We start from the raw sequence: 72,089 nt of genomic DNA, 5'->3' as shown, positions 1-72,089 counted from the left end.
TTTCCTAAAGCTGTCGGGAAGAAGGCGGGACTACAACTTTCGGGTTTTAGACCCGCCTACATCGACGTCCGGCCAGTCCGCGTGATTTCCCCTTGATTGACCTTGTTGAGCCCGCCCAACAGGTGACGTCACAGACTGAAATTTCATCTGTCAAGAGTTCTTGACAGATGAAATATCAGTGTTTCACAGCTGTTTGAAGCTGCCAAAGACTGACAGTCTGAGTTCTAACATGAGTCGTTCTGCACAGACTCAGTTAGAACTCTCAGCAGCACTCAAAGCTGACGGCTGTCACTTTTCACAGATCGCAGCCATTCAGCTTTAAGTGCCGGCTGAGTGATGGACTCTCGACGCCTACAGGAAGAAAGGCTGTTAAGGTAAGTACAGGTAAGTAAAAATTCTTTACACACTTTAGACACACCAAACACACTTACCTTTGCACTCATGCACCCATCACTCACCTGAACACCGACATCTCGACCCCTTCAACCCGACGGCCCGCCTGCTCTAACCTGGCGTGGTTTGGAGCCGTCGGGAATCCCACACGACACCCTTCAAAATAGGGATTAGGCTAAAAACAGCCTGTTAACTACCTGTTAACAGGCAGTTAATTGGCACTAATCCCTTCCCGCCTGGGGTCGGCAGGTCCCAGTGTGGGGCGGGTACCCGCTGCCTCTGAAACTTGCGTGGAGCAGGGTTTTGGGTGGGATGGTGTCGGGACCCCCGAATTCGGGATTTCTCCCCCGCCACATGCCTGAAACCCCGCCTGACGGCTCCAGGAAAATCGACCCCTTAGTCTCTGTCTTTGTTGTTATCAGTGTTACAGAAGCAGTGTTTAATGCAGCTGGCCTTCTGAGAGATAAGGGAAACTGAACTTCATAGGGAGTAGGCCATTTCTATCTCTGCCTCAAACACCTTTTCTTCCTTTGTATTGTCTGCTCACAACCAAAAGCTGACATTGTTTATCATCTCAAGAATTAAGCGACCTTGCTCACAGAAGCTAGAAACTAGATGTTATGCTGTATGTCAGAACACTTCAGGGCGGCTCCCGACATTGAGTGACTAATCACGCCAATCAATAAGGGAGTAACGGTAGTGACGCTGTTTGTAAGTGGAGAGTTACATGGAATCTGGATTGGGAGAATTGAGGGCTAAGGAGAAATCATATTTAGTAAGAATTATCCACAAGACGGATAAGAGTAAAAGAGAGATCTGGAGAATCTTTTAAGTCCATGATTTGTTTATTAGATGTTAAACTGTAATGTCACTTGAAATGATTGTAAGTCTGAATTTAACTGTGACTGTAATAATTGTGTTTTGTAGGTAACAGAGCGTGGGAAAAACCAGTATGAATCCAGTATGAGGTGATCAACCAACACGGTTTTAAGTAAGAGCTGCGCAATTGTGTGGCACAATTTGGATACTCAGATACAACATGCCCCTGTTGTTTGAGGGTTTCAGTGAGCTCATGATGCGACTGAATCCCCCCCCCCAAAGCATTTTTATGTTTTGGGGTAAGACAACTCGAGAATGGATATTGAAATTGACAGCATAGAGGACAACTCACACTGGTGAGATATTGGGCTTAATCTATATCAGCACTCCCTTTGGTTTGTATTAGTTCACTCGCTCTGGTAGTTAGCATACTTTGATACATAAACCAATTGGGTACTCATGCCCATGACTAACAAATTAATTGAGCACACCGAAAGAGAAGATCCGAAGCAACGTAGACGAAATCCCAGGCGGGGTAACATCAGGAAAGATAGAAGAAACAGAGGATACCCCAGGCGGGGCAGAATCGGAACACCCATGGATCAGACTGATTTCACACATACTAGTCATGGTGCAGTTAATACTGGTTTTGAGTTTGCTATGTATGGCATGTAAGAAATGTAAATGGGCTAAAGCGAAACACTTTGCGAAACAAGTGGTTAAGACAGTTAGTACATGCACTGCTCCTCCTACACGCGTTTCGGACAACTTCGGTCGTTTGCTGGAGAGATCAAGCGTATGAATGTTGAGATAGTAGTATAATGAATCGGGAACACTTTAATTTAAATTTAAATATTAACCATACTCATCTGATACATACCTGGTGCCTACCTCGACAGGATTCACACCAGGCCCTATGCAACAAATGGGTGGCCTTCCTGGAGGCCTGCGGGGGAGGTGTATAACAAAGTAGGTCCGGTAACCAGAAGAAACCTCAATCATTCACGTTCTTGGTTTCCCAGCATGCTGTATCAGCTGCTCGTAGGTATGCACACTTTCCAACCCGCCTCAAGGTTCCCTTTTGGGGGGGGTTGGAGGGGGGGACTGTTGGATTGCAAAAATAGGCCTGTGAATCAAAGCCTGGATCCTCTAGTCTTTAAATATATTAACCAAAGCTGCAGGGAGGGCTGTAGTACTAGAAATCATATTCAAAGGATATTTAGCTTTACGTATTAGGAAATATATATAAAACGTACATGTAGCATTAGGGTAGTTGCAAAGCATGATGGGATACTTGACCATCATATTAACCCTCTTTAACTAAGTACTGTAGAAACAGCATATTTACTAGACTCTTAGGGGTCGATTTCCCTAAAGCTGTCGGGAAGAAGGCGGGACTACAACTTTCGGGTTTTAGACCCGCCTACATCGACGTCCGGCCAAGCCGCGCAATTTTCCCTTGATTGACCTTGTTGAGCCCACCCAGCGGGCTCAGCAGGCCAATTAAGGACCACCCGGCAACAGGTGACGTCACAGACTGAAATTTCATCTGTCAAGAGTCCTTGACAGATGAAATATCAGTGTTTCACAGCTGTTTGAAACTGCCAAAGACTGACAGTCTGAGTTCTAACATGAGTCCTTCTGCACAGACTCAGAACTTTCAGCAGCACTCAAAGCTGAAGGCTGTCACTTTTCACAGATCGCAGCCATTCCGCTTTAAGTGCTGGCTGAGTGATGGACTCCCGACGCCTACAGGAAGAAAGGCTGTTAAGGTAAGTACAGGTAAGTAAAAGTGCTTTACACAGTTTAGACACACCAAACACACTTACCTTTGCACTCATACACCCATCACTCACCTGAACACCGACATCTCGACCCCTCCAACTCCTTCAACCCGACGGCCCGCCTGCTCTAACCTGGCGTGGTTTGGAGCCGTCGGGAATCCCACACGACACCCTTCAAAATAGGGATTAGGCTAAAAACAGCCTGTTAACTACCTGTTAACAGGCAGTTAATTGGCACTAATCCCTTCCCACCTGGGGTCGGCGGGTCCCAGTGTGGGGCGGGTACCCGCTGCCTCTGAAACTTGCGTGGAGCAGGGTTTTGGGCGGGATGGTGTCGGGACCCCCGAATTCGGGATTCCCCCCCCCTCCACACACCTGAAACCCCGCCTGACGGCTCCAGGAAAATCGACCCCTTAGTTTCTGTCTTTGTTGTTATCAGTGTTACAGAAGCAGTGTTTAATGCAGCTGGCCTTCTGAGAGATAAGGGAAACTGAACTTCATAGGGAGTCGGCCATTTCTATCTCTGCCTCAAACACCTTTTCTTCCTTTGTAATGTCTGCTCACAACCAAAAGCTGACATTGTTTATCATCTCAAGAATTAAGCGACCTTGCTCACAGAAGCTAGAAACTAGATGTTATGCTGTATGTCAGAACATTTCAGGGCGGCTCCCGACATTGAGTGACTAATCACGCCAACCAATAAGGGAGTAACGGTAGTCACGCTGTTTGTATGTGTAAGCCTACTTTGGCAACCTAATGGGCGTTACCTATCGAAAGGTATATCAAGGCTTGTAGATTGTATTTCGTTGAGAGGAAAGGTTCAATTCTGGGGAAATCAGCCTCTCTCCCTTGTGCGCAAGGCTTTCTAGCTATTTATTAATAAAACTTTTATTTTGTCAGCAGTTCCGTCTCCGTGTGGTTTTGCTCCAAAAGTTCGAATCTAACAAACTCCTGGGACCCCAATGTAAATGTAGTGGGGCACGAATTATACCCATCAAAATGAAAAAAGGCTGATCCCATCAGAAATTCAGGATCAGCTAATTTAAATAATGCAGGTAGGGCAGGAGCAGGAGTCTTGACAGCAGGGAGCAACGTGGAAGGAAGTGTGGCTGTGAGTGGGACCACCATAACTCCAGGGTCCTTAAAGGAACAGCCTGTTAGACCCCAACCAACAAGGTATGTTTTTAAAACATGTTTACCTGAATGTGGAGCCAGGAGGAGCAGGGGTTGAAGGGAACAATCCCTGCGCCTTAATGGATAAGCCCAAGGCGCACCTAATATTGGGCCTTGGGCCTCATTATCATTGAGCCGGCATGCTGCGGACACCTAATAGGCATCCTCAAGCAGGTTGCCGAAGAAGAGGCCTTAAAGATCAGGCTGCTGCTTCCCTCAGGCAAGTCCTTAAAGGAGACCGGAAGAAGGGAGGGCAGGCAGGGGAGGGGAGATTGGGTGGGAGGGTAGCAGTGGCTGGGATCAGGGAGGGCAACAATCAGAGGGGGGAGCAATCGGTGGCGGTCAGTGCCCTGTAATTTTAATGTGGGGTTAGGAGGATGTTAGATCTTAATGATCTCTCAGAGTTCTTGGACAAGACACAAATAGACAGCAGCCAGTATGTTTGAGCGATAGATCAAGATTTATTAAGCTTACAGCATAATATACTTAACAACAGGCGATAGTTCAACGAGTAGCTCGCAGCCCTTGGTCTCTGGAACCTCTTGGACACAGGTGATGTCATCTTCAGCCTGTTCCTTTGTCTTCGCAGCAGATCTGTGTAAAGTTGTTCTTTGAGTATCGAGGTTTTAACCCTTTTCTTATCAAAAGTTGGTTTGGCCCGTGTCCATATATGGTCTTTAACAAAATCACCTTTTTTAATTGGTTCTAATGGTCAAAATACCATTGCCACTCAGACTAAGGTTAGCATCTTGGCCCTGCCTGGCCCAGTAATTTCCCTACAATTTTACCATGTTCATCGTTATCTTGTTTATACATTCCTTACCCCATTGGAATCTACCTTATCTCTCTCATTTCTAGCTTCCCTGGTACAAGCAGTACAAGGTCTGACCTCGTACCTTCTGCATCAAGGAGCCCACGTCAGCGCTGTCTCACTAGTCTTGAGGTATCCAGACTATCTCACTTCAATCAACAGATGGATACCTTATCTCCCATGATTTCTCTCATTTTATGTTCCTTATACTAATTAACATTTAATTATCTTTGCAATTAGTTTTGTTAAGCGAACTCCAATTCCTACTTAGCATTATAATATGTTATTTAACTATTTAACCTTCACTCGCAAGCTTGTGGCTGGTTGTTGTCAGAGCTTATTCAAAACTGCTTCTGACTGTCCTTGCGGCTACATTCGAACAAGCCTTAATGTTTCCATACCCACAGGGAATTATGGGTACAGGAAACTTTTTTTTATCCGGCACGGACGGGACCGACGTGGTGCCGGTTCATCAAAAATTCCGGATAACTGAAAGCTACAGTAAAAGATACGGAGCTGAGAGCTCCGTATAAAGCAACAAACCCTGTTGCTTAACAGGTTCAAAACAATGGCCACAAGTTGCAAGCATCTCTGTAGCTTAGCAACAGCTGCAGCCACACCCTTGCACAGCAACACATGGAGGAAGGCAAGTAATAAAAGTTACCTGAACCTACTCCTGAATTTTGCCAGTTAACCGACATTTCCGGTTATTTAGGTGCCGGTTAATCGAAAGTTTCCTGTACATTTAATAGGTCAATGGCTGCACTTAAATTTATACATATATGATTCTCATCTACTAAGGACCCCTAAATACCAGCCTTTCGTACAGTCCCCACCTCGAGGATGAAATGTTTCAAACATTGATTCCTCGACTATTTCAATCTATTCTCTGGATAGCGTTGCTGCAATTCAGAGTCCTCTAATTCGATCTGTTCCTGCGTCCAAGCATTCCATCGAACATTAACGTCGATGGGACACTTGGATAGTGTTATGGGGCCCAACTCACTTTGGCAGCATTGAGGGGGACGGAGCGCTTCTCAAAGGAGGTTTTATCCCCCGTTTCATTATAGGCCTGGGTTCTAACTATCACACTCACAGGGGCCATCTCTACTATTGTCATCGCAGAGGGACACGGCGGGGTCTCCCCAACCATCATGATGGCCGTGCTGATATGCCTTTTCTTCCAGTGCATCCCAGTCTATCATTTCTCCTCTGTCCACTGATCCTATTGCTGAATCATACAATCTGGCAGTAATGGCCATGATCTTACCCCACCTGGGGTCTCCTCTACTTTGCTTCGGATCTTCTCTTTTGGTGTGCTCAATTAATTTGTTATTGCTGGTTAGTCATAGGCATGAGTACACAATTGGCTTACTACATAGGTTATACATATATCAAATACACTATCATTACAAGTTGGAGAACTACCAGGGCGTGTGAAATAATGGCCCAGAAATTCGTGTCGGGGGCTTCCCGCGGGTGCAAGCCCCCGACCTACACTTACCTATCGCGCCGACATTTGAGGACTGGGCCTGCGTGGATTTCCGTTTTGCTGAGGATCACTCCCGGGCAGCGTCTGACGTCACGCCGCCCAGGAGTGCAGCCAGCGCGAAGTGTCCAGCGCGGCGTGTAAGTGAGACACGCCCTGTGAGGTCGCATTAGCATAGGACACGCCCCCCAATCTTTCTCACAAGCTGCAAAGCCTTGTTACATGCAGAGCAGGATTTTTAGTAGGTTCTTTGTATTTTTATGAATCTTTTGGTAACTTTTATAAACTTTTAAATACTTTTACATGATTTTGAAGAATCTGAAGTAGTTTTAAACAGAATTTAAGCAATTTAAAGATTTTTAAAAGCCCTGAAAGCATTTTTTTCATTCAATTTATTTAATTAGCAACGTGAAATGGCTGGAATGAGCACAATTCACGTCATTAAAAGAACTCAAAATTTCACTGACGATGACCTCAGCAATCTCCTCAATGAGGTGCAGGCGCAGCGCCTGCGCATCATTGGGAATGAGAAGTCCAGGGCGCCGCGAAAAGGACAGATGATAGCTTGGTCTTTCAAGTGGCAGCATAGGGCTCCAGTCACGGGGAGGGAAAAGGCGCAGGAAACGGTAAGGTGTCACCTTTTGCGCGGAGTGGGCCTTTGGCGTAGCAGTAAGCATCCCCGCCGCTGGGCCAGAAGGAGTAGGGTTTCGATCACCGCTCCACACAGTCCCGGCAAGTGGAGTCGGAGCTCCGACTCTAAATTCTGAGTTGACATCCAGCGGAATACTTGCATCCGTGGGTGTGGGTGCCCCCCCCCCTCGTATGGGTTGTGGGAGCCCGTAAAACCCTCCCGCCATAGGACTAACCACCCTAATGGCTCGTATGAAGATGGTTACGGTCACGGAAGGAGCGTTAACGTGGCCAGAAATCCTTCCACCACTTCATACAGTTCCCCAAAGGGAACAGTGTGAAGAAACGTACGACGACGACCTTTTGCACAATGCACCTCCTTGGACCCTCAGTCACAGATGCGAGGGGGCAAATTGTTCAATTGTAAAATTTTTCATTTTATTGACATGATAAATGTTGTCTTTGCTTCTTTCATTGAAATGTATATTTGTGACTGAAAGGATATGTAACCTTTTCGTTTAAACAGTACAGCATGTAGTCACTTTGAAAAAAAATTCAACTTTTATTGGAGCAAAAGTATTTTTACAACTATTTGAAAATTAGAAAGTAGCTAGTTTCCACCTTGAATGTCTTTATTGCACTAAGAAACCAGAAAAAGTCACGTTAAACTGTTTACAAATTTTTTTCTGAACTATTCATGTTTACAAATGTTTGAAAAGTAGAAAATAGCTAGTTAACATTTAAAAGTTATAAACTATCTACATCAAAACTGAACCTGAAAACTGTTTGATGATGCAATAAAAGTTCACTGCTTCACTTTAAATTGTGTCTGCTCCTTTCTTTGCCTTGCGGGGGGAGGGGTAGGTACAAGGCGACACTACCTCGTGAAGGTGTTGGCTACTAGCAGTTCCCAAGCAGCCTTACTTTCGGAAGCACTTGGCTCCTCCCTATGAGGCCTGGCCACATGCACATTGCCATCGCCTTCATCCTCCATTTCAGCAGGGAGCTCTTCTGCAGTGTTAAGGGTCAGTTCTTCCTGCAGGGCAAAGTTATGCAAAGCATAACAGGCCATCACAATCCTTGCCACTTTCTGGTGAGAGTAGTGCAAGGTCCCCCCTGACCTATCCTGGCACCGGAAGCGTGATTTCTGAACTCCTATTGTCCTCTCCACCACTTGACGTGTGGACACGTGTGCCTGGTTGTACCTCTCCTGAGCCTCATTATTGGTCTTGCGGTAGGGGATCATCAGCCATGGTCTTAGCGGGTAGCCCTTGTTGCCCAATGTCCATGCGGATCCTGGAGGCAATTTGCTGAGAGCATCATACAAGTTAGAGTTACGGAGGACGAAGGAGTCATGATTACTTCCCCGGTGCCCTGCATTCACGTTTAGGATCCTGAGGTGCGCATCACATAATATCATTACATTCAATGAATGATACCCCTTCCTGTTTATGTATGTCACAGATGCATCCAGTGGTGCCTTCAATGCAATATGGGTTCCATCGACGGCCCCAATCACTTTGGGGAATCCAGCAATGCGATGAAATGCTAAGGCCATCTCCTTTTGATGTCGATTGGACAAGTCATACTTAATGAACTCTGAAAGCCTACGGCAAATGGCTTCTGTGGCCTGGTGAATGCAGACCCTCGCAGCATTCTTGGAGATGTTGCTTATGTCACCGGTGCCTGCTTGAAATGACCCACTTGCAAAGAAGTTCAATGCTGTGGTTACCTTCATGTTCACTGACAAGGCAGTGCGGGTCTTCGAGCGTGGTTCCAGGTCCACCTTCAACATGTCACACAGTCGGCCGATTGCCTCTTTACTGAAGCGCAGCCTCCTCACACACTACTCCTCCGACAGCATCTCAAATGATCGCCTCTCCCTGTACACTCTGTGGGGTGGGTAGTTGTTCCTTCTGATCAGGAGATGGTTATGGTTCCTCACTCTTCTACATTGTTCCCTGGCGTTCCGAATTCTTTGAAGCAAAACCACACAGAGCATCAGGGCAACATTTCTATAAGAGGGCATGTTTCTCGTTCACAGGACTCCTCTTTACACAGACGTACTTGTAAGGAAAAAATGGAAATAGTTGTTAAAGTTATTTTAATAAACTGAGTGGCTAGAAAATCACCTCGGCCTATGGCAGGAAACATGCTTTAACGGCTTGGGAACACGTCATACCCGCCTGATGTATATCACAGGCCGAGATGATTTTCCAATAACTAACATTTTCTGAAAGTCATAATTACATACATACATTCATCCACATACTGAAAGGAATATATACATAAATACACATACTTCAAGGAATACATACAGACATACATACATTCATACATACATACTTACTTAAAAGAAGATATATTACAGATGAAAAGTTTATTTTTTAAACATTTTATTCATTTTTAAACAGTCATTTTCACATTTAATAAACAAATCAAATTCAATTAGGCCTTGCACACAGCTAGAGTTGATCCTTATACCTACACTACTCAAAACCCGTTTAAAAAAAAAAAATTAAGTTGGAAACTTACCTCAGACTTTAATTCCCTCCCTTTCACAACTAAAAATGTGCCATTTAGAAGCACCACTGCTGAAATAATTCTTCCCCGTTAGCGTTACGGAGCTTCTGGGTGGCTTTACTCCTTTTTAAATGTGTAAATGGTGGGGGCTTACCCTCACTCCACCAATTCATAAAAACACCGAATTTCAATGCACACGCGCTGCCTGAAACATCGCACGCGTTCCACCTATTAACCCCTGCTTTCAGGGGAAAGGAAATGCCGGTTTTCCGCGCATGCGCTGTGCATGCTGAAAACCGGCACTTCCATCTGGCCCACGTGTGAGTACCCCATGCGTACTCACGTGTTGGGACACGAATTTCTGGGCCAATATGAACCTAAGGGTGTGCTGATATATAAACCTCAATATCCCACCAATGTGAATTGTCCCCGATGCTGTCAATTTCAATATCTATTCTTGAGTTGTCTTGCTCCAAAACATAAAAATGTTTTAGGGAGGAGTTCATTTGCATAATGAGCCCTCAGACAACAGGGGAATGTAGTACCCGAATTGTGCCACATAATTGTGCAGCTCACACTTAAGTATCTCATTTACTGTCAGTTTCACTTGAGCATAGGTTTTGATATTGAGTTAAATGTGTTGATTGATGGGACAGGTTCTGTTAGGCCGATAAAGCATGGTAGTTGCGGTAGTAGGAACACAGGAGTCAACACCAAAATCACCTCATGCTGGATTCGTACTGGCTTTTCCCACACTCTGTTACCTACAAAACACAATTATTACAGTTACAAGTTAAATTCAGTCTTACAATCACTTCAAGCGACACTACAGTTTAACATCTATTCAACAAATCATGGACTTAAAAGATTCTCCAGATTTCTCTTTTACTCGTATCCATCTTGTGGATAATTCTTGCTAAACATGATTTCTCCTTAGCCCTCAATTGTCCCAATCCAAATTCCATGTAACTCTCCACTTCAACTATGATTCCATTCCCTCTAACAAGTACCAGTGTGTTTAACTCTATTCTGATTGTTTCAGTAATTAGATAGTTTCTTGATGGAGTATGTGCCAATGCTCTAAAAGTTGTCTCACTCTCCTGAGTCACATTAACCATTTTGTGTCTTGCTGTTGTCAAGTAACTGAGCATGTCTGAGACCTGTTCTTCAGTGCAGATTCACCATACATTCCCGGATGGTAATTGCTTCATACGTAACACATCTCAATATCATGCCACTCGTGCCATCCGATACAAGCCATTTTTGGGCTTTCAGGAATCAAAAGATTGTCTTGGAGACCTTTGCTCATCTCCCACTGCATGGTTCTGATGTCTTGGGTAGTGGCTGGACTGTCAAATTCAGTTTTCTTAAAAAGTTAATTATAGGCAAGGACACAAATGTCACCAAGAGAAAGCTATCTACACTATTTGTAATGACACTTTCCTGACTTTCACTAGAATGTTTGGAAAATTCCCATTTGGTGCTGTCATTTTCCTGTTTCCATCTCACACCGTCAATCACATCCTTTCTCCATTTTACACATTCCATTAATTACCATTCATATCTCATTCATGAGCCCTGGAGGAACTTTACTGTCCAGTACAATATTTAAGATAGAAAACATAGATAAAACATTCTCACTTGATCCAAGTTATTAACACTTTTTATTTATCATTATTTTAGAGGATCTTTTATTTTCCCAAAAGTAACCCAATAGATTGTCATTTCAAAATTATCCCAAAATCCAAACAGCAGTACTGTTGGACTGATAGGTTTTGTCAATGTTTAATTTGATTTCTATCAATTTATCTTATCAATTCCAATTTCAGAAATGAGCTTGATGGTTTTACATGGTGTTTTAACATTAGAGACAGAAGTGCTACAATTAGCTTACAAGGTAGCTTCCATATAACAAAAGAAAGAAGAGAATCCATTGTGGCTCTGCTTAAGAGCCCAAGGGGTTAATTTATCAAATCATAATTTTCCTTCTATCACCGTGGGAAATATTAACTTAAAATTAAGAAAGTTAAATTTAATAATATCCAATGGGCTAGATTTTCATTATAGACAGTTTTGGGGCGCTAACCTTAGCGCCCGCCCGAAGTTAGCGCCCGCCCCAAAGTAGCGCCCCGTTGCCGGAAAATCAGTGGCTTCGCCCTAAGAGATTGGTGGAGCGCTAAAAGAGGCGTTCCACTCCTATCTTTAGGCGCTAAGCCGGCGGTCCAGAGGGATAGCGCCCAGGCGGGGCGCAGCGCGGGTGCGGTCATTTTTGGACTGACAGCAGACCCCGTGGCGCCGACCAGCTCTTAAAGGGGGAAGGGACGAATTGGTCTGCTGCCACGCCCTGCACGCTGCAGCCTTGCAAAGAGGCCTCAACACTGCTGCTCAGCCCCAGGGAGTCATGGCAACGCCAGAGAAGGCCCGTCAGCGTGCCCTGCGCTTCTCAGAGGGTGATCTGGACATAAGGGTCACAGCTCTGGAGGTGAGGCGCAAGATCTTGTTCCCAGAGAGTGGGAGGAAGCCAACCCACCACGACTACACCAAAGCCTGGAAGCAGATCGCCCAGAGGGTGACGTTCACCGGCGATGCCCCCAGGACCCACAAACAATGTCATAAAAAATACAACGATCTGACCAGGATTGTGAAGGTGAGTGGCCTTTCCAGTCTCCTCCTCATTCTTGCATGTACACCTGACATGATGGGCAAAGGGAGCTGAAAGTCCTATTGGCCAGCCCTCAGCCAGCAGCATTGGGACAGTCATGAGCATCACATGGCCATTCGGCACTCTACACTTTGTCCAAGCTATTCCACCATGGGAGGCAGTGCACACTACATCAGGGCTTCACTCTGTCCATGCTATTCCACCATGGGAGGCAGTGCACACTACATCAGGGCTTCACTCTGTCCACGCTATTCCACCATGGGAGGCAGTGCACACTACATCAGGGCTTCACTCTGTCCACGCTATTCCACCATGGGAGGCAGTGCACACTACATCAGGGCTTCACTCTGTCCTCGCTATTCCACCATGGGAGGCAGTGCACACTACATCAGGGCTTCACTGCGCACTTACAGCCCGTCCTTTCTCTTGCAGGCTAAAGTAGCGTTTAATCACCAGGCGCGTGCCAGGGGTGGCCGCGCCAAGCTGCAGAAGCTCACTCGGCTGGAGGAGCGCGTGTGTGTGCTCATGGGAGCCCGTGTGATTGTCCCCACAGCGTGCGGAGTATCCGACCCTCCACTGCCCGGCAATGGTAAGGACCTCGCCTTTTGGCCCTCTCGCGTCGCACTGGCCCATCCGAGCTACCTCCTTTGCCACTGTCCCACCAATGCGCTGAATGCCACCAGTCCTAACTCCCTCGCTGACGCCGTCTCCTCACTCTGAAGCTACTCTTGTGCATTCCTGCTTTCAGCTGGTGACGACCAGGACCCTGAAGCTGCCAGTGACAGCACCTCCAACGAGGAGGAGGAGGAGGAGCAAGCCGGACCTTCGGGGGAACAGTCACGTCCCGCAGGAGAGGAGGAAATGCTTGACACCTCCTCACTGGACGAGTGCCTGGAGGAACTGTCGCAGGGCAATGCAGCTTCTGGGACCAGTGGCGTCCAGCCACCCAGGAGCCGTGCGCGTGGCCCGCGGCCTTCCCCCCAAAGGGGGGAAGGATCAGAGGGGAGTGCTGCTGTTCGGCACACTCGCCGCCACCAACGCGGCAAGGATCCCCTAGTTCGGCCCCCTCCTCCCCAGCGGGAGAGTCGCGACTCCAGTCCGGACACCTTCACCTCGGAGGAGGTGTGGAAGCTGGATAAGATGGCCGAGGATTCGGACCGGCGCCACACGGAGCTCATGAGCGTGGTGGGGCGCATGCCTGAGGCCATCGAGTCGCTGGCGACCAGTGTGCGCGAGTTCGGGGCAGCAACTGCCGTGAGTGGCCGCATGCTGACTGATGCCGTCAAGACCCTGGCGGCTGTGATGCGCGCGCACACCAGGACCACAGGGGCACTCACTGCTGCCACACGCGCTGTCTCAGGCAGGCATCGCCAGGGCAGCCGCCGCGCTGGACCATCCCAGCAAGCCGCCCCTCGGCTGATTGTTGCGGATCCTGCAGTGCGGGCCCCGCCGAGTGCCACCGTGCCACAGCACCAGCCAGCGCATCCCAGACGCCAGCTGGCCCACATTGCGCCATCCGTCGCCGCCATTCCCCCACTGGGGCGTCAAGGGCAAGCGGCTGCAGCTGATGGTGGCCAGGCTCAGGTGCGCCACTCAGCAGACGGTCCCTCGAGGCCCAAACGCCGTGTAGGCCGCCCCCCAGCGGCATCTGGCGGAAGGGCATCTGAGCCTCAGGCGCCTTCCCCCAGCCTCGCAGCAGCCACTGGGCAGAGCTTGCGAAGGAGCAGCAGGCCGGGCAGGGGAGGCAAAAGGCTGGGCAAGGTCTCGCCCTCGCGGGCCACTCAGTAGAGGGTGTGGGCAGCTTTCCTTTTATATGGCGGTGGCCATCTTTATTTTGCCCATGGTTGTGTTGTTGGAGGGCTTATTTTTTGCGTTAGGCCGACGTTGAGGCCCGGTTTGAAGAAAGGTGGAGTGACTCCTCCCCAGTTTGTGGGAGTGAGTCGTTTGTTGGGCTTTTTGTGGGGCCCGTTTATTGTTTTTGGGGATTCATGTGGGAAGGGCTTTTCATTTTTGTGTAATAAAAAATTATCTTTATTCATGCAGTCTCCATGGTTGTTCTTCTTAGTGTTTGTTGGCTTCGCCGGCTGAGGGCTTGCGGAGCGGCTGCATTCATCTTCCCTCATGGCCCCTGGCCATTCCCTGACAGGGGGCTTAGAAGTACCGTGTAATAAGGTGGCGTCGTGCGGCCCTTGGCCCTGGTCGCTCCCTCCTGGGAACGTACTCCTGCTCCTCCTCCTCCTCCTCCTCATGCTCCTCCTGCTCCTCCTCCTGAGGTGCTGGTCCAATGTCAGGTGGCAGTGCCTGAGTCCTGCGGATAGCCAGGTTGTGTAGCATGCAGCAAACCACCACAAATTGGGAGACCCGGTCCGGCGAATACTGGAGAGCTCCCCCGGAGCGATCAAGGCAGCGGAACCGCTGCTTGAGGACCCCAATAGTTAGCTCGATGATGTTGCGGGTGGTTTGATGGCTCTCGTTGTAGGCCTCTTCAGCAGCGGTCCTGGGCGCGCGGAGCGGGGTCATGAGCCAGGTGCACAAAGGATAGCCTTTGTCCCCGAGTAGCCATCCTCTTGGGGGAGGCTGTGCCTGGAACATGTCATGCACAGTACTCTGCCGCAGGATAAAGGCATCGTGGCTGCTGCCTGGGAAGCTGGCATTGACTGCCATGATGCGCTGCTTGTGGTCACAGACCAGCTGCACATTCAGAGAATGGTAGCCCTTCCTGTTGCGATACTGCTCGCCATGCTCCAGAGGGGCCCGCAAAGCCACATGCGTACAGTCAATGGCGCCCTGCACCAAGGGGAATTCCCCGAGTCTGGAAAATCCCAATGCGCGCTGATGCTGGCTCTCCAGGGCCATGGGGAAGGAGATGAATTGGCTTCTCCTTCTGAACAGTGCTTCGGTCACCTGGCGGATGCAGCGATGCGTGCCGTACTGGGAGATGTTTGCTATGTCCCCAGCAGCGTATTGGAAGGAGCCGGTGGCATAGAAGTTCAATGCCACCGTCACCTTCACTTCCACCGACAGAGACGTCCTGCACCTGAGCTTTGGCCGCAGATCTCGGCGAAGCAGGTGGCAGATCTCTGCAATCACCTCCTTTCGGAATCGGAGCCTTTTAACACATCGCGCGGCACTCATGTTTAGGTAGGAGCGCTGCTGGCGGTATAGCCTGACTGGGTAAGGCCTACGTCGCCGACGCCTGTAGCCCCCTCTGCCTCTAGCCAGGGCTGCCCCTCTCACAATGCGTCTGCGAGCCCTACGGACATGGAGCTGCAGCTCCGCGTTGGCACCCCATGCAACCCCCATCAAATCCTGGCAAACACGCTAATTTCCAAAAGGCCACTTGCAGCGCTCTGGCCTGAGTCCAAAAATACCTGGCTCTTGCTGTTTGAAACCAGTTAGCTATCCTCCTTGTTGTGTCTCCAGAAATGCGTTGCACAAGAGTGTTTTCTGAAAAAAGGCTGGCCTTTATACTGGAGAGTACGTCCCCTTTAATTTGCGCCCCCCGGGGCCCGCGCTGGTTGTGTTGCGTTCCTTTTTCCAAACGCTCCGGCCGCCAGCCGCACAATGGGGCGGTCCGACTGAAGTTTGGAATCGGGGCGCACAAAGGGCGTTGCACGAGGATGTGACGTCATTTTCTGCGCGCGCATCCGGGCGGGCGCTAAACTTTGCGCCGGCGCTAACGGGCAACTTAATTTGGGGCGGGGCGCAAACTGCGCTGCGCCCGGGCGCTACACGCATAGCGCCCAAAAATCACTTCTCTTAAGGCGCTAATTGCTGGCGCAAGCGACTGAAAATCTAGCCCAATATCTTTAAATTTCATTCAGTCATACTAAAGTTGTTTCTTGGCGAACTTAAACAGCTGTCAGAGGAAAGGGTTAACTCCTTTGCAGGTGTTTAAGAAGGCAGAGCGAAACATTGTCACACGCACGCAATTGCGTCACTTCACGTAAATTTTTTAAGACTTTCCCGATCGAAAAAAACAGTTGTGTTTTCAGAATTGACTAGGTTACTTATCCTTAATAATTCCAAATTAAATTCAGATCAATATTTTATTAACTAAACACAAACAGAACAGATAAAACAAAACAAAATAGCATATACTTGCAGAAAACAGTAAATTACATCATATTTCTTCTTGTCCTTTCTTCAGATGCCTTTCCAAATGACAGTGAAAACATTGAATACAACTGGAGAAAAATTAGTTTTTCACATTTAAACAAATCAAATCAAACTGCTTTGGAAAATTTCACCATAGCAACCACAACTCCAAGGTTAAATCTTAGACTGAAACTAATCTTTTGTTAAACAAACTTTTTGTTTTTCTCAGCTTTTCCACTCCAGCTTAACTTAAATTGTAGTTCAAAGTTTTTTTTCCAATTCTGGGTGCACAATCTTATTCGCACACTCTTAAAACTTCCAAAATCCAAGACAAGACAAGAGGGTTAAATGCGTTTTTAGCACAGAGAAGTGGGTGGAGCTAAAACACACATAAGACACTGGCCTAGAAATTCAGTTGCGTTCGCCAGCCGTTAGCGCCATAAGAGGGGTAGATTTCGAGCGCTAGGCACTTAGCGCCCGGGCGCAGACCGATCTGTGCCTATGCCCAACTTCAGTTGACATTTAGCACCGGCGCAAAGTGTTTGCGCGTGCTCAGCTGCGCGCGCAGCTTATGACGTCATTTCGTCGTGCAACGCCGTTTGTGCACCCCAAACTGGAACTTCAGTGGCGCCCGCCCAATGTGGGCGTGGCGCTGTTAAGAACTGTGAAGTGGAACGCAGCAGAGGCCCTGCGGGCCTCGGGGAGTGCTAATTAAAGGGCACTTAGACTGAACTATAAAGGGCAGCCATTTTGCTGCAATGACTTTAGTGCTACGGATTTCTGGACAGAGACCAAGGAAGAGACCTTACTGAATTGGGCCAACATAGGAGAGGTATTTTTGGCTTCTGGCCAGAGCTTGCAAATTTGTCTCATTGTGAGTTCACTGTTTGCAAGTATATTATGGGGGCTGCATGGGGTTCCAACCCTCAGTTCCAGCATTATGTGCGAAGGGCTCACAGACGCTGTGTGAGAGGGGCAGCCATGCCTAGACGCAGAGGGGCCATCAGGCGTCGGCAACGTAGGCCTTACCCACTCAGGGAATACCGCCAGCAGGTGTCCTATCTCACCATGACTGCCGCGCATTGTGTTAAGAGGCTGCGCTTCAGAAGGGAGGTGGTTGCAGAGATCTGCCAGCTACTTCACAGAGATCTGCGTCCACAGCTGATGTGCAGGACCTCTCTGTCGGTGGAAGTGAAGGTCACGGTGGCTCTGAACTTTTATGCAAGCGGCTCCTTCCAAGCCGCTGCTGGGGACATAGCGAACATCTCCCAGTTCGCCGTGCATCGCTGCATCCGGCAGGTCACCGATGCCCTTTTTACAAGGAGACACCAATTCATCTCCTTCCCCATGACCCTAGAGAGGCAGGAGCAGCGTGCAGTCGGATTTGCGAGGATCGCCGACTACCCCATGGTGCAGGGCGCCATTGACTGCACGCATGTGGCTATGCGGGCACCTATCGACAATGCCGAGGATTACCGCAACCGGAAGGGCTACCATTCCCTCAATGTACAGCTGGTGTGTGACCACAGGCAGCGCATCCTAGCTGTCAATGCCCGCTTTCCAGGAAGCAGCCACGATGCATTTATCCTGCGCCAGACTACTGTGGCTGACATGTTCCAGGCACAGCCTCCCCCAAGAGGATGGCTTATCGGGGACAAAGGCTATCCTTTGTGTACATGGCTCATGACCCCGCTCCACGCGCCCAGGACCCCTGCTGAGGAGGCATACAACGAAAGCCATCAAGCCACAAGGAACATCATAGAGCAAACGATTGGCATCCTCAAGCAACGGTTCTGCTGCCTGGATCGTTCCGGCGGATCTCTACAGTATTCGCCGGATAGAGTCTCCCAGTTCGTCGTCGTTTGCTGCATGCTGCACAACCTGGCTATCCGCAGGACTCAGGCACTGCCACCTCACGTTGGACCACCACCTCAGGAGGACGAGCAGGAGGACCATGAGGAGGAGGAGGAGGAGGAGGAGGAGTACCAGCCCAGGAGGGAGCCACAAGGTCCAAGGGCCGTCCGTCGGCGGCTTATTGAACGACACTTCTAGGCCCCCTGTCAGGGAATGGCTTGTGGCAATGAACGCACCTGAATGCAGCCGCTCCGCAAGCCCTCAGCCAGTTAACGCAACAACCACTTGAAACATCACACATGGACAAGCTGAATAAATAAAAAGCTTTATTTAACAAACTCAGGGCCCTTCCCACATGAAACCCAAAAACAGACAAGACCCCCAAAAAACAGTCAAAAACATATCTCACTCCCACAACCTGGGGAGGAATAACAAAACTTGTCCATCCAAATGGCCTTCATCCTCGGCCTTACCAAGACAAACCCCCCCATACAGAACACAAACACCCCCATATAAAAAAACATTTGCCTTCATCTTCGGCCTTACCAAAATAAACCCCCCCATATAGAACACAAAAACCCCATATAAAAAAAATTTGCCTTCATCTTCGGCCTTACCAAAATAAACCCGCCCCCATAGAGAACACAAACACCCCCATATAAAAAAACATTTGGCAACACACTCTACTTTGTGTGCCGAGAGGGCGAGTCCTTGTCCAGGCTTTTCCGGCCCCTGGCCGACCTGCTGCTCCGCCTCAACCTGGGCCCTGTGGGTGTTGCAAGGCTGGGGGAAGGCTCCTGAGGGGCACAATGCGTGACGGCAGATGCCCTTGGGGGTCGGCCTAGACGTGCTACGGCCCTGGAGGGGCCGGCTGCTGACTGCTGCAGCTGTGGCTGGGCAGCATCAGTCTCTCCAGCAGTTCGTCGCAGCTTTGCTGGGGGAGTGGCAGTGGCGGCTGCAGCAATGGGGGCAAGCTGGCTGATGCCAGGCGCTCGCTGGTCGCCAGAGACACTGGCAGTCGGCCGGGCTGGCACTGCAGCAAGCGCAGCAATCTGGTGAAGCCCAGACCGCTGTGCTGCAGCAGCGCGGCGGGTGCCCTGGCGATGCGTGCGTGACACAGCGAGTGTGGCAGCAGTGAGTGCCCGTACTGCCCTGGTCTGTGCCCGCATCAGACCAGCCAGTGACTGCACGGCACCACTCATCAACTCTGCACTCGCTGCCTGTGCTGCCCTGAAATCAGCCCGACTCGCGTCCTGTGATGCCCTGAATTCTTCGTGACCCCTGGCCTGTGCTGCCCCGAATTGTTCGTGACCCCTGGCCTGTGCTGCCGCGAGTTCTTCTAAACCCCTGGCCTGTGAGGCCCCGAAATCAGCCACACTATGAGCCAGGGACTCAATGGCCTCAGGCAACCGTCCCACAACCCCCATGAACTCGGTGTGCCGACGATCCGAGTCCGCGGACATTTGATCAAGGAGGCGCACCTCCTGGGCGAGGACCGTCTCCGGACTGGAGGCCGGACTCTCCCTCTGCGGAGAAGGCCGCCGAGCTGCCCGACCCTTCCTGCGTGGCTGGACGCCACTGGGCCCAGCAACTGCACTCCCCTGCAACACTTCCCCCCTCTGGGGAGAAGGCCGCCGAGCTGGCCGACCCTTCCCGCGTGGCTGGACGCCACTGGGCCCAGCAACTGCACTCCCCTGCAACACTTCCCCCCTCTGGGGAGAAGGCCGCCGAGCTGGCCGACCCTTCCCGCATGGCAGGATGCCACTGGGCACAGGAGCTACACTCCCCTGCAACACTTCCCCCCTCTGGGGAGAAGGCAGCCGTGCTGCCCGACCCTTCCCGCGTGGCTGGACGCCACTGGGCACAGGAGCTACACCCCCCTGCAACACTTCCCCCTGGCTCTCCTCCAGGCAAGACGTGTCCCCTCCATTGCCATCCCCTGGCGCGGATGAGGGTTCCCCCGATGTGCCGCCTTCCTCTTGGTCCTCGTTGTCCTCCTCTTCCGAGGGACTGGCACTCTCAGCTTCAGGGACCTCCTCCTCACCAACTGAAAGCAGGAAGGCACAAGAGTAGCTTTAGAGTGAGGACAGGGCGTCAGCGAGGGAGGCATGAGTGTTGGCATTATGCGCATTGGTCGGACAGTGGCAAAGGATGTAGATCTGAAGCGCAAGGGGAACGAGAGAGGTCCAAACGCTCATGTCCTTACCATTGGGGCCCAGCACAGGGTCGGCATCTCCAATTGCAACGGGGCCAATCACCCGGGCACCCATGAGTCGACCCACGCGCTCCTCCAGGTCACTGAGCTCCTGGAACTGGGCACGGCCTCCCCCGGTGACAGTCCGGCTCTTCAGATTCTGGGCCAGCTTGGCCTGCAAGAGAAAGGATGGCCTCTAAGTACAGTGTGGTGCCCTGTTGTTGTGTGCACTGCCTCCCATGGTGGAATAGCTTGGCCAGTGTGGTGCCCTGTTGTTGTGTGCACTGCCTCCCATGGTGGAATAGCTTGGCCAGTGTGGTGCCCTGTTGTTGTGTGCACTGCCTCCCATGGTCGAATAGCTTGGCCAGTGTGGTGCCCTGTTGTTGTGTGCACTGCCTCCCATGGTCGAATAGCTTGGCCAGTGTGTAAAGTGCAGAAAGTGCTATTGATGTTCATGCCAGTGCCATAGCTGCTGGAGGAGGGCTGGCCATTAGGCCTTTGAGGTCCCTTTGCCCATAATGTGAGGTGCACATGCAAGGATGAGGAGGACAATGGAAAGGGTACTCACCCTGACCAACCGAGTGAGGTCGTTAAACTTTTTCCGGCATTGGTCACCAGTCCTGGGGACATCGCTGTTGGCTGTGACCCTCTGGGCGATTTCCCTCCAGGCTCTCCTGTACAGCCTCTTGGGAGCCTTCTTGCCACTGTCCGGGCACAAGATATCTCTTCTCTTCTCCAAACCCCTAAGCAGCACCCTCAAATCATGGGCAGAGAAGCGCTGCGCTCGCTCACGGGCCCTCTGCATCGTTGCTGGCGCTATTTCTCTCCAGCAGCAGTGTTTAGGCCTAGCTGGAGGGCTGCAGTATCCAGGGCGTGGCAGCAGACCAAGTCGACCCTTCCCCCTTTAAGAGCTGGCCGGCGCCAGGGTGTCTGCTGTCAATCAAAACATGACCGCACCTGCGCTGCGCCCGGCCTCAGCGGTATCAGTCTGCACCGCCGGCTTAGCGCCTAAAGATAGGGGTGCAACGCCAGTTTTAGCGCTCGAGCAAACTCCTTGGCCAAAGCTACTGAATATCGGCGAAGTGGCCTCCACTTTCCGGCGGGCGCAAACTTTAACGCCCGCCCGACTTTACCGCCCCAAAAGTGGCTATACTGAATTTCTAGGCCACTTTCTTTTAAAAACAGAGGGGGAAAAATTGAGTCGCACCCCCATTGGGGCGCTAACTTCGCTGGGGCGCTACTTTTAGCACCCCCGCGGCCGAAATTCATCGGTAGCGTCCCAAGAGGGAAGTGGGGTGCTACTGGAAGTGCCCCGCCTTCCTCTGGGGGGCGCTGTGAGTGAATATCGCGGCACGTCACGATATTAAAGAGAAGGGGCCTTGCGCAGCGTGACCCGGGGTCCAGCTGGGCCACCAGGGATCGGAGTGCTAGCAAAAGAGCCCAGCACTCAAGACAAGTGCTGGGTTCATGGAGCACAGCAGGCACTTCAGAGGGGGACTTCAGAGGAGGCCTGGGACTGCAGAGGGGGCAGGTGCTGGCAGGTGGCCAGCAACAAAAATGGCTGCCTGGCACCTTCCCTTTAATTAGCGCCGCCCCGTCCGCAGGGAGGCCCCCCTGACCCTGTCGGACATAGTGTCTGGCGGTAAGTCAGGGGGCGCTACCGAAGATCGCAGCCGGGCCGTTGTGCATGGCGATGATATCATCGCTGGCGGTGCAGTGCCGCAGGGCGCTAACGGTTACTGCCGCCGCTAACCTCCCGCTGAATTTTGCGGGAGGCGTTGGCAGCGCCGCGTCTGGGCGCTAGTTGCTTTGCGCCCTATTAGGGCTCTAACGGGAGGTGCAAAGCAACCAAATTTTTAGGCCATACTTTTCAGACAAAAGGAATGCTGTAACTTCTTAAACATTCATAATCAGGAAAACTTCCACACTTTAACACACACTTTCACCCACAAACTGAAATTACACCATTTTTTTAAGGTTCCTTTCACTCAGCAAATCTTGTGTTTTATTTGTCTCGGCACAGATGTTAATTCCTTCCATGTCGGTAAAACTTTAAGGGCTAGATTTTCAGTATAGACAGTTTTGGGGCGCTAACCTTAGCGCCCGCCCGAAGTTAGCGCCCGCCCCAAAGTAGCGCCCCGTTGCTGGAAATTCAGTGGCTTCGCCCTAAGAGGTTGGTGGAGCGCTAAAAGAGGCGTTTCACTGCTATCTTTAGGCGCTAAGCCGGCGGTGCAGAGCGCAACGCCCGAGCTCGGGCGCAGCGCACGGCAGACACTCTGGTGCCAGTGAGCTCTTAAAGGGGAAGGGTGCATGTGTTCTTTTCAAAAGCAGAGTCTGGGAGGAGGAGGAGGAGGAGGAGATGATGATACACCGTTCACAACAACACACTGGATCCTTCCACACAACACATGCAGACTGTCGTTTATAGTGCAGGAGGTGTGCCCTTTAATTTGCGCTCCCCAGGGTGTGTTGCGTTCCATTTTACAAACGCTCTGGACGCCAGCCGCACAATGGGGCGGTCCGACTGAAGTTTGGATTCGGGGCGGCCAAAGGGTGTTGCACGAGGATGTGACGTCATTTTGTGCGCGCACATCCGGGCGGCCGCTAAACTTTGCGCCGGCGCTAACGGGCAACTTAATTTGGGGCGGGGCGCAAACTGCGCTGCGCCCGGGCGCTACACGCATAGCGCCCGAAAATCACTTCTCTTAAGGCGCTAACTGCTGGCGCAAGCAACTGAAAATCTAGCCCTATGTTTTTCTCTCTTTTATTTCCTTTTTTAAATCGGCATCTCAGCAGCTTTTCCTGGCTTTCCAAATCCCTGTTTTTATCCTTCTTTTGCTGAGTTTTCAGATTGATTAGCCTGCAAATTAGATTTTCCCCCTTCTCTACCTCTCCCTCTCTCTCCTGCACTTTATGCTTCACCTCCTGGCTATGTTTCTCTCTTAACTCGTTGTGTTGCCTTTTAGCTCTTCTACCTCTTTACTTTGTTTCTTACAATACTCGTTAAGTGTTTTCTGATTCACACATTCCTGAATACGGTTTATCACTTCTTCAAAGGGGACCCAGTCTCCTTTGGTTAAACATTCCGTCAATAATACCTGTACTTCCTCCGCACAGGTGCCTCTGTCTAACTTACTCTTATATGCGTTAATGAAACTTTTACTAGCCATTTGGTGATTTTCCTAACAGACCTCTAACATCAATAACTATCGGCGCGCAATCCACGGGCACTCCCCACGAGGGGTTTATCCCTTCTGAAGTGCAGCAGCTGATCAGGCAGCTACGCTTGAGACTCAATCTATTTCACAATACTAGCCGTTTTGTCTTGTCCCACCTGGGTCACCAATTATAAGATCTTAATGATCTCTCAGAGTTCTTGGTCAAGGCACAGACAGCAGCCAGTATGTTTGAGCAATAGATCAAGATTTATTACGCTTACAGCGTAATATACTTAACAACAGGCGATAGTTCAACGAGTAGCTCGCAGCCCTTGGTCTCTGGAACCTCTCAGACACAGGTGACGTCGTCTTCAGTCTGTTTCTTTGTCTTCGCAGTAGATCTGTGTGAAGTTGTTCTTTGAGTATCGAGGTTTTAACTCTTATCAAAAGTTCATTTGGCCAGTGTCCATATATGGTCTTTAACAAAATCATCTTTTTTAATTGTTTCTAATGGTCAAAATACCATTGTCACCCAGACTAAGGTTAGCAGCTTGGCCCCGCCTGGCCCAGTATTTTTCCTACAACTTTACCATGTTCATCATTATCTTGTTTATATGTTCTTCACCCCATTGTAATTTACCTATTGGGCCAGATATTCCGATCCTTACGGGTGGGTACGCACTGTGTACCCACCTGTAGGGACATTGGAAATGCCGGTTTCAGGCATGCACTGTGCATACGCTGGAAAAGGGCAATTCTGATCTGTCAAGAAAGCTCTTTTGGTGGTGGCCTGCAGCGATCTCATTAAGTGGTCATGTGGCCCTGTTTTACCTGCATGAAGCCAGCGCCAGCTGCCTCAGACCAAACCAATATTGCAGAGGGGGCCTCAAGCATGCGTCAGACCCCTTATTCACATATGCAAAGGATGGAATGCTCATTTCGGCACAGCCCCTGGACAGCTATTTTGTTGCCTCTACCAATATAACGGGCAGCGCATTTCTGTCTCGTAATGAGCGAGTGCTTCCTGCCTGCCATATTGGAGTATTAGATGCCCGTTTAGCGCCCGAAAAACACTTGTGGCGTTATTGAATTTCTGGGCCATTATGTTTTATGTCTCCATTTTCCTATTGCTCAGCGAGTGGTTAGGATCTGGAATCCAATGCCTGAAAGGATGGTGGAGGCAGATTCAATCACGGCTTTCAAAAGGGACTTGGGTAAGTACCTGAAGGAAACAAATTGGCAGGGCTATGAGGAAAGGGCGGGGGAGTGGGACTTGGGGGAGTGGGACTTGCTGAAGTGCTCTTGCAGAGAGCCGGTATGGGCTCGATGGGCTGAATGGCCTCCTTCTGTGCTGTAACCATTCTATGATTGCATCTGATTCTGCATGGCCCATTGTGGGTTTTAGCCATCCCAGAGCAACTCCTTGTTTATACCAAAAGTACATTTTAGTTTCCATTTTGTAGTGTTAGGCTGGCTTAGTGGAAGCACTCTGGACTCTGAGTTAGATGGCTGTGGGTTCAAGCCCCACTCCAGGATTTATTGGAATAAATCTAAGCTTACACTTCAGTGCAGTACTGAGGGAATGCTGCATTGTCAGAGGTGCCGTCTTTCAGATGCAATGTTAAACAGAGGTCCTGTCTGTTCAAGTAGGTGTAGAAGATCCTACAGTGCTTCTTGAAGAGCAGGAAAATTGGGCTGGCCATAAATTAACCTCGTTTATCATTTATCTCATTGCTATTTGTAGGAGCCTGTGTACCTAAATTGGCTGTCAGGTTTGCCTACAAAACAAGTAATTACGCTTCCAAAGTAATTCACCGGCCGTGAAGTGCTTTGGGGCATCCTGAGGACGTGAAAGGCATTATACAAATGCAAGTTCTTCCTATAATGGTTTATTCTCTAAAGTTTTCTGTCCATTGAATAGTTAAGATGTGTTCAAATCAACACCCTCGTCTCCAAGCAGCGTGATGGTGCAGCAAAGAAAGGATGCAGTTTATGTTAAAGCCAATTACATTGTTCATAAATATAAATATCTGGGGTGGGGGGGAATCAGGAAGCAAAGTAGAATTTGTATTTGGATTTAGCCCACTTTATTTAACATGAAAAGAATGTCCCAACCCTGAAACTAGTTGCGAACCTGAAACTAATATAATCAACAGGTCAGGCAGTAACTGTGGAGAGAGAAACAGAGTTAACGTTTCAGGTCGATGACCCTTCGAAGGGTCATCGACCTGAAACGTTAACTCTGTTTCTCTCTCAACAGACGCTGCCTGACCTGCTGAGTATTTCCAGCATTTTATGTTTTTATTTCAGATTTCCAGCATTTTCGCTTTTGTACTAATATAATCAAAGTAGATTTAGGATTTTGGGACGTGTTTGGTCCACTGGAATTCCATATTACAGAAATTAATGAGAGTTTTGGCCATTTGAATGCTTTTTATTGTAAATAAATAGTTGAGGGTTTAGTGTACAGCAGTTTTGCAAAATGGGAATGAACAGGAAGGAGTTAGGCCCACAGGAATTTTGCAAAATGGGACTCAATAGGAAGGATGTTAGCACAATGCGATGTTATGCTTGGGTCAGGTAAGTGTTTATATGTTGTTGATTCTAGGGAGAAGGGTATGAATAAATACAAAATCTATGCACATAAAAATTCAAAGCATTGTAGCAGTGCAGGAAACATACACAATCTCATTCAAATGGATACCATGGGGATGAGGATGAGAAGAAAGACACCACTTTAGTTTTACATTTTTATTGCTGAACATAGCACTTAATGCTACAGGTTTCTTGTATTGCTGTAGTGCACAAAGCAAAATGGCAGCATGACACACCACTAATATAAGTTCTAAGTACTGCACATTGTATGATAGAATAACCAAAGAGACAATCAGATAATTAGGAAAGCAAAACAAAGCGTGATGTTAAAGTCAATAAGCTAGGGGCCAAATTTTCTGCTTCTGCTCTTGCCAGCTCACGATTTTCCTATCCATTAAAATGATATGGCAGGGGGAAATATTACGGCTGGAAAGAACACAAGTAGAAAGCCCTGGCCCATGAGTACAAACTTGTGCATCATGAGGTGACTTCTTTCCTGTTCATCAGCACTAATAAGCCAGTTATTCTGCTCATACCAAATGTTGGTAGCATGACCTCTTGTTCAATATCATTTCTAATTTTGAATATTATGTATGGTGGGCCAATGATGGACTGATCCGGGTTTCACTACTGATTTGAATTTGAGTGGTGGCAGATGTTGACAACTGATGATCATGTTTTGGAGGTGTTTATTACAACTTCACTTTTGGTGAAGATAGATTGCACTCAAATCATAGCTCATCACAGCAACCTCAGCGCATACGGTGTAATTACAATGATGCTGACTCCAGTGTAAATTACAATGGAATAAACTAAAGCTAAGTTGATTTTTGATACAGATTAAAGTGTTTGATTCTGTATGGGTTCTGATCAGCTCTTTATTATATAAATGTAGCGCAATCTTTTTGATTAGATTTAATCATGTTAGTTTCGATTTTATTTGAAGTCATGATATCATGCAGGTAGTTAGTGGTATTTTCTGATAAGTGCCGTTCTCGTGACAAAATCCAGGTATAAACACTGTGTGCTAAACCAAGGTAGGACAAGCAGGAGTACACCAGAGAGTAATTTGTATAGTCGGTCGCTAATACCCAGTATTCCATAGTGACCTCATCTGCAAAAACACAAATCACAGAACATTAATCTGGGATAAAACAAGCAGTTTTCATTGACTAGTTAATAGAATTAACCACAGTACCTGGATAAAACTTTAACAAACTAAAACACAGCATTGCCATCAGTGAGATGTGAAAGATATCTCCATCGTCTGGTTTTGGGCTGTTTTAGTACTGCCAGACCCCTGGCCTCCTTGCCAGCACTCCCAGATCCTAGGGCTGTCCCACATAGAAACATAGAAACATAGAAGATAGGAGCAGGAGTAGGCCATTCGGCCCCTCGAGCCTGCTCCGCCATTCAATGCGATCATGGCTGATCATCCAAATTCAGTACCCGGTCCCTGCTTTCTCCCCATACCCCTTGATCCCTTTAGCCTTAAGAAATATATCCAACTCCATCTTGAATATATTTAATGTATTGGCCTGATTAGGCAATGTCCCTGGTAATACTACTTGTTGTAACACCACAGGAGAGAAGTACCATTGATGGGGCTGTCCACTCTGCCGATCCTTTCCTTAACTATCACACCACAACCTTGATTTAGGCCTAGACATGGGGAATGAGAAGCTGGAAATCCTCTACTCTGTGGCATCACACCATAGAATACTTGGTTATTCAGAGCATGCCAGTGTTACAAAATCAATTCTCACTATAGGCAAGTAAGTACACCCTGGATGAAGAACATTTCAAAGCCCTGCTGATTTTAACTGGTTGTTGCTATTACTGTTATCTCGGAAACCAGAGAGCAGGGCATAATCAGCTGACATGAGCATAGCACCCGAGACACACAACATGGCACAATAGGTTTAATTCTACACTCCCAGTGAGGAGCTGCATTTGCAGAGAGTGCAGGTGAAAGACTCGGAGTTACAATGTTGAAGCCCCATTTCCATCCCATGCTCACTGTCTGTGCAGCTTCCCAGCTGGGAGCACAAATTCACCCCAATAACATCACAATGTCAAATAAGGTTCCTATTTACTAGCGTCTCAAATCAGAGGTAAGAAAAAGTCGACACTGGGATTCTTTTGGAAGTTTGTAATTTAAGATTCAAGAGTTTAGTGATTTATCTGCCAATACAGCATTAAAACATGACCTTCCCCATAGGACATAGCCTCTTCTAGGTTGTGTGCCCGAGACCATGAATACCATATTCTATCAATCCTCAATGGCTGTTGATACATGATAGTGCTCCACCACTGGGCATGATGCAGAAAATATTTTATGCCGATTATCAGCTCCCAGCAGAGTTTTATACAGGAAGCCTATTTTCTCAATAAAAGCCTGCTTTTCGCAATACATTCCCTTAAGACATAAAATCCCCACGGGAATAGTGATCCAACCGTGGCTCATCAGAGAAGTTAACGATAGTATTAGATTAAAGGAAGAGGCAGTTGTACAGGGCCTTGGTGAGACCACATCTTGAGTATTGTGTGCAGTTTTGGTCACCTTATGAGGAAGGATGTTCTTGCCATGGAGGGAGTTCAGCGAAGATTCACCAGGCTGATACCTGGGAGGGCAGGAGTGACGTATGAGGAGAGATTGGGTCGATTGGGCTTGTGCTCGCTGGAGTTTAGAAGAATGAGAGGGGATCTCATTGAAACTTATAAAATTCTGACAGGACTGGACAGACTAGATGCAGGAAGGATGTTCCCGATGGTCGGGGAGTCCAGAACCAGGAGTCACAGTCTAAGGATAAGGGGTAGGCCATTTAGGACAGAAATGAGGAGGAATTTCTTCACCCAGAGAGTGGTGAACCTGTGGAATTCTCTACCACAGAAGGCAGTAGAGGCCAATACATTAAATATATTCAAGAAGGAGTTGGATATATTTCTTAAGGCTAAAGGGATCAAGGGGTATGGGGAGAAAGCAGGGACCGGGTACTGAATTTGAATGATCAGCCATGATCGCATTGAATGGCGGAGCAGGCTCGAGGGGCCAAATGTCCTACTCCTGCTCCTATCTTCTATGTTTCTATGTTTCTATGTTATAATGTTGCCAAAAAGAGTAGTAAGCCTGAGGATTGGGAGGATTTTAAAATTCAACAAAGGATGACCAAGGAATTGATAAAACAGAGACAAAATAGACTATGAGTAAACTAGCAAGAGGCATAGTTAGGTATAGGTATGTATCCACTTTGCTAGGAAAAATAGAAAAGCAGAATATTTTGGAAATGTTGATATTCAGAGGGACCTGAGTGTCCTTGTACATATGTCACAGAAAGTTAACATGCAGGTACGACAAGCAAATGGTTTGTTCGCCTTTATTGCAAAGGGATTGGAGTACAAGAGTAAATAAGTCTTACTGCAATTATATAGGGCCTTGTTGAGACCACACCTGGAATAGTATATAAAGTTTTGGTCTCATTATCTAAGGAAGAATATACTTGTCTTAAAGGGAGTGCAACTAATGTTCACTAGACTGATTCCTGGGATGTGGGGATTGTCCTATGATGAGAGATTGAGTAGACTAGGCCTATATTCCCTAGGGTTTAGAAGGAGAGGTGATTTCATTGAAATATATAAAATTCTTAAGGGGCTTGACAGGGTGGATGCTGCGAGGATGTTTCCCCTGGCTGGGGAGTCTAGAACCAGGGGTCACAGTCTCAGAATAAGGGGGTAGGCCATTTAGGACTGAGATGAGGAGAAATTTCCTCACTCAAAGGGTTGTGAATCTTTGGAATTCTCTATCCCAGAGGGCTGTGGAGTATATTCAAGTCACAGATCGATAGATTTTTGGATACTAAGGGAATCAAAGGGATATGGGGATAGGGTGAGAAAGTGGAGTTGAGGTAGAAGATCAGCCATGATCTTATTGAATGGCGGAGCAGGCTGGATGGGCCGAATGGCCTACTCCTGCTCCTCTTATGTTATGTTCTGGTGGAAACTAGGGCCGCGATTTTGCCATCGGAGGCGGGATCATGGCGGGAGAGGTCGTTAGTGGGTCTCGGGCCCTCTCCCAGATCCAGCTGCTCTGTGAAAAGGATTTTATGTAGATTGGGCTTGTTAAGCCCGCCCTGTGAGGCTCCCAGCCAATTAAAAGGAAGCGGGTCTGATGACGTCATTTGATGGCGCATCATCAGCCGGTTTCCTTCAAGGGACCACGGCCACATTAATTTTGACAGTTGTTCTGTCAGTGTTCTGCTGCATTGAGGTGGTACAAACAATGACAAGCACTGCACAAAGGTGCACGGCTGCACCCAGACTTCCGCATGACTCCCTCCATATGCTAATGGAGGGAATCACACCACGCAGGGAGGTTCTCTTCCCTTCCAAGGGCAGAAGAGACCTCCCCAGGACACCAACGCAGCCTAGCTGCACATTGCACAGGAGGACACAAGCAGGGATGTCGTCAGGAGGACCAGGCTACAATGACGCAAATCTTTCATTGATCTCAGTAGATCACGAAACGTTACTGCAAATCCACACCCAACCTCATCCTACTGTGCCACTCATCATCCCCATCACTCTAAAAGGGGGCGGGCTTAGTGTTGCAGGCTGAGTGCAAGTTGCATTGAGCTTAAGCAGACTTTGGTAAGTGGCAGAAAAAGTCTTTTAAGTGCATTTACTGAATTTTAGTGAGTAAAAAAGTGAATTCTTTGAAGTAAGTTTAATTTTTTAGAGTAAATTAAGCTGTTGGGGAGTTTAAACCGGAAGTAGAATCCGGGTATAAAAAGGGGCGGGATTAGTGTGGTAGCGCTGAGTGCGGTTGCATTGAGTGTAAGTAGAGTTTGGTAAGTGGGAGTTGAGGGGGTGCTTTTTGCTCTGTTTTGCTTCCCTCTCTCAGGCTAATCCAACACTGAGGACATGGAGCAGCGAGACAATTCAAACGGACAGGTCCCCCAGACAGCATTCACGAGGGAAGCTGGTGATCAGCTGGTTGGTAGGTCCTCTTCCTTCTCTTCTATACCTTTAAGTTGGTTAGTCCTATTAAATAGTGGTGTAATATTATCATCTATATCGGGGCAGAGGGTCTTCATAACTAATAATAAGAAATTTAATTAATTACACAGATATGGGTGAACAGGTGATGTGTCACTGTTGCGAAATGTGGGAGCTGGTGGACACCATTGAGGCTCACGGTGATTACATTTGCGATAAGTGTTTGCTGCTAGAGGAACTCAAGCTCCATGTTAAAGAGCTTGAGGCCGAGCTTCAGACACTGCGACACATCAGGGAGGGGGAGAAGTTCCTGGACTCTATGTTTCAGGAGGTGGTCACACCTATGAAATTAATTGCTGCAGATGTAGTCCGTGGTCAGGGACAGGACGATGTGACTATGAGTGAGGAAGGTACAGGGATCCAGGATGTAGTGTTGAAGGAGCCGCAGCCCTTGCTCTTGTCAAGCAGGATTGAGGTTCTTACTCCCTGTGAGGGCGGGAGCGGGGACTGCAGGGAGGATGAGCAACCTGGCCACAGCACCGTGGTACAGGGGGCCATTCAAGTGGAGGGAGTAAAAAGAAATGTTGTAGTGGTAGGGGATAGTATCATTAGGGGGATAGATAGGGTTCTCTGCAGTCAAGAGCGGGAGTCCCGAAGGCTGTGTTGCCTGCCCGGTGCCAGGGTTAAGGACATCTCTTCTGGGCTGGAAAGAAACTTGGAGTGGGAGGGGGAGGATCCAGTTGTCGTGGTCCATGTTGCTACAAATGACGTAGATAGGACAAGGAAGAAGGTTCTGTTAAAGGAGTATGAGTAGCTAGGGGTCAAATTAAAAAACAGAACCTCAAGGGTAATAATCTCTGGATTATTACCTGAGCCATGAGCGAATTTGGCTGGGATAAATAAAATTAAAGAGTTAAATGCGTGGCTCAAAGACTGGTGTGGGAGAAATGGGTTTTGCTTCTTGGGACACTGGCACCAGTACTGGGACAGGAGGGAGCTGTTCCATTGGGACGGACTCCACTTGGCCAGTGCTGGGACTAGAGTCTTGGCGAATCATATAACTAGGGCTGTAGAGAAGGCTTTAAACTAATTAGTGGGGGGGGAGGTTTCTAGAGAGCAAATAACAGAAATGACAACGGAGAAGGTCATAGACTTTAGGTAGCAGTGGGGAAATTAAAAAACAGAACGTGTCAGGAAGGGACAGAAGGTATGGAGTAAAAGGTAAAGTAGTAAAAGGGGAAAAAACAGGAACTAAGTGTCACAAAACATATTTGAAATTTCTTTATCTAAATGCACGTAGCATTCGTAACAAAATGAATGAGTTAACGGCACAAATAACTACATATGGGTATGATCTTGTGGCCATTACAGAAACATGGCTGCAGGGTGACCATGACTGGGAATTAAACATACCAGGTTATTTAACAATCAGGAAGGACAGGCAGGAAGGGAGGGGAGGTGGGGTGGCTATGTTTATAAAGGAAGGAATCACTATAATACAGAGAAATGATATTGGGTCAAAGGAGCAGGGTAGTGAAACAGTTTGGGTGGAGATAAGGAATAATAAGGGGAAAAAAACACTAGTGGGCGTAGTCTATAGGCCTCCAAACGGTTGCAAATCTGTTGGACGGAGTATTAATCAGGAAATAGTTGAGGCTTGTAATAAGGGAACAGCTATAATTATGGGGGATTTTAACTATCATATTAACTGGACAAATCAAATTGGGCAGAGCAGCCTTGAGGATGAGTTCATTGAGTGTATTAGGGATGGGTTTCTTGAGCAGTATGTAACTGAACCGACCAGGGGGCAAGCAACCTTAGATTTGGTCCTGTGTAATGAGACAGGATTAATTAAAAATGTCCTAGTAAAGGGTCCCCTTGGAATGAGTAACCATAACATGGTTGAATTCCATATTCAAGTAGAGGGTGAGAAGGTTGGATCTCAAACAAGCGTGCTGAGCTTGAATAAAGGAGACTATGAAGGTATGAGAGCGGAATTGATTAGAGTGGACTGGGAAAATAGATTAAAGGGTAAGACGGTACATGATCAGTGGTGTACATTTAAGGAGTTATTTTACAACTTCCAAAAAAAATATATTCCACTGAGGAAAAAAGGGTGTAAAAGAAAAGATAGCCATCCGTGGCTAAGTAAAGTAATTAAGGATAGTATCCGACTAAAAACAAGGGCATATAAGGTAGCCAAATCTAGTGGGAGGATAGAAGATTGGGAAGTCTTTAAAAGACAGCAAAAAATAACTAAAAGATTGATTAAGAAAGGGAAGATAGATTATGAAAGTAAATTAGCAAAAAATATAAAAACAGATAGCAAAAGTTTCTATAGTTATATAAAAAGAAAAAGGTGGCTAAAGTAAATGTTGGTCCCTTAGAGGATGAGACTGGGAAATTAATGGTGGGAAACATGGAGATGGCAAAAACGCTGAACAAATATTTTGTATCCGTCTTTACAGTAGAGGACACTAAGAATATCCCAACACTGGACAAACAGGGGGCTCTAGTGGGAGAGGAGCTAAATACGATTAAAATCACTAAGGAAGTGGTACTTGGTAAAATAATGGGACTCAAGCCGGATAAATCCCCTGGACCTGATGGCTTACATCCTAGGGTCTTGAGGGAAGTGGCGGTAGCGATTGTGGATGCATTGGTAATAATTTTCCAAAACTCCCTGGACTCAGCAAAGGTCCCGGCAGATTGGAAAACTGCTAATGTAACACCCTTATTTAAAAAGGGTAGTAGGCAGAAGGCTGGAAACTATAGACCTGTTAGCCTAACATCTGTGGTTAGTAAAATGTTAGAGTCCATTATTAGGGAGACAGTAATGGGACATTTGGATAAACATAATTTAATAGGACAAACTCAGCATGGTTTCATGAAGGGGAAGTCATGTTTGACAAATTTGCTTGAGTTCTTTGAGGAAGTAACATACAGGGTGGATAAAGGAAAACCAGTGGACGTAGTGTATTTAGACTTCCAAAAGGCATTTGACAAGGTGCCACACAAAAGATTATTGCTCAAGATAAAAAATCACGGGATTGGGGGTAATATTCTGGTGTGGGTGGAGGATTGGCTCTCTAACAGAAAGCAGAGAGTTGGGATAAATGGTTCGTTCTCAGACTGGCAATCAGTAACTAGTGGTGTTCCGCAGGGGTCAGTGCTGGGTCCCCAACTCTTTACAATCTATATTACCGATTTGGAGGAGGGGACCGAGTGTAACATATCAAAGTTTGCAGATGATACAAAGATGGGAGGGAAAGTAGTGAGTGAGGAGGACATAAAGAACTTGCAAAGTGACATAGACAGGCTAAGTAAGTGGGCAGAGATTTGGCAGATGGAATACAGTACTGGAAAGTGTGAGGTTATGCACTTTGGCAGGAAAAATCATGGAGCAAGTTATTATCTTAATGGCAAGAAACTGAAAAGTACTGTAGTACAAAGGGATCTGGGGGTCCTGGTGAAAGAAACTCAAAAAGTTAGTATGCAGGTGCAGCAAGTGATCAAGAAGGCCAATGGAATGTTGGCTTTTATTGCTAGGGGGATAGAATATAAAAACAGGGAGGTATTGCTGCAGTTATACAAGGTATTGGTGAGACCGCACCTGGAATACTGCATACAGTTTTGGTGTCCATACTTAAGAAAAGACATACTTGCTCTCGAGTCAGTGCAAAGAAGGTTCACTCGGTTAATCCCGGGGATGAGGGGGTGGTCATATGAGGAGAGGTTGAGTAGATTGGGACTCTACTCATTGGAGTTCAGAAGAATGAGAGGCGATCTTATTGAAACATATAAGATTGTGCAGGGGCTTGATCGGGTGGATGCGGTGAGGATGTTCCCAATGATGGGTGAAACTAGAACTAGGGGGCATAATCTTAGTATAAGGGGCTGCACTTTCAAAACTGAGATGAGGAGAAACTTCTTCACTCAGAGGGTGGTAGGTTTGTGGAATTTGCTGCCCCAGAAAGTTGTGGAAGCTACATCATTAAATAAATTTAAAACAGAAATAGATAGTTTCCTAGAAGTAAAGGGAATTAAGGGTTACGGGGAGCGGGCAGGAAATTGGACATGAGTCTAGGTTCGGAATGGTCATGGCCCTGTGGGTAGTGGAGCGGGCCCAGGGGCCGCGTTCTGCTCCTACTTCTTGTGTTCTAATTCTGTGTTAGATTTCAGGAGATGGTTTTATTCCTGTTCCTGGCTGGGGTGGAGATCGCCTTTACAGAAGGTAAGTACTGTAGAGACAGAGTGATCTCCTGGACGAGTTTCGATCGCCTAGATGGGTCGGAGAGGAATTTCCCAGATTTTTTCTCCCAAATTGGCCATTGGGTTTTATATCTGGTTTTTCGCCTCTCCCGGGAGATCACATGGGTTCGGGTGGGATGGAGAGTGATAGAAGATTTGAGGTTAGGATCAGATCAGCCATGATCTTATTGAATGGTGGAGCAGGCTCGAGGGGCCGATTGGCCTACTCCTGCTCCTATTTCTTATGTTCTTATGTTCTACCTTCCCTACCCTACTCCTGCACATCTTTACCTTGCACCTCCACCCATCCCTCTCTATCTACATTATCACTTTCCCATCTCAGGAGCCACCCCTCACATTTACCCTCCTCCTAGTGCTATCATACTATCTAACAACACACAAGGGGTGGCACTTTGGTGTTTTATGCAATGTTCATGTAAATTTTCTGTTAATGTGTTGTCAAACATTGAAATCTTTATTTTCTACACTTTACCTTATTGGACAGATCTGTGCTCACCTTTGGAAGGGACTTAGTGAGTTCCAGTGAATGTTGAGACATAACTCCCCCGCCCCCAATTGTGAAAGGAATGGCTTGGACATTCTTGGGATGCTTTATGGTGCTGGTGTGGGGTGCTGTCAACTTGGCACATCATGTGGCAGCCAGGGTTTACAGCGTCAAGTGAAGTAAACCTGGCCATAGTGATGCCATCGCTGGCCTCCCGGGCAGCAATGTTATTGAGTGCTGTTGTCCTGTGTCCTGTGCAGCATCAGGTGATTGCAGAGATGGTTGGTATTGTTGTTGGTGATGTTGGTGTGCCTGGTGATGTTGGTGTTGGGGCTGACCTTGGAGGGATTTAGAGGACCAAGTGCACCGATGTTGCCAGAATAGATGGCAGCTGAAGTTGAGATGACAGAAGCGATTTGCCAATGGTGAGAGAGCTTGCAGCAAGGAGGTGACAATGAATAGAAAGTATACTCCAAACACTTCCAAACTGCATACAGCTCAAAAGTGTCTTCCAAGTCCTGAAGGCTCAAGCTTCTGACATTTGAAAGTGACCAGCTGTGAAATGGTAGCTTTCATACCACTTTTGCAGCTGTCACCTATTCACAGCAATGGGGAGACATGGAGAACGCGACCTACTTTCCTAACGTGATCTCCGAGCGACGTGAACCTCGTTAAAAATGTGGTAAAATAGAAATAGGCTGGCAAAATAGTCGTTAACAAGCGTTTAACAAGCATTTAACTATCTTAAATGCCTCCCCCGCCGCTTGGTGTCGGGTCTATTCTGAGATCGCAGACACGACACTTTGGAAACTTACATGGAGGCGGGTTCAGAGCGGGCTCCCAACCCGCTGTCAATCATTTTGATTTTGACAGCTGACCCGCCTCCGAACCCGCCCTCTGAGCACCGGCAAAATCGCGGCCTATGTGTTGCCAACTGATCTTGATTTACCCTCAATGACTGATAATGCACACATGCAAGGATTAACAAATATTATGTAATCACTGCTGATGTAATGAGAAACAATCAACAGGAATTACCAGAAATAATATAACCGGTTATTAATACAATGAGCTGGGTTATTACATTCCAAGACAGGGTCAGATTTCATTTGTTAGGAAACATTATTCTTATTATTCAGAGAGTTGTATTTTCTAATACATACCTGGAAATTCAAACTGCATTTTGTCCCAATAATTATATCCTGCCGAATTAACAAAGAACAAAACAATATTTAATTTACAAACATCAGCAACATTTCCCTTTTCTCTCAAAGAAGAACAAAATCGAAGGTAACAACTTTAGTATTTCTTCATAAATAAAGCCCCCAAATTCCACTCTTCCTTTTTGAAGGTGAGGTGTAGTACAAATTCCCCCAAATTATCATGGAATATATCCTGCTTAGTCATCCAGCACTCATTTTTCTCTTGTAAAAATACATTAAAGGTTTAAATTTAGAATTCAAAAGAAATAACTTGGGAGTCAATTCAAAACACCTTGGCCTGGAGTTTCTGCTCGATTTCGCTGGTTTTTTGTGCTCGATATCGGTGTAACCAACGCAACAGGTCACGGAATTTTAAACGTAAATTGCATTCAGTGTAAATCGAGTTTCCACGATCATTTGCGCTAGTTTTAAAAACATCACGCTGGAATCAGGCCCCGCCCACAAAACTGGCCACGCCGCCCAGGGTGATTGCGCCCAAAGTGGAAACTCTACCCCCTTGGTTTCTGGTCCCACCTTTTCCTCCCTACGCAATTAAGAAAGCAAATCAGTACATGTTTCAATAATTCTTTCAACCAACTTAACAAGTCAGAAATGGGGTCCTTTGTCCCTATAATTTGCTACAGGGCAGTAAGAATGGTACACAGAAAACTAGAAACAATGCAGGCCCATTTGATTCATCAAGCCCACTTTTTCCAAATGCCATGCACAACCCACCCTCACACAAACTCGATTAACTATTCAATCTCCTGACGGAAGGTTCTGAAAAATTTATTTCCAACTTCCAAAGCAATACTGTGGAATATCTATCCATCCAATCAACACTACTGAACATTGGCTTTTCATTTTCCAAAAGTGACATTTTCTTGGCTACAACAGCACCAAAAGTATTGTGTTCCACAGAGTATTTCATTCCCTCTGTCCAATCGTATCCCTATAACCTCATCGCATTTCCCAATCAGATTTTATGAAGGAGTTAATCAACACAGCGACAACTGCATTAGCTAGAACTCTGTTCCGCATATCTACTCTTGTAGAGAAAAACTTTTATCTTCTAGTTTTGCTGTCACAGTTCAATAAATTGAAGTCAATGGGTGATGTGTAAAACAGATGTGTAAAACTCTGTTTCCCCTGCCTCCCCCCCACCCCCACCCCGCCATGGTAAAAGTAAAAATTCACCCCAAGAGAGGACTTTGAGAAACCAAGCATAAATTTTACAAACAACTAAGACACACGTAAAGAAGAGATTTAATTTTTTCAGCATTTTATATTGTTTAACTATTAAATACAAACTTTAAGTGTTGGTTGGGATATGTTTTTGCTGAAGGGCACTGATGTTTGTGTCAGAGACAAGGGGTGGTTATAAGCGGCTTTGTTTTGTCCTTAAGACATTGTGGCTGGAGTTAGTCAGCCAGGTCTGAACGATGGCAAATGGCCAGATGTTTAGGTGATGGTGATTGGAGATTCCAAGTGGCAAAAACATCCATGGCTGATGATATACCAACCAAAGCTACAGCAAGGGCCATGGTTGGGGGTGGGGGGGAGATCATTTCTATCATTGTGGAAACAAAATAAAGGTTGTGAAGATGGTGTCGAGCTTCTTGAGTGTTGTTGGAGCTGCACTCATCCAGGCAATTGGAGAGTATTCCATCACACTCCTTACTTGTGCCTTGTAGATGCTGGAAAGGCTTTGGGGAGTCAGGAGGTGAAACACTTGCCGCAGAATACCTAACCTCTGACCTGCTCTTGTTGCCACAGTATTTATGTGGCTGGTCCAGTTAAGTTTCTGGTCAATGGTAGCTGCCAGGATGTTGATGGTGGGAGATTTGGTGATGGTAATTCCGTTGAATGTCAAGGGGCGGTGGTTAGACTCTCGCTTGTTGGAAATAGTCATTGCCTGGCACTTCTTTGGGGTGAATATTACCTGCCACTTATCAGCCCAAGCCTGAACATCGTCCATGTCTTGTTGCATGCGGGCATGGACTGCTTCATTATCTGAGGAATTGTGAATGGCGCTGAACACTGTGCAGTCATCAGCGACCATCCCCATTTTTGACCTTAAGATGGAGCGAAGGTCATTGATGAAGCAGCTGAAGATGGTTCGGCCTAGGACACTGCCCTGAGGAACTCCTGCAGCAATGTCCTGGGGCTGTGATGAATGTGCTTCAACCACCACAATCATCTTCCTTTGTGCTAACTATGACTCCAGCCAGTGGAGCGTTTCCCCCGATTCCCATTGGCTTCAGTTTTACTAGGGCTCCTTGATGCCATCATCAGTCAAATGCTGCCTTGATGTCAAGGGCTGTCACTCACACCTCACTTCTGGAATTCAGCTCTTTTTCCCATGTTTGGACCAAAGCTGTAATGAGGTCGGAAGCCGAGTGGTCTTGGCGGAACCCAAACTGGGCATCAGTGAGCAGGTTATTGGTGAGTAAGTGCCATTTGATAGCACCCTCCATCACCTTGCTGATGATTGAGAGTAGACTGATGGAGCGGTAATTGGTCGGGTTGGACTTGTCCTGCTTTTTGTGGACAGGACATACCTGGACAGTTTTCCACATTGTCGGAGAGATGCCAGTGTTGTAGCTGTACTGGAACAGCTTGGCTAGAGGCGTGGCTAATTCTAGAGCACAAGTCTTCAGCATGACAGCCAAGATGTTGTTGGGGCCCATAGCCTTTGCTGTATCCAGTGCACTCAGCCATTTCTTGATATCACGTGGAGTGAATCGAATTGGCTGAAGACTGGCTTCTGTGATGGTGGGGTCCTCAGGAGTAGGACGATATGAATCATCCACTAGGCACTTCTGGCTGAAGAAGGTTGCAAATACTTCAGCCTTGTCTTTTGCACTCACGTGCTGGGCTCCACCATCATTGAGGATGGGGATATTCATGGAGCCTCCTCCTCCCATTAGTTGCTTAATGGTCCACCATCATTCACGACTGGATCTGGCAGGACTGCAGAGCTTTGATCTTATCCGATGATTGTGGGATCGCTTAACCCTGTCTATAGCATGCTGCTTCCGCTTTTTAGCATGCATGTAGTCCTGTGTTGCAGCTTCCCCAGGTTGGCAGCTCATTTTTTTAGGTACGCTTGGTGCTGCTCCTGGCATGCTCTTCTACACTCCTATTGAACCAGGGTTGGTCCCCTGGCTTGATGGTAATGGTAAAGTGTGCGATATGCCGGGCCATGAGATTACAGATTGTGGTGGAATACAATTCTGCTGCTGCTGATGGCCCACAGCGCCTCATGGATGTCCAGTTTTGAGCTGCTATATCTGTTCTGAATCTATCCCATTTAGCATGATGGTAGTGCCACACAACACGATGGAGGGTGTCCTCAGTGTGAAGACGGGACTTCGTCTCCACAAGGACTGTGCGGTGGTTAATGGTACCAATACTGTCATGGACAGATGCATCTGCGACAGGTAGATTGGTTAAGGACGAGGTAAAGTAACTTTGTCCCTCCCTCACTACATGTCGCTGGCCCAGCTATGTCCTTCAGGACTCGGCCAGCTCGATCCGTCGTGGTGCTACCGAGCCACTCTTGGTGATGGACATTGAAGTCTCCCACCCAGAGTACATTCTGTGCCCTTGCTACCCTCAGTGCTTCTTCCAAGTGGTGTTCAACATGGAGGAGTACTGATTTATCAGCTGAGGGAGGGTGGTAGGTGGTAATCAGTAGGAGGTTTCTTGCCCATACTTGACCTGAAGACATGAGACTTCATGGGGTCCAGAATGAATGTTGAGGACTCCCAGGGCCACGCCTTCCCAACTGTATTCCACTGGGCCGCCACCCCTGGTGGGTCTGTCCTGCCAATGGGACAGGACATACCCTGGGATTGTGCTGGAGGAGTTTGGGACATTGGATGAAAGGTGATTCTGTGAGCATGACTATGTCAGGCTGTTGCTTGACTAATATGTGGGACAGCTCTTCCAATCTTGGCACAAGTCCCCAGATGTTGATAAGGAGGTCTTTGCCAGGTCAACTGGGTTGGGTGTGCCGTTGCCGGGTCAATGCCGGGTGGTCCGTCCGGTTTCATCGTGATTCGTAGCGGTTTGTTACAACTGAGTGGCTTGCTAGACCATTTCAGAGGGCAGTTGAGAGTCAACCACATTGCTGTGGGTCTGGCGTCACATACAGGCCAGGTAAGGACAGCAGATTTCCTTCCCTAAAGGACATTAGTGAACCAGATGGGTTTTTATGACAATCCAGTAGTTACATGTTTACCATTACTGATGCTAGCTTTTTTTTCCAGATTTATTTAATTAACTGAATTTAAATTCCCCAGCTGTCGTGGTGGGATTTCAACTCACGTCTCCGGATCGTTAGTCCACGACCTCTTGATTACTAGCCCAGTGACATTACCACAATGCTACCATAACAATATCAGCTAATATGGGGGCCTGGAAAGGGAAGTTGGATGGTCAACAGTTTGGTGAGAATAGGGTCGAGGGGGTAGGAGGTGGGTCTCGTGGACAAGATAAGCTCGGAGAGGGCATGAGGGGAGATAGGAGAGAAACTAGAGAAAAAAACAAGTCCAGGGCTAGGGCAGGGGGGAACCTTAGGGAAAGTTCAGCCCGGTGAGCTCCTCGCACTTGTTGTTGGATGTAAGGGTGGAGGAGGCAGGGGGAGAGGAGTTTAAGAAGACGGTTTGTAGTGGAAAAGAGAAGCCAGAGGTTATCTTTGCATTCCAGGTTGATCCTGGAATAGTGAGCAGTTTTGGCAGAGGAGGGCAGGCTCTGCTCAGCTGGACACAGATGCTGTATCCCGAGGGCCATCAATGAAAAGGAGAATCATTGAGCAGCAACAGAGACGGGCCTTCCAAACACACTGAGCACCATGAATGGGTTGATGTCGCAGGGCATTGTGATTATGTGTTCTTCCATGGATAGAGTGGCCAGCTCCGTGGAACATCGAAAGCTCCAATCAAATGAGTCCATGCATGCGCTGACCACAGTCTTGCAGACTCCGGATGACAACATGTCTGCCACCTTAAATAGGATGACATATACCTTAGCCTTGGCCATACAGTGCCACACTGTTCTGCATCGATGTGCTCTCCAGCATAGTGATAACAGCAAAATGTGGCTGGGCAATGAAAGGGATGATGGTGAAAGGGGACATGGAAGTGGGGACTCCGCTCAAAGCGCTTCCACTTCTCACCCGTTGCCACCTCCCCCCGACCCCTCAGTCAGTACCCGACAAGCTGCCTCGACTCCCAATGGCCTGGTCTGCCCCTGCACAGGTGCAGGTGGAGCAGTATTTGGCGGGGCCCTCACGGGCTCCAAAACCCAGAGGTCATCAGCAAGAGCATCTCAGCAGTCAGAGCAGGGATCTGAGTGGCCTGCCTCTACCTCTGCTGAAGCCATAGGGGTTGCATCACGTAGATGTGCTAGGAAAAGAAAGAGTTAAGATTTGTAGTTGCACAAAGGTATGCACATGGGTGTATGAGCAAATGTAATGTTGTGTAAGTTTCTGTTGTTTCGTTAAAGCATATAAATTTTATTATTCTGCACCACTTTTCCATCTTGCCTATTCTTGGTTGCTGGGTGGCAAGTCGCCTTGTAACTTGTTTGATGATGAATGGGAAAATATGAATTGACGGGGACCAATGGGAGGATATGCAAGGGTTGGTTGGTGGTTTGCAGGACTGCTTTGTATCAATGGCATTGGGAGGGGGCGGGAAGAGTGGCCGTTACATATGCTTCCGACATCGGTCCACTGGTGCAACCCAAGTGAACCTTACATTAATAAGGGCATCCTGGGCAGCAAAGTGAGCAGCTGGTGCTGCATTGCCCTCATCGTCTTCCTTCCCACCTCACCAAAGATATCTGCGCTCCACCAATTCTGCCCTCTTGAGCATCCCTGATCATAATCGCTCAGCCATTGGTGGCAGTGCCTTTTGCTGCTTAGGCCATAAGCTCTGGATTTCCCTGCCTAAACCTCTCCGCCTCACTAACTCTCGTTTCTCCTTTAAGATGCTCCTTAAAACCTACCTCTGTGACCAAGCTTTTGGTCACCTGCCCTAATTTCTCCTTATGTGGCTCAGTGTCAAATTTTTTGTCTTCTAATACTCCTGTGCAGCGCCTTGGGACGTTTTACTACATTAAAGACGCTATATAAATACAAGTTGTTGTTGTTGTTTCCATGCTTTTGATTCTGCCCTCTCAATTGCCGCTGTGTTCTCGGCTTGCTTTTACTGGGAAGGTTCAGGAAGTCCGGGAAACCCGTGGATGCACATTTAATTTTATAAGTCAGTTGAAATATCACTCCAATTGAGTGATTAGCGTATGTTAATAGGCAACCCACCTCCCCCGAGGGGGTTGCGCTCTAGCAGCCTAATATTCTCCAGGTAAAGGTGGAAGTCGGCGGGTTGGAGCCGGCTTCCCGGCGCCCTGATATTTTTGCCGGGTTCTCCAGGTTAAAATTCCCTCTGTGTCTGTTACCTGTATCGAATGAAACCCTCAGTACAAACAAATAATTGCCTACCATGTGTCCCTTCGATCTTGTCCTATTTTGAAGGTGGAAGGTGGGAAGCTACAATGACTCACAAAGGGAATCCTGCTAAGAAATCTGGTAGAGGCAGAGTTCAAACATTTTTTGCATACTTACCCCTCGAGATTCTAAAGTAAAATTTGGCTCTTTCATTTTCTTTTTTTTCATAATCTTTAGGGAAAATTAATTCTCCGTCAAACATGTCCACAGAACCATCATCCCTGCACAAAACAGAACAGCTTTGTCTGTAAAAAGAGTAACTCCAGTAGTTTTACTTCACCATTTCTTTACTTCAGACACATTCATGGGGGTGGGGGGGGAGGGTTACACTGGGGGGTGAGGGGTGAATTCTCCTCTTCAGGGAAGATTTCCAATGGGGCGGATCTTCTGTCTGCCCCTTCATATCCGCCGCAACATGCTGTCGAAAGGGTTGATGTAGACAAGGAAGGAGTACCGAGTCAATATGGTTGGAGCTCAGGGATAAAAAGGGGCTTGTTACCGTAGTAAGGGTGTATTAGAAACCTCCAGATTGTGGGGAGGAAATCTGCAGTCAGACTAGAGAGACAAGTAGGAACAAGAAAGTTATTGTTCTGGGACATTTTAAAGGTCCCCTTATCGATCAGGACAGAGAGGGAGTAAAGGGGAAAAAGGGAACGGAATATGTATAATCTCTTTCGTCAAGCAGTATGTCAGTAGGCCTACACAGGCGGAAGCATTGCTAGATCGGATAATGAGCAATAGATCAGGTAGATGAGCTAAATGTGGGTGAGCACCTTGGGAGTAGAGACCACAATTTAATTAGGTTTAAGATCCAACTAGAAAGGGAACTAGTAAGTACAAACACTAGAACACTATATTAAATTAGACAAGATTTCAGAAAGGCGAGGAGAAATTGGCACATGGGACCCTAGAGTAACAATGGGATATTTATTTAAAAGAGATTGCAAATGTATTGAATAAGTATATTCCATTAAAAAAGGAAATGACTTGTAGTTTTCAGATGCCATGGATAAATAAAGAGGTTAGAAACCAATTAAGATTGAAGGAAAGAGCCTGAGAACAAGGAACATAATAATGAAAATACTAAAAAAGAAAATGAAAGAATAGGAAGAGCTTGAGTGAGATAAGGATAAAGGATAAGTAAAGAAAGAAAAGAAAGACTTGCATTTCTATAGCGCCTGTCAGGACCACCGGACGTCTGAAAGCACTTTACAGCCAATGAAGTACTTTTGAAGTGGAGTCACTGCTGAAATGTGGCTGCCAATTTGCGCACAGCAAGCTCCCACAAACAGCAATGTGATTATGACCAGATAATCTGTTTTTGTTATGTTGGTTAAGGGATAAATATTGGCCAGGACACTGGGGATAACTCCCCTACTCTTCTTCGAAATAGGGCCATGGGATCCTTTACGTCCATCCGGATAGAGTAGACGGGGCCTCGGTTTAAAGTCTCATTGGAAAGACGGCACCTCTGACAGCACAGCACACCCTCAGCACTGCAGTGGAGTGTCAACCTAGCTTTACTGTTTATTTTATTCATTTATGGGATGTCGGCGTTGCTGGCAAGGCCAGCATTTATTGCCCATCCCGAACTGCCCCTGAGAAGGTGGTAGTGAACCACCTTCTTGAACCGCTGCAGTCCATTTTATGAAGGTCATCCCACAGTGCTGTTAGGTAGGGAGTTCCAGAATTTTGACCCAGCGATGATAAAGGATCGGCGATATACGTTGAAGTCAGAATAGTGTGTGACTTGGAGGGGAACTTGGAGGTGGTGGTGTTCCCATGCGCCTGCTGCCCTTGAGGTGGAAGAGGTCGTGGGTTTGGGAGGTGCTGCCGAAGAAGTCTTGGCGAGTTGCTGCAGTGCATCTTGTAGATGGTACACACTGCAGCCACGGTACGTCGGTGGTGGAGGGAGTGAATGTTTAAGGTGGCAGATGGGGTGCCAATCAAGCAGGCTGCTTTGTCCTGAATGGCGTCGAGCTTCTTGAGTGTTGTTGGAGCTGCACTCATCCAGGCAAGTGGAGAGTATTCCATCAAACTCCTGACTTGTGCCTTGTAGATGGTGGAAAGGCTTTGGTGAGTCAGGAGGTGAGACACTTGCCGCAGAATACCTAGCCTCTGACCTGCTCTTGTTGCCACGTTATTTATGTGGCTGGTCCAGTTAAGTTTCTGGTCAATGGTGACCCCCAGGATGTTGATAGTAGGGGATTCGGCGATGGTAATGCCATTGAATGTCAAGAGGCGGTGCTTAGACTCTTGCTTGTTGGAAATAATCATTGCCTGGCACTTCTGTGGGGCGAATATTACATGCCACTTATCAGCCCAAGCCTGAACATCGTCCAGGTCTTGTTGCATGCGGGCATGGAATGCTTCATTATCTGAGGATTTGTGAAAGGCACTGAACACTATGCAGTCATCAGCGACGATTCCCATTTCTGACCTTATGTTGGAGGGAAGGTCATTGATGAAGCAGCTGAAGATGGTTGGGCCTAGGACACTGCCCTGAGGAACTTCTGCAGTGGTGTTCTGGGGCTGTGATGATTGCCCTTCAATCAACACAATCATCTTCCTTTGTGCTAGATTTGACTCCAGCCAGTGGAGCGTTTTCCCCCTGATTCCCATTGACTTCAGTTTTATTAGGGCTCCTTCATACCACATTCGGTCAAATGTTGCCTTGATGTCAAGGGCTGTCACTCACACCTCACCTCTGGAATTCAGCTCCTTTGTCCATGTTTGGACCAAAGCTGTAATGTGGTTGGGAGCCGAGTGGTCTTGGCGGAACCCAAACTGGGCATCAGTGAGCAGGTTATTGGTAAGTGCCACTTGATAGCACTGTTGACGACACCTTCCATCACTTTGCTGATGATTGAGATGAGACTGATGGGGCGGTAATTGGCCGGATTGGATTTGTCCTGCTTTTTGTGGACAGGACATACCTGGGCAGTTTTCCACGTTGTCGGATAGATGTCAGTGTTGTAGCTGTACTGGAACAGCTTGGCTAGAGGTGCGGCTAGTTCTGGAGCAGAAGTCTTCAGCACGACAGCCAGGATGTTGTCAGGGCCCATAGCATTTCCTGTATCCAGTGCGCTCAGCCATTTCTTGATATCTAGTGGCGTGAATCGAATTGGCTGAAGACTGGCTTCTGTGATGGTGGGGACCTCAGGAGGAGGCTGATATTGATCATCCACTCGGCACTTCTGGCTGAAGATGTTTTCAAACGCTTCAGCCTTGTCTTTTGCACTCATGTGCTGGGCTCCACCATCATTGAGGATGGGGATATTCATGGAGCCTCCTCCTCCTGTTAGTTGTTTAATTGTCCACCACCATTCATGACTGGATGTGACAGGACTGCAGAGCTTTGATCTGATCCATTGATGGTGGGATCGCTTAGCCCTGTCTATAGCATGCATGTAGTCCTGTGTTGCAGTTTCCCCAGGTTGGCAACTCATTTTTTTTTTTTTTAGCTACGCCTGGTGCTGCTCCTGGCATGCCCATCTGCACATCTTATTGAACCAGGTTGGTCTGCTGGCTTGATGGTAATGGCAGAGTGATGGATATGACGGGCCATGAGGTTACAGATTGGGTGGAATACAATTCTGCTGCTGCTGATTGCCCACAGCGCCTCATGGATGTTGGATCTGTTCTGAATCTATCCCATTTAGCACAGTGGTAGTGCCACACAACACGATGGAGGGTGTCCTCAGTGTGAAGATGAGACTTCTTCTCCACAATGATTGTGCGGTGGTCACTGCTACCAATACTGTCATGGACAGATGCATCTGCAACAGGTAGATTGGTGAGGATCAGGTCAAGTAGCTTTTTCCCATTGTGTTGGTTCTCACCGGTCGCAGGCCCAGACTGGCAGCTATGTCCTTCAGAACTCGGTCAGTAGTGGTGCTACCGAGCCACTGAAATGTATATTGAAATCCCCCACCCAGAGTACATTCTGTGTCCTCGCTACTCTCAGTGCTTCTTCCAAGTGGTGTTCAACATGGAGGAGTACTGATTCATCAGCTGAGGGAGGGTGGTAGCTGGTAATCAGCAGGAGGTTTCCTTGCCCATGCTTGACCTGAAGCCATGAGACTTCATTGGGTTCAGAGTCAATGTTGAGGACACCCAGGGCTACTCCTTCCCGACTGTATACCACTGTGCCGCCACCCCTGGTGGGTCTGTCCTGCTGGTGGGACAGGACCTACCCAGGGATGGTGATGGAGGAGTTTGGGACATTGGCTGAAAGGTATGATTCTGTGAGGATGACTATGTCAGGCTGTTGCTTGACTAGTCTGTGGGACAATTTTGGGGGGACTTTGCAGGGTTGACTGGGCTGGGTGTGCCAAGGTCAATGCCGGGTGGTCCGTCCGGTTTCATTCTTATTTTTTTTGTTTCATAGCGGTTTGTTACAACTGAGTGGCTTGCTAGGCCATTTCAGAGGGCAGTTAAGAGTCAACAACATTGCTGTGGGTCTGAGTCACATATCGGCCAGACCAGGTAAGGACAGCAGAGTTCCTTCCCTAAAGGACATTAGTGAACCAGATGGGTTTTTACGACAATCCGATAGTTTCATGGTTACCATTACTGAAACTAGCTTTTTATTCCAGATTTTTTCCAGATTTATTTAATTGAATTTAAATTCCCCAGCTGCCGTGGTGGGATTTCAACTCATGTCTCTGGATCATTACTCCAGGCCTCTGGATTATTAGCCCAGTGACATTATCACTATGCTACCGTTCCCTAACGTGCTCAAATCCCTGGAATGGGACCTGAACCCACAATCTTCTGACTCAGAGGAATGAGGAAAGTATGAGGAAAAAAATTAAACTATCAAGAGGAACAGTAAGATATTTTACAAATATATTGATTAAAAAAATTGTTAAAAGTGAGGATTGTCAATTTGCAGAAGATGATCAAAAATTGACAGAGATATTGAATAAAACTTTATTAAAAAAGAGATATTGCAGAGGAGGTGAATCCTGGAGATGTTGAGAGCAAGATTAGCAATATTATGATGGAGAAAAGGAAAATTTTAGATAAGGGATGACAAAGCATCAGAGCCTGATGGGATACATCCAATGGATCCTGGATGACTTAAGGAAGGCCCTAAAAATGATATTTCAGAGCTCTATTGAGTGTGGATGAGTGCTGAAGGACTGGAGAGTGGCCAATGTTGTATCCTTTTTTAAAAAGGGCGGCAGGGCTAATCCAGCTAATAACAGGCCAGTTAGCTTAACATCTGTGGTCGGGAAAATTTTAGATTAAGGATGAAGTACCACATACAGTATCTAGATAAAGAAACAATAGTTAGAAGTAGCCAGCATGGATTTCAAAAGGGACAGTCATGCATGAGAAAGCTCTGAATTCTTTGAGGATGTAACAGACATGGTAGACAGGGGAAATGCAGTAGATATGGTGAACATAGATTTTAGGAAAGCCTTTGACAAGGTACCACATGAGAGATTACTCGAGAAGATTAAGGGGTATGAAATTAGTAGGATGATAGCAACAGAAAACGCTGGAAAAACTCAGTAGGCCAGGCTTCATCCGTGGAGAGAGAAACAGAGTTAATGTTTCAGGTCGAAGGCCCTTCGTCAGAACTGAGAAAAAAGCAGGAAATGAAACAGATTAAAAAGCAAGTTTGGGGGCTGGCAAATGGGGGAGGGGATGAAAGAACAAAAAGGAAAGTCTGGGAGAGGTGAAGAGACATTAAGAGATATTCAAGGTGAGATGAGCTGGTAATAGGACAGGTGAAAAACGAAGGATGGCTCTAGATGAAGTGTGAAATGCACTGGCAGAATGAAAGACATTCTGTCTGTCTGTCTTTCATTCTGCCAGCGCATTTCATACTTCATCTACAGCCATCCTTTGTTTCTTAACCTGTCCTATTACCATCTCATCTCGCCTTGAATATCTCTTAATGTCTCTTCACCTCTCCTAGACCTTCCCTTTTGTTCTTTCATCCCCTCCCCCATTTCCCAGCCCCCAAACTTGCTTTTTAATCTGTTTCATTTCCTGCTTTTTTCTCAGTTCTGACAAAGGGTCTTCGACCTGAAACGTTAATTCTGTTTCTCTCTCCATGGATGTTGCCTGGCCTGCTGAGTTTTTCCAGCGTTTTCTGTTGTTATTTTGGATTTCCAGCATCCGCAGTATTTTGCTATCATATTAGAGGATGATAGCAAATTGGATTTTTTAAAATTGGTTACAAGGGAGAAAACAAAGAATAGCAGTTAAGGGCAATTTTTCAGAATAGTTGGAAGTGGGCACTTGTGTCCTTCAGGGTTCAGTTCCTGGGCCACTTCCGTTCACTGCGCATATCAATGATTTGGATATAGGCCTAGAGCGAGTGGTGTTGAAATTTGCAGGCGATACTAAAATAGGAGGAATAGTTAATTTTTATAGAAGACCAAATGAAGCTGCTACGGGATATTGATAGGATGGAGGAATGGGCCAAAAAGTGGCAGATGGAACTCAATGTCACTAACTATGAGGTGATGCATTTTGGTAAAATAATAACAGCAGTAATAATCCTCTGAATGGAAGTAGGCTCGGTGCTGTGGAAGAGCAGAGGGACTTGGAGGTACAGGTTCACTAAACATTAAAAGCAGCACTTCAGGTTGATAAAGGTGTAAAATAAGGTTAATAGAATGCTAGGTTTTATCTCAAGAGGTATAAAATCTAAAAGCCAAGAGGTTCTGATAAGCCTATATAAAACCTTATGACTGCAGTATTGGGCTCCATACCATACGAAGAATTTTGAAGCTCTAGATAGGGTACAACACAGATTAAATGTGATGCTGCCTGGTAGGAGGTAATACAAATATGAAGAAAGACTTGATAAATTGGGTCATTTTTCATCAGAATAACGCAGTTTACAGGGCAATATGTAAGAAGTTTTTAAAATAATGAAAGGATGGGACAGGGTAGATAGAAACAGAAGGTTTCCAGTTGTTGAGGGTTCAAGAGCAATGAGCAAGATTACAAGATACACGATTAAGTGTAAAAATGTGGAACGAGGGCAAGAGAAACTTCTTCACACTGTGTTGTGAGGCTGTGGAATCCACTTCCAGGGTTTGTGGTTGTGACAGAGACGATGCCAACATTCAAGATTAGATTGGAATGGTGAAAAGAAAGAAAAAAGAGTTGAAGGAACAGGATGGGTAAACATGATTAGAACTATTTGCTCGCATGGAGGGTAAACGCCGAGGTGACCAGGTTGGGCCGAATGGCCTGTTTCCATATTGTAACTTCGATGAATTTCTATGTATAACTCTGACCCATTTTCCTGGCTTCGTTCTACATGAACGATGGGATCCCAGTGAGATTTCCACCATCGAGGACCTGCCGGCGCATATGAGGAAGCTTCAGTAGTGCTGCAGCCGGGACTTCACTACATCATCAGAAGAGGTGGTGAAGGAGCGTAAAGGGGCAGAAGTGTCCTGAAGATCGGAACAAAGGCTCCCACTAAAGGCCTCAGTGGAGACCGAGACCTTCAGCCGGTAAGTGCTGGGCCTGATTAGAAGGAGAGGAGGCCATTACAAACCTCTTTCCCTCCATTGGAGGAACCCGGGTCCTTTACCACCGTTTCCTGGGGTCAGCTTTCAGTCTGGGGAAGCAGCAGGAAGCAAGGTGGAAGGGAGGGAAATCCACTGGGGACCAGGCCTCCCTCCCTCTCCACTATTTACATTGTAGGAGACAGGGAAGAAGTGACCTATGACAGTCCCAGTGGAGATGGGATGAGAGAAATCCCAGTCAATGAGGCAGCAGTAGGCTTCGTGGCCCAGATTTTCATTGTTATCTGCTGCAATCGGTCGGGATCAGAGAGGAGAATTCTCCCCACAATCTCAGATGCAATGATCTCTGGCCATTGTGTTTGGGGTCCCTTTGATGTGTTTATTGCAAACAGAATCCACATTTAACCCTATCTGGAATGTAACCTTGATAACCCTTTGACGAGTCAAGACGTGTTACTGCGACAAGGTTTTCTGTTCAACCCCTGGTTAACACTATATTAGCAGATAGACAAGCTGACTTCATTAGAACAGAGGAGATTATGAGATGGTTTGATAGAGGTGCTTAAATTATAAAGGATCAAACAGAGTAGATCAAAACAGATTGTTCCCAATAGTTGAAGGGTCTAGAATGAGGTGACAGATTAAATGTAAGAGGTTTAATAGAGAGAACAGAAGAAACTTTTACAGAGGATTGTGAGCCTGTGAAATGCAGTACCAGAGTTAGTGATTGAAGCACAGACCATGTCACTTTTCAAGAATAGGTTATACAAGTGGTTGAAGGAAAGGGGAATGAAGGGATATGCACATGGGATTAGGAATATTGCTTGAGTGGAGGGTAAACACCATCAGAGACTGGTTTGGCCAAACAGCCTGTTTCCTTGTTATAACTTGATCTAAGTAAAGTCACTCCAATTCCTGAGTAAGAGCTCACTTATGGCAATGGTCTTTGTCGCTGCACACAAGAGAAATATTTAGGTAACATTTAAAAGATACCTCTGGAGTACTTACCTAATCACCTGAGTGAGAAGCTCCACCTTATTTCCTGCTTTCCGGATGTATTTTTCTAAAATGCATTTGCCTGACTCAGAGGCTTTACCAGATCGTTCAACTTCATACCATGTTCCCAAATACTGCGAGAAAGAAACAAACATATTAGCTGAATGCGTCTGTGCACAAATCATAGAAACATAGAAACACAGGAGCAGGAGTAGGCCATTCGGCCCTTCGAGCCTGCTCCGCCATTCAATATGATCATTAGATTATGATCTACTCTGTTTGATCTTTTATAATTTAAACACCTCTATCAAATCATCTCATAATCTCCTCTGTTCTAATATCATGACAGTTAAGATTAATAGTTTATAAAATATAGATGGTCTTAATTTTTGTGGTTATAGTTTCTAAGGTCTCTGTTGCATATCGGGGAGTGCTAGTAATCAAGGGCCCTTGAGTATATCATTTAATTGTAGTATAATTAGAGTTAATGATTTGATTTAATTTAAATTAATTAAATTAAAGGGTAAGTCATGGCAGGACAGCTCGGCCCCATGGCATGCTCCTCCTGCGCTATGTGGGAAATCAGGGACACTTCCTGTGTGTGGGAAGTGTATCCAGCTGCAGCTACTGACAGACTGTATTGTGGTGCTGGAGCTGCGAATGGATACATACAGGAGCATTCGCAATGCTGAGGACATCGTGGATAGCACGTTTAGGGAGTTGGTCACACCGCAGGTAAAGGCTGCACAGGCAGCAAGGGAATGGGTGACCACCAGGCAGAGTAGTAGGTGCAGGCAGGTAGTGCAGGGGTCCCCTGTGGCCATCCTCCTCTCAAACAGATATACCACTTTGGATATTGTTGAGGGGGATGGCTTATCGGGGGAAGGCAGCAGCAGCCAACTTCCTGGCACCATGGGTGGCTCTGCTGCACAGGACAGGAGGAAAAAGAGTGGGAGAGCTATAGTGATAGGGAATTCTATTGTAAGGGGAATAGATAGGCATTTCTGTGGCCACAAACGAGACTCCAGGATGGTATGTTGCCTCCCTGGTGCAAGGGTCAAGGATGCCTTGGGGCGGCTGCATGGCATTATGGAGGAGGAGGGTGAACAACCAGTTGTCGTGGTGCATATAGGTACCAATGATATAGGTAAAAAATGGGATGAGGTCCTAAAAGCTGAATATAAGGAGTTAGGAGGTAAATTAAAAAATAGGATCTCAAAGGCAGTAATCTCAGGATTGCTACCAGTGCCACATGCTAGCCAGAGTAGAAATAGAAGGATATTTCAGATGAATATGTGGCTAGAGGAATGGTGCAAGGGGGAGGGATTCAAATTCCTGGGACATTGGAACCGGTTCTGGGGGAAGTGGGACCAGTACAAACTGGACGGTTTGCACCTGGGCGGGACCAGGACTGATGTCCTAGGGGGAGTGTTTGCTAGTGCTGTTGGGGAGGGTTTAAACTAAAATGGCAGGGGGTTGGGAACCTGTGCAGGGAGACAGAGGAAAGGGAAGCAAGGATAGAAACAAAAGACAGGAAGGAGAAAAGCAAAAGTGGAAGGCAGAGAAATCAAGGGTGTAAATCAAACAGGACTACAGTAAATAATAATTCTAAAAGGACTAAGAGTGTTAAAAAAACAAGCCTGAAGGCTTTGTATCTTAATGCGAGGAGCATTCGTAATAAGGTGGACGAATTAGCTGCGCAAATAGATGTAAACAGATATGATGTACTGTAATTGGAATTACGGAGACATGGCTCCAGGGTGACCAAGGCTGGGAATTCAACATCCAGGGGTATTCAATATTCAGGAAGGACAGGCAAAAAGGAAAAGGAGGTGGGGTAGCATTACTGGTGAAAGAGGAGATTATCACAATAGTAAGGAAGGATATTAGCTCTGATGATGTAGAATCTGTATGGGTAGAGCTGAGAAATACCAAGGGGCAGAAAATGTTAGTGGGAGTTGTATACAGAACCTCAAACAGTAATGCTGAGATTGGGGATGGCATTAAATGGGAAATTAGAGACCCGTGCAATAAAGGCACAGCAGTTATCATGGGTGACTTTAATCTACATATAGATTGGGCTAACCAAATTAGTAACAATACTGTGGAGCAGGAATTCCTAGAGTGTATACGGGATGGTTTCCTGGACCAATATGTCAAAGAAGCAACTAGAGATCAGGCCATCTTAGACTGGGTATTATGTAATGAGAAATTATTAATTAGCAATGTTGTTGTGCGAGGCCCCTCGGGGAAGAGCGATCATAATATGATAGAATTCTTCATTAAGATGGAGAGTGAAGTAGTTGACTCAGAGACTAGGGTCCTGAATTTAAATAAAAGAAACTATGATGGTATGAAGCACGAGTTGGCTAGGATGGATTGGGGAACGTTACTTAAAGGGTTGATGGTGGATAGGCAATGGCAAACATTTAAAGATCGCATGGATGAACTACAGAATTTGTTTATCCCTGTTTGGCATAAAAATAAAACAAAAAAGGTGACTCAACCGTGGCTAACAAGGGAAATTAGGGATAGCATAAGATCCAAGGAGAGGACATATAAATTGGCCAGAAAAAGCAGCAAACCTGAGGATTGGGAGCAGTTTAGGATTCAGCAAAGGAGGAAAAAAGGGATTAATTAAGAGGGGGAAAATAGAATGAGAGTAAGCTTGCAGGGAACATAAAAACTGACTGTAAAAGCTTCTATAGATATATGAAGAGAAAAAGATTGGTGAAGTCAAGCGTAGGTCTCTTGCAGTCAGAATCAGGGGAATTTATAATGGGGAACAAAGAAATGGCAGACCAATTAAATACATACTTTGGTTCTGTCTTCACAAAGGAGGACACAAATAACCTCCCAGAGATGTTGTGGAACATAGGGTGTAATGAGAGGGAAGAATTGAATGAAATCAGTATTTGTAGGGAAATGTTGTTAGGGAAATTGATGGCATTGAAGGCCGATAAATCCCCAGGGCCTGATAATCTACATACTAGGGTACTTAAGGAAGTGGCCCTAGAAATAGTAGATGCATTGCTGGTCATCTTCCAAAATTCTATAGACTCTGGAACAGTTCCCATGGATTGGAGGGTAGCTAATGTAACCCCACTATTTAAAAAAGGTGGTGGAGAGAAAACAGGGAATTATAGACTGGTAAGCCTGACATCAGTAGTGGGGAAAATGCTAGAGTCCATTATAAAGGATGTAATAGCAGAGCACTTGGAAAACAGTGACAGGATCGGACAAAGTCAACATGGATTTACAAAAGGTAAATCGTGCTTGACTAATCTACTGGAATTTTTTGAGGATGTAACTGGTAGAATAGATAAGGGAGAACCAGTGGATGTGGTGTATTTGGACTTTCAGAAAGTTTTCGATAAGGTCCCGCATAAGAGATTGGCGTGCAAAGTTAAAGCACATGGGACTGGGGGTAAGGTACTGACTTGGATAGAGAACTGGTTGGCAGACAGGAAGCAAAGAGTTGGAATAAACGGGTCTTTTTCTGAGTGGCAGGCAGTGACTATTGGGGTACCGCAGGGATCAGTGCTGGGACCCCAGCTATTCACAATATATATTAATGATCTAGACGAGGGAGCTAGATGTAATGTCGCCAAGTTTGCAGACGACACGAAACTGGGTGAGCGTGTGTGCTGTGAGAAGGATGCAGAGAAGCTCCAGTATGATTTGGATAGATTGGGTGATTGGGCAGATGCAGTATAATGTGGATAAATGCGAGATTATCCACTTTGGTGGCAAAAACAGGAAGGCAGATTATTATATGAACGGCATTAGATTGGAAGAAGAGGAAGTACAACGAGACCTGGGTGTCCTTGTGCACCAGTCGCTGAAGGTAAGTATGCAGGTGCAGCAGGCGGTTAAGAAGGCAAATGGTATGTTGGCCTTCCTTGCGAGAGGATTCAAGTACAGGAGCAAGCATGTCTTGCTGCAGTTGTACAGGGCCTTGGTGAGACCACACCTTGAGTATTGTGTGCAGTTTTGGTCACCTTATCTGAGGAAGGATGTTCTTGCCATGGAGGGAGTGCAGCGAAGATTCACCAGGCTGATACCTGGGATGGCAGGAATGACGTATGAAGAGAGATTGGGTCGATTAGGCTTATATTCACTAAAGTTTAGAAGAATGAGAGGGGATCTCATTGAAACTTATAAAATTGTAACAGGACTAGACAGACTAGATGCAGGAAGGATGTTCCCGATGGTGGGGAGTCCAGAACCAGGGGTCACAGTCTAAGGATAAGGGGTAAGCCATTTAGGACTGAGATGAGGAGGAATTTCTTCACCCAGAGAGTGGTGAACCTTGCATTTATATAGCGCCTTTCATGACCTCAGAACATCCCAAAGTGCTTTACAGCCAATGAAGTATTTTCGAAGTGGAGTCACTGTTGTAATGTGGGAAACGCGGCAACCAATTTGCACTCAGCAAGCTCCCAGCAATGTGATAATGACCAAATAATCTGTTTTTTTGTGATGTTGATCGAGATATAAATATTGGCCTGGACACCGGGGATAACTCCCCTGCTCTTGTTCAAAATAGTGTCAGGGGATCTTTTACGTCCACCTGAAAGAGCAGACAGGCCTCGATTTAACATCTAATCAGAAAGACAGTGGCTCCAACAGTGCTGCACTCCCTCAGTACTGCACTGGACTGTCAGCTTAGACTCTGACTCAGAGGCGAGAGCGCTACACATTGAGCCACATTTAACTGCAGAAATCCGGAATTTGCTGTCAGTGATACCCCGCTCCTGCACAGGGGGGCGCTGTTGCAGTCTTCTCAGATGGAATCAATTAGAATTAATGATTTGACGTGAACTTCAATGTTTTACGCACTATTCTCACTGTCAAAAACCTTGAAAAAGTTAAGCCTTATTGAATGAGATGTAACTGAATTTTTAACAGTGTAGTAAATCATATTTACTGATGAACAACCTTTCTGACCCTGAAAAACTAATTTCCATAGATTTTTAAAACAATAAAAATTAATTTTATTTTATTTTTTAAAGTTTCTTAATGATATTTCAACTTCTATCATAGTCCCATGTGCAAATCCCACTCTTTATTTTGCTTTCTGTAAAACTGTTAGAATGTGAATGATAAAACCTGCTTTTTACTTCTGGTTTGCTGTCTGCGAGAATGCTTCAATGTGATTGGCTGCTCAGCCTGCTTGATGACATCACTGTTGCTGGATGCCGCAGATCCCCTATAAATGGCGCCAGATAGAAAGTCATGTCGGCAAAAGGGAAATCGATGCCACAGAGCCTGCTGCAACTTTGTGGACAGCTTTCTTTGAGGTCAGTGGCAAGTGCTGTCACTTCACCGCTGACTGCAAAATACAGGCCAATACCTCAAAATACCACCACAAGAACGATATAAAGCTAAACAGTCCACTGGTGGTATGTGGCATGGTTTTGTAACCATGATTCCCCACACACCAAATGGCCAAATTTAGCTACACCAGGAGGGGCTCTGCTCTATTAGAAGATAAACAGGTGCATGAGATTGTTGGTGCTCCCTGCAACTCCTCCTAGTAGATGGTTACAAAGCATTATAGGCAGAAAGATGGGAGCAAATCACCTGCTTGTCCTCTATACTAGGAAATGGTGTGGGATTTGGGCCTACAAAGAGGAGTGTTATTTTCAATGAAGGGAACATGAAGAAAATGGACCTCATATGGACCTATCGCCTTTCGTCTCTATGGGATTTCAATTATTTATGAGAGTGAATTAAACAGAAAAATCATGGCTTGTCTCATCAGCAGCTGAAAGAGAATGGACAGGTTATATTTTGGGTGGTAATCCTTTGTCGGATTGTAGAGGATAACAGGAGAACCTCTTTATATGAACTAACCAAAATAAAGAAGTGGAGGGAGAACAACAGGTAAAGATCTACAGTACTGCTACAGTAATTATTTTTATAAACAGGCAACTAATGGCTTTAATGGCCTGCCAACAGCTTTTGAAAATCCAGCAAAAAGCAAAAACTGATAGACAAAAAATGTATGAGTTGGGCCTGTGAAAAGGCACTGAAAATATGAAAGGTAAGTGAAACAGCTGCAATGTAAGGAAATGCAGTGGAATTTGAATGGGATAATATGGCAAAGATAAAAATTAAGGGAATCAATTGTAGTCTGAAGATTATCAGTCTAGAGGGCTGAAGAGTACCCAACTTCCAGTGAAGTTACGCCAGTGTAGCGGGAGCAGTTTCAAGGAAATTCCCAATCATGGTGGTCCTGATTTCACATTGAACTTGTTTGAGGTAATTCAGAAAGCTAAAGATAGAAATGTCTAAGCGAGAATAGGAAGGGAGCTGTAGTGCCACCAAGTCACAGGAAGGTCCAGGCCATATTTTCAGACAGAATAGAGATGTTTGGCAAAATGGTAACCAAATCAATGTTTGGTCTCTCCAGTAGAGAAGGCACCAGACTGGAAGCAGTGAATATCACATACTCTATGGATGTCCGTGTCAATCACCAACTTAAATATGCCAACACTCCCAATTTAAAATCAGGCATCCCCATTTTGTGGGTCATAAGAACATAAGAACATAAGAAATAGGAGCAGGAGTAGGCCAATCGGCCCCTCGAGCCTGCTCCGCCATTCAATAAGATCATGGCTGATCTGATCCTAACCGCCAATCCACTATCACAGAACCATCTCCTGAATCTAACAGAATTAGACACACGAAATAGGAGCAGGATCAGGCTACACGGCCCCTGGGCCCGCTCCGCTACCCACAGGGCCACGACCGATCCGAACCTAGACTCATGTCCAAATTCCTGCCCGCTCCCCATAACCCTTAATTCCCTTTACTTCTAGGAAACTGTCTATTTCTGTTTTAAATTTATGTAATGATGTAGCTTCTACAGTTTTTTCGGGCACCATATTCCATGGACCTACCACCCTCTGAGTGAAGTAGTTCCTCCTCATCTCAGTTTTGAAAGAGCAGCCCCTTATTCTAAGACTATGCCCCCTAGTTCTAGTTTCACCCATCACCGGGAACATCCTCCCCGCATCCACCCGATCCAACCCCTTCACAATCTTATATGTTTCAATAAGATCGCCTCTCATTCTTCTGAACTCCAATGAGTAGAGTCCCAATCTACTCAACCTCTCCTCATATGTCCATCCCCTCATCCCCGGGATTAACCGAGTGAACCTTCTTTGTACTGACTCGAGAGCAAGTATGTCCTTTCTTAAGTATGGACACCAAAACTGTACGCAGTATTCCAGGTGCGGTCTCACCAATACCTTGTACAACTGAAGCAATACCTCCCTATTTTTATATTCTATCCCCCTAGCAATGAAAGCCAACATTCCATTGGCCTTCTTAATCACTTGCTGCACCTGCATACTAACCTTTTGAGTTTCGTGCACCAGGACCCCCAGATCCCTTTGTACTTCAGTACTTTCCAGTTTCTTGCCATTAAGATAATAACTTGCTCTACGATTTTTCCTGCCAAAGTGCATAACCTCACACTTTCCAGTATTATATTCCATCTGCCAAATCTCTGCCCACTTACTTAGCCTGTCTATGTCCCCTTGCAGGTTTTTTATGTCCTCCTCACTCACTACTTTCCCTCCCATCTTAGTATCATCTGCAAACTTTGATATGTTACACTTGGTCCCCTCCTCCAAATCGTTAATATAGATTGTAAAGAGTTGGGGACCCAGCACGGACCCCTGCGGAACACCACTACTTACTGATTGCCAGTCTGAGAATGAACCATTTATCCCAACTCTCTGCCTTCTGTTAGATAGCCAATCCTCTATCCATGCCAGAATATTACCCCCAATCCTGTGATTTTTTATCTTAAGCAATAATCTTCTGTGTGGCACCTTGTCAAATGCCTTTTGGAAGTCTAAATACACTACGTCCACTGGTTCCCCTTTATCCACCCTATATGTTGCTTCCTCAAAGAGCTCCAGCAAATTTGTCAAACATGACTTCCCCTTCATAAAACCATGCTGACTTTGTCCTATTAAATTATGATTATCCAAATGTCCTGTTACTGTCTCCTTAATAATGGACTCCAAAAATTTACCTACCACAGATGTTAGGCTAACCGGTCTATAGTTTCCAGCCTTCTGTCTACTGCCCTTTTTAAATAAGGGTGTTACATTAGCAGTTTTCCAGTCTGCCGGGACCTTTGCCGAGTCCAGGGAGTTTTGGAAAATTATTACCAATGCATCCACAATCCCTACCGCCACTTCCCTCAAGGCCCTAGGATGTAAGCCATCAGGTCCAGGTGATTTATCCGCCTTGAGTCCCATTATTTTACCGAGTACCACTTCCTTAGTGATTTTGATCGTGTTGAGCTCCTCCCCCCCTTTAGCCCCCTGTTTGTCCAGTGTTGGGATATTCTTAGTGTCTTCTACTGTAAAGACTGATACAAAATATTCATTCAGTGTTTTTGCCATCTCCATATTTCCCACCATTAATTTCCCAGTCTCATCCTCTAAGGGACCAACATTTACTTTAGCCACCCTTTTTCTTTTTATATAACTATAAAAGCTCTTACTATCTGTTTTTATATTTTTTGCTAATTTACTTTCATTATCTATCTTCCCTTTCTTAATCAACCTTTTTGTTATTTTTTGCTGTCTTTTAAAGTTTTCCCAATCCTCTATCCTCCCACTAGATTTGGCTACCTTATATGCCCTTGTTTTTAGTCGAATACTATCCTTAATTTCTTTACTTAGCCACGGATGGCTGTCTTTCTTTTACACCCTTTTCTTCTCAGTGGAATATATATTTTTTGGAAGTTGTAAAATAACTCCTTAAATGTACACCACTGATCATGTATCGTCTTACCCTTTAATCTATTTTCCCAATCCACTCTACTCAATTCCGCTCTCATACCTTCATAGTCTCCTTTATTCAAGCTTAGCACGGTTGTTTGAGATCCAACCTTCTCACCCTCTAATTGAATGTGGAATTCAACCATGTTATGGTCACTGATTCCAAGGGGATCCTTTACTAGGACATTTTTAATTAATTCTGTCTCGTTACACAGGACCAGATCTAAGGTTGCTTGCCCCCTGGTCGGTTCAGTTACATACTGCTCAAGAAACCCATCCATAATACACTCAATGAACTCAGCCTCAAGGCAGCCCTGCCCAATTTGATTTGTCCAATTAATATGATAGTTAAAATCCCCCATAATTATAGATGTTCCCTTATTACAAGTCTCAACTATTTCCTGATTGATACTCCGTCCAACAGAGTTGCCACTGTTCGGAGGCGTATAGACTACGCCCACTAGTGTTTCTTTCCCCTTATTATTCCTTACCTCCACCCAAACTGTTTCATTATCCTGATCTTTTGACCCAATATCATTTCTCTGTATTACAGTGATTCCTTCCTTTATTAACATAGCCACCCCACCTCCCCTTCCTTCCTGCCTGTCCTTCCTGATCGTTAAATAACCTGGTATGTTTAATTCCCAGGCATTGTCACCCTGCAGCCATGTTTCTGTAATGGCCACAAGATCATACCCATATGTAGTTATTTGTGCCATTAACTCGTCTATTTTGTTACGAATGCTACATGCATTCAGATAGAGAACTTTCAAATATGTTTTGTGACACTTAGTTCCTGCTTTTGCCCTTTTTATTACTTTACCTTTTACTCCATACCTTCTGCCCCTTCCTGACACGCTCTGGTTTTCAATTTCCCCACTGCTACCTAAGTCTATGACCTTCTCTGTTGTCATTTTTATTATTTGCTCTCTAGGAACCTCCCCCCCACTAGTTAGTTTAAAGCCCTCTCTACAGCCCTAGTTATATGATCCGCCAGGACTCTAGTCCCAGCACTGGCCAAGTGAAGCCCGTCCCAACGGAACAGCTCCCTCCTGCCCCAGTACTGGTGCCAGTGTCCCAGGAAGCAAAATCCATTTCTCCCACACCAGTCTTTGAGCCATGCATTTAACTCTCTGATTTTATTTGTCCTAGCCAAATTCGCTCGTGGCTCAGGTAATAATCCTTGTGGTTCTGCTTTTTAATTTGGCCCCTAGCTGCTCAAACTCCCTCAGCAGAACCTCCTTCCTTGTCCTATCTATGTCGTTGGTACCAACATGGACCACGACAACTGGATCCTCCCCCTCCAAGTTTCTCTCCAGTCCAGAGGAGATGTCCTTAACCCTGGCACCAGGCAGGCAACACAGCCTTCGGGACCCTCGCTCTCGGCTGCAAAGAACTCTATCTATCCCCCTAATGATACTATCCCCTACCACTACGACATTTCTTTTAACTCCCCCCACTTGAATGGCCCCCCGCTCCACGGTGCTGTGGCCAGGTTGCTCATCCTCCCCGCAGTCCCTGTTCCCATCCTCACAGGGAGTAAGAGCCTCGAACCTGTTGGACAAGTGCAAGGGCTGCGGCTCCTCCAACACTACCTCCTGGATCCCCGTACCTGCCTCACTTCTAGTCACACCATCCTGACCCTGGCCACGGACTACATCTGAATTAATGAATCTAATTGGTGTGACTACCTCCTGATACAGAGTCCAGGTAACTCTCCCCCTCCCTGATGTGTCTCAGTGTTTGAAGCTCGGACTCCAGCTCTTCAACATGGAGCCAGAATTCCTCGAGCAGCCAACACTTACTGCAAATGTGATCACCGTGAGCATCAATGGCGTCCACCAGCTCCCACATATTGCAGCAGCAACACATCACCTGATCTCCCATTCTATGTAATTAATTAAATTTATTAATATTATTCTTAAATACCCTCTGCCCCGATTCTAGATGGTGAATATCACACCTTAGAAACTATAAACCAAAGAGATTTAAGCTTCAAAAGGGAGAAATACTCACCAACCAATCACTTACCCACTTTCTGGTGACGTCACACTTGGATTACTTTTTACCTCTCTCCTTCCCTCCGAGTTCCCAGACTGGAGACTGGTAAACCTTACCTGGTCTCTGGGACTTTTATAGCCCCGCTCTGCCGCTCAGGATTCCCGCCGACGCTGTGAGGCCTTACCTGGTCTCTGGGACTTTTATAGCCCCGCTCTGCCGCTCAGGATTCCCGCCGACGCTGTGAGGCCTTACCTGGTCTCTGGGACTTTTATAGCCCCGCTCTGCCGCTCAGGATTCCCGCCGACGCTGTGAGGCCTTACCTGGTCTCTGGGGCCTTTTATAGCCCTGCTCAGCCGCTCAGGATTCCCGCCGACGCTGTGAGGCCTTACCTGGTCTCTGGGACTTTTATAGCCCCGCTCTGCCGCTCGAGCATCCCGCCGACACTGTGAGGCCTTACCTGGTCTCTGGGGCCTTTTATAGCCCCGCTCTGCCGCTCGAGTTTCCCGCCGACGCTGTGAGGCCTTACCTGGTCTCTGGGGCTTTTATAGCCCTGCTCTGCCGCTCGAGCATCCCGCCGACACTGTGAGGCCTTACCTGGTCTCTGGGGCCTTTTATAGCCCCGCTCTGCCGCTCGAGATTCCCGCCGACGCTGTGAGGCCTTACCTGGTCTCTGGGACTTTTATAGCCCCGCTCTGCTGCTCGAGATTCCCGCCGATGCTGTGAGGCCTTACCTGGTCTCTGGGGCTTTTATAGCCCCGCTCTGCTGCTCGAGATTCCCGCCGACACTGTGAGGCCTTACCTGGTCTCTGGGGCCTTTTATAGCCCCGCTCTGCCACTCGAGATTCCCGCCGACGCTGTGAGGCCTTACCTGGTCTCTGGGGCTTTTATAGCCCCGCTCTGCTGCTCGAGATTCCCGCCGACACTGTGAGGCCTTACCTGGTCTCTGGGGCCTTTTATAGCCCCGCTCTGCCACTCGAGATTCCCGCCGACGCTGTGAGGCCTTACCTGGTCTCTGGGGCTTTTATAGCCCCGCTCTGCCGCTCGAGATTCCCGCCGACGCTGTGAGGCCTTACCTGGTCTCTGGGGCCTTTTATAGCCCCGCTCTGCCGCTCGAGATTCCCGCCGATGCTGTGAGGCCTTACCTGGTCTCTGGGGCCTTTTATAGCCCCGCTCTGCCACTCGAGATTCCCGCCGACGCTGTGAGGCCTTACCTGGTCTCTGGGGCCTTTTACAGCCCCGCTCTGCCGCTCGAGATTCCCGCCGACGCTGTAAGGCCTTACCTGGTCTCTGGGACTTTTATAGCCCCGCTCTGCCGCTCGAGATTCCCGCCGATGCTGTGAGGCCTTACCTGGTCTCTGGGGCCTTTTACAGCCCCGCTCTGCCGCTCGAGATTCCCGCCGACGCGGTCAATTTGAAAAATATTCCACTGCAGCAAATGACAAATGAAGCAACATTTTTGATTTTTGATTTGAGCCTTTCCCAAAATTTCCTATTGGTCTCCCATATCCTGATCACAGTCTGTTGGTCTAAGAATTATTTTGAGATGGCAAATGTTGAGGGATAAAGTCTGAAATATGCTTAAATTGGTTTTTAAAAAAAAGGATATTACCCGAAATGTATCTATTTTATTTTATGTTTCTTAATCTGATGGGTTGCAACCCCAAGCTCACAACCAATGCAGAGGCAGTTGTATATTAACAGACAATCCTGTGCCCCTTCCAAAAACAACCTCTATCTATATTGAACAATGAGTGCTCCCTGGGACCCAACGGAACACTACTGCTGATATTATTTTCCAAACCACTGGTTTATATTCCAAATTGTACCAATTTTTACCAATGCACAATGCAAAACAAAATGGACATCCTCCCCCCCCCCCCCCAGTCTTGCAGCTGACCCTGTATTAAAGCCCCTGAGATACAGTTATCAGCAATATTCCGACTAAAACTGCTGGTACAGAGTTTTATATAGAAAAAAGTTCCCTTGACGGTTAGAATTTTTAAGAACATGTTTGTGCAGCAGAATTGTAGCCGTTAAAATTATTTACACAAATGAAAGTGTTTGCTATATTTGGTCAGATCAACTTAATGGAAGTTACATTGCAATAGTTTAAAGGTATTTGAGGCAAAACATGGTTCATCTAAATCGGACGGATTTAAGAAGGTTATTGGAAAGGTTACATTGATGGGCAGAGAGAGTAAACAGGATAACAACATACAAAACACGTGCGAGATGTTACATAGACTTTTCATGAAATAAAATAATTGAACCAGATGAATAGACAATTGATTTTGATACACCAGTTGATCTGCTAAGTCACGTCTATTTAGACTGTCATTCAAATCTCGCAATATATGGGTTAATTCAGTGATTTCACGCTCCCAGGAGGGAGCCACGCTCAAAGGGTTGGGTGTTGGAGAACCAGCACTAAAGTGTTGTAGCCCTATTTGTGCCGAATTGGACACCCACCAGGTGAGCCGGGCTGCAAGAACCCAAACTAATTTCACTTCGGACCTCTATAGCCGGCCTGGGTTCAAATCCAGGTCCCGGAGGTGAATGGACGGTGTGCGAACCATCCAATCCCTTTTGGAAGACGCTATTTATTGACCTTTTGGAGGCTGCCAGGAATACTTCTTTACACAAAGTAAATTGAAGGGGTGCCACGCAGCTATAGAATGAACATTAGCGCTACTAACCTGAGACATACTGAAATTTTGTTGCACAGGTTTTGTGCCACAGCGACCCCACTCGAATTGGACTGTTCTGGTGAAGCAAATGGAGGCGACCAACAGCGTCAACAATGTCCCCTGCATGGTGCCGCCTCGAGAGGAATCTGAAACACAGAGATTTCTTAACCACTTCCACTTTGTGATTATTCAATTTCAGAGTGTAAGAGAGGGAGTTCCCTGTGTGGACGCATACCTTTGTCTGGGAACTCTCAATCAGGACCCCGTATAGAGAGAACATCTCACCATTAGGAACCTTTGCTTCACGATCAGGAACCACTTTAAATTAACATTTCACGGTGAGGTGTAATCCGTGATTATTCTTGTGCAAAATACTGCACTCCCCTATTTCTGTCACTTAAAAAAAATACTGCCCTCCCAATCGATACTGGCCATTTCTACAGAATTACTGAAATAAAGAGTGTTGAAACATTTCCGTGCTGCTGCACTGACGGCAGTGGGAAGCGCTGAGGAGGCGAAATGGAAAAAAGAAACACATTCAGTGACCCTGCCTTTGAAACGCCGCAAATATATCCGGAATATAGCTGTCCCCAGCCAGCCAGCTCCACCATTAGAAGTGTACAGACTAGTTAAACAAAGCAATTTGTATCATTCTTTAGAACTTTTTTTAAAGGCACATTTGATTGTAATTCATTGAATTGTTTTCTGTTGCCTCCCTTTTTCAGGATTGCCTGTTCCCGGATCAGAGGGTTGACACGCTTTCGCTGTAGCTCTCTCGAAGGGTCTCTAACGAAAATATGCTGACAGGACTGGTGTGTATTTCCAGCAGGTTCGGTTTTTATTTGAATTCCCAATATTTACAGTTTTTTTTTAGAAAATCTAAGCTTCTGACCAGGCCACTCTGTAACTGGGTCCCGAGAAGTGGACTATAACAGATTTGGTGAGTTTAAGTGTATTTCCACTCGGAGAGACTCGCTCCTTGGCTTTCAAAACAGGTGCGGGGCTCTCCGGATTTACATTACGAAAAGGTTAGCCTGCCCGAAGCAGTGGCATAAGATGACCCTTAAATTCAATGTGCAGAAGTGGAGAGCTGAGACTGGAGAGGGTCACTGCTGATGGGAGCAGCAACAATTCAAGGTTGGTTTCATGCGTTGACCAGGCCGGTCCTGGGAGGTTCCGTTACACCCCACCTCTCAGTCCAGGATTGTTAATGCCTTTCATACTCGGTAATCTCGAAACTATGTTTAAAGAGCTGCAGCAGTAACCGGAATATATCCTGTCGCTCATCACATCTCAGCGCTCCCTGTGAACACAAGACTCTACCTTTACCATCCTCCTCCCTTTCAGTTAGAAGGACTCGAGTGTCCAGCTCACCCTCAACCTGTGAATTTAGCGGGGCTCCAGATTGTATTTGTGAAAACCGAACACGTTAACACGGGTCCTGAACACTTTCCCTAAACTCCACTCACCTCAATCTGTCTGCAAATGAACCCAATTCTGTTTATTCAAATCGTACGGTCTAATAAACCAAATCTACTCCTTCAATAATAGAAACAGAAAATGCTGGGATTACTCAGCAGGTCAGGCAGCACATGGAGAGAGAGACAGAGTTCACGTTTGGTCAGAACTTCAATCGATTGCCAATCTCTGTATCAATGAACCGGCTCTATTCATTTCCATGGGGGTCCAGTCTACCCCAGTGGGTTTCCCCTCAAATCCCCAACAAGCAAACGCTCCGACGGCCGGTTCCCTCCGTAACACAACCAGGCGCTGACCTCACTCAAAATGGGCAGAATATTGGACAAGATGATCACATTTCAGTAGTGGGGGGTGGGGAGCTATGCCCCGTGGCCCCCCTTGTTACACCCCCACCCCTCTTATTACAATAACCCTTTTCTGTTGAAATAACCCCCTCCCCCGTATTACAATAACCCCCAATAGCTCACCCTGGAGCAAAGCGGAGACTGAACGGCGATGTGATCTGGAGCTGACCCCGAATCCCAGCGGTGGTGTCCCGGTGTCTGGTGCGCAGCCCCACAACCAGTCCTTATATCCGAATCAGCGCTACCCAAAGAACCACGAGATCAGAGTTACCTCACAGAGCCAGGTAAGAGCAATCCCACCCCGCGGCCCCAGGGGAGGTCCCAGTAATGTACATGTCTGTACAAGTGTGTGCATCAGGTAATGATGAAAAGCGCTCGCTCTCACCAAACCGCTTATAAAATGTTTCTTAACTCCACATCCCGCTCATCCGTGTATCATTTGTTTGACGAATCACATCAAAATATTGTTAAAATGCAGTTGTATTGCAGTATAAAATAGCTTGGTGCGAGGTCCTCTGTTGGACCTGTTACCCCAGCCAGGAGGAACAGCCCCTTGCTGTGGTGAAGAAAGAATCACATTTTTACAGCGCCTTGTCACCTTTCTCAGAAACGTTTCAAAGCACTTCATATACAATTAATTACAGAAATTGCAGGAAATACTCAGCAGGTCAGGCAGCATCTGTGGAGAGAGAAACAGAGTTAACGTTTCAGGTCGATGACCCTTCGTCAGAATACCCTGCTCTCTTTTGAATCGTGCCATAAGATCTTTAGTACCCACCTGAACCAGCAGATGGGGTATTAGTTTGACATTTCAAGGACAGCACCCTTGACAATGCGGCACCCCCTCAGTATGACATTGAGGTGTCAGCCTAAATTATGCTCTCATGTCTGGAATTGGGCTTTGAACCCACAACCTGATTCTACTGGTTTTGTAAAGCATTATTTTGATAACCCACACATTTGGAAGCCAAAAGATAATCCTGTCCATGCCTGTGTCATTTCATAGAACAAGATAATCATTTAGACAATAAGCTAGGTAGTAGATACCTTCCCAAGTTCAGTTTTTAACATTAAAAAATCCTTCAGTTCAGTTGTAAACTCATAAGAGCTGATTTTGCCAATCGGACATTCACGGTACTCTCAATGTGCTGATTAGCAAATTGCAGATCCATAGACCTTGATTTGACATTTTTTTTAATTCGCTTATGGGATCTGGGCATCGCTGACAAGGCCAGCATTTATTGCCCATTCCTAGTTGCCCTTGAGAAGATGGTGGTGAGCCGCCTTCTCGAACCACTGCAGTCCGTGTGGTGAAGGTACTCCCACAGTGCTGTTAGGGAGGGAGTTCCAGGATTTTGAACCAGCGGTGAGGAAGGATCGGCGATATACTTCTAAGTCAGGATGGTGTATGAATTGGAGGGAAACTTGGAGGTGGTGGTGTTCCCATGTGCCTGCTGCCCTTGTCCTTCTAGGTGGAAGAGGTTGCGGGTTTGGGAGGTGCTGTCGAAGAAGCCTTGGCAAGTTGCTGCAGTGCATTTTGTAGCTGGTACACACTGCAGCCAGGGTACGTCGGTGGTGGAGGGAGTGAATGTTTAAGGTGGTGGATGGGGTGCCAATCAAACGAGCTGCTTTGTCCTGGATGGTGTCGAGCTTCTTGAGTGTTGTTGGAGCTGCACTCATCCAGGCAAGTGGAGAGTATTCCATCACACTCCTTACTTGTGCCTTGTAGATGGTGGAAAGACTTTGGGGAGTCAGGAGGTGAGACACTCGCCGCAGAATACCCAGCCTCTGACCTGCTCTTGTTGCCAGAGTATTTATGTGGCTGGTCCAGTTAAGTTTCTAGTCGATGGTGACCCCCAGGATGTTGATAGTGGGGGATTCGGCGATGGCAATCCCATTGAATGTCAAGGGGCGGTGGTTAGACTCTCGCTTGTTGGAGATAGTCATTCCTGGCTCTGCTGTGGGGCGAATGTTACCTGCCACTTATCAGCCCAAGCCTGAACGTCATCCAGGTCTTGTTGCATGTGGGCATGGACTGCTTCATTATCTGAGGAGTTGTGAATGGCGCTGAACACTGTGCAGTCATCAGTGAACATCCCCATTTCTGACCTTATGTTGGAGGGAAGGTCATTGATGAAGCAGCTGAAGATGGTTGGGCCTAGGACACTGCCCCGAGGAACTCCTGCAGCGATGTCCTGGGGCTGTGTCATCTTCCTTTGTGCTAGGTATGACTCCAGCCAGTGGAGCCTTTTCCCCCTGATTCACATTGACTTCAGTTTTACTAGGGTTCCTTGATGCCACACTCAGTCAAATGCTGCCTTGATGTCAAGGGCAGTCACTCTCACCTCACCTCTGGAATACAGCTCCTTTGTCCATGTTTGGACCAAGGCTGTAATGAGGTGTGGAGCCGAGTGTTCTTGGCTGAACCCAAACTGGGCATCATTGAGCAGGCTATTGGTGAGCAAGTGCCGCTTGATAGCACTGTCGATGACACCTTCCATCACTTTGCTGATGATTGAGAGTAATGGGCAGTAATTGGCCGGATTGGATTTGTCCTGCTTTTTGTGGACAGGACATACCTGGGCAGTTTTCCACATTGTTGGATAGATGTCAGTGTTGTAGCTGTACTGGAACAGCTTGGTTAGAGGCACGGCAAGTTCTGGAGCACAAGTCTTCAGCACGATAGCCGGGATGTTGTTGGGGCCCATAGCCTTTGCTGTATCCAGTGCGCTCAGCCGTTTCTTGATATCACGTGGAGTGAATCGAATTGGCTGAAGACTGGCTTCTGTGATGGTGGGGACCTCGGGAGTAGGCTGACATGGAACATCCACTCGGCACTTCTGGCTGAAGATGGTTGCAAGCACTTCAGCCTTGTCTTTTGCACTCGTGCTGGGCTCCACCATCATTGAGGATGCGGATATTCATGGAGCCTCCTACTACCGTTAGTTGTTTAATGGTCCACTACCATTCACGACTGTATGTGGCAGGACTGCAGAGCTTTGATCTGATCCGTTGATTGTGCGATGGCTTAGCCCTGTCTATAACATGCTCTTTCGCTTTTTAGCATGCATGCAGTCCTGTGTTGCAGCTTCCCCAGGTTGGCAACTCATTTTTAGGTACGTCTGCTGCTGCTCCTGGCATGCTCTTCGACACTCCTTATTGAATCAGGGTTGGTCCCCTGGCTTTGTGTTAATGGTAGAGTGAGGGATATGCCAGGCCATGAGTTTACAGCTTGTGGTGGAATACAATACTTATGCTGCTGATGGCCCACAGTGCCTCATGGATGCCCAGTTTTGAGCTGCTAGATCTGTTCTGAATCTATCCAATTTAGCACAGTGGTAATGCCACACAACATGATGGGGGGTGTTCTCAGTGTGAAGACGGGACTTAGTTTCCACAATGACTGTGCAGTGGTCACTGCTACCAATGCTGTCAAGGACAGGTGCATCTGCGACAGGCAAATTGGTCAGGACGAGGTCAAGAAGGTTTTTCCCTTGTGTTGGTTCTCTCACCACCTGTCGCAGGCCCAGACTGGCAGTTATGTCCTTCGGCCAGCTTGGTCAGTAGTGTTGCTACCGAGCCACTCTTGGTGATGGACATTTATGTCCCCCACCCAGAGTACATTCTGCGCACTTGCTACTCTCAGTGCTTCTTCCAAGTGGTGTTCAACATGGAGGAGTACTGATTCATCAGCTGAGGGAGGGCGGTAGGTGGTAATCAGCACGAGGTTTCATAGAACATAGAAATATAGGAGATAGGAGCAGGAGTAGGCCATTCGGCCCCTCGAGCCTGCTCCGCCATTCAATGCGATCATGGCTGATCATCCAAATTCAGTACCCTGAGCCTGCTTTCTCCCCATATCTCTTGATCCCTTTAGCCTTAAGAAATATATCCAACTCTTTCTTGAATATATTTAATGAATTGGCCTCTACTGCCTTCTGTGGTAGAGAATTCCACAGGTTCACCACTCTCTGGGTGAAGAAATTCCTCCTCATTTCTGTCCTAAATGGCTTACCCCTTATCCTTAGACTGTGACCCCTGGTTCTGGACTCCCCGACCATCGGGAACATCCTTCCTGCATCTAGTCTGTCCAGTCCTGTCAGAATTTTAAGTTTCAATGAGATCCCCTCTCATTTTTCTAAACTCCAGCGAGTATAAGCCCAATCGACCCAATCTCTCCTCATACATCATTCCTGCCATCCCAGGTATCAGCCTGGTGAATCTTCGCTGAACTCCCTCCATGGCAAGAACATCCTTCCTCAGATAAGGTGACCAAAACTGCACACCATACTCAAGATGTGGTCTCACCAAGGCCCTGTACAACTGCAGCAAGACATCCTTGCTCCTGTACTCAAACCCTCTCGCTACGAAGGCCAACATACCATTTGCCTTCTTAACCACCCGCTGCACCTGCGTGCTTATCTTCAGCGACTGGTGCACAAGGACACCCAGGTCTCTTTGCACTTCCCCTTCTCCCAATCTATTGCCATTCAGATAATCTGCCTTCCTGTTTTTGACACCAAAGTGGATAACCTCGTATTTATCCACATTATACTGCATCTGCCATGCTTCTGCCCAATCACCCAACCTGTCCAAATCATCCTGGAGTTTCTCGGC

General features: G+C 46.8%; 1 protein-coding gene across 1 annotated transcript; it reads right to left on the bottom strand.

The window, feature by feature from the left end:
• Window positions 1-26,324: 26,324 nt before the first annotated feature.
• Window positions 26,325-67,718, bottom strand: LOC147115597 (apolipoprotein D-like). The gene is made up of 6 exons (XM_085989978.1): window positions 67,596-67,718; window positions 65,659-65,795; window positions 52,164-52,285; window positions 43,768-43,871; window positions 37,098-37,136; window positions 26,325-27,297 (listed from the first exon to the last, which is right to left on the bottom strand). Exons 2-6 carry the CDS (start codon window positions 65,773-65,775, stop codon window positions 27,065-27,067), a joined length of 615 nt encoding a protein of 204 aa, XP_085846104.1. The 5' UTR covers window positions 65,776-65,795; window positions 67,596-67,718; the 3' UTR covers window positions 26,325-27,064.
• Between the last annotated feature and the right edge of the window lie 4,371 nt (window positions 67,719-72,089).

Source organism: Somniosus microcephalus, chromosome 6, assembly GCF_052327205.1.
Source record: "Somniosus microcephalus isolate GS21.2 chromosome 6, FLI_Smic_1.0, whole genome shotgun sequence".
Taxonomy (NCBI): Eukaryota; Metazoa; Chordata; class Chondrichthyes; order Squaliformes; family Somniosidae; genus Somniosus; species Somniosus microcephalus.
The sequence above is the reverse complement of the archived record's forward strand: the minus strand, read 5'-3'. Positions and strand labels throughout refer to the sequence as shown.

What these genes read in the sequence shown, in the direction of transcription:
- LOC147115597 (XM_085989978.1), bottom strand. Translation starts at nt 65,775, where the DNA reads ATGCAGGGGACATTGTTGACGCTGTTGGTCGCCTCCATTTGCTTCACC. An exon ending in CTTCTCACTCAGGTGATTAG is followed by an intron (nt 43,872 to 52,163) that starts GTAAGTACTCCA and finishes TGTTTTGTGCAG; the next exon opens with GGATGATGGTTCTGTGGACA. An exon ending in AATGCAGTTTGAATTTCCAG is followed by an intron (nt 27,298 to 37,097) that starts GTATGTATTAGA and finishes GTGTTTTTGCAG; the next exon opens with ATGAGGTCACTATGGAATAC.